The sequence below is a fragment of the Micrasema longulum genome, unplaced genomic scaffold, assembly GCF_059751315.1.
Source record: "Micrasema longulum isolate JH-2025_06_02 unplaced genomic scaffold, ASM5975131v1 h1tg000022l, whole genome shotgun sequence".
NCBI classification, from domain to species: domain Eukaryota; kingdom Metazoa; phylum Arthropoda; class Insecta; order Trichoptera; family Brachycentridae; genus Micrasema; species Micrasema longulum.
The window spans coordinates 157,433-229,521 of NW_028277230.1; the positions used below are offsets into that span (position 1 = coordinate 157,433).

The 72,089-nt window shown below is 33.6% G+C and overlaps 2 long non-coding RNA genes across 2 annotated transcripts; one reads left to right on the top strand and one right to left on the bottom strand.

Annotated features, from left to right (window-relative positions):
• Positions 1-32,227: 32,227 nt before the first annotated feature.
• Positions 32,228-34,169, top strand: LOC148285580 (uncharacterized). The gene is made up of 3 exons (XR_015825522.1): positions 32,228-32,420; positions 32,746-32,942; positions 33,203-34,169. It is a non-coding gene; the product is annotated as an uncharacterized LOC148285580 (long non-coding RNA).
• A 2,517-nt stretch (positions 34,170-36,686) lies between these two features.
• LOC148285581 (uncharacterized) lies at positions 36,687-37,620 on the bottom strand. Its single transcript, XR_015825520.1, has 2 exons — positions 37,125-37,620; positions 36,687-36,937 (listed from the first exon to the last, which is right to left on the bottom strand). It is a non-coding gene; the product is annotated as an uncharacterized LOC148285581 (long non-coding RNA).
• Between the last annotated feature and the right edge of the window lie 34,469 nt (positions 37,621-72,089).

A 72,089-nucleotide genomic window follows, 5' to 3' on the forward strand; every position in this document is an offset into this window, starting at 1 on the left:
TAGAAATAAAACACTGGCTGATATTTGTCAAAATTGGTACAATTTATCTCATTATTCTACATAGAGATAAATAATTGTGTTGCCGACGTAACGCGGCGTATGCCAACTTGGCGGCACTTCCTGGGGCCTTTCAATATATTTTCAATATATCAGGAACTTCAGTATGTGTATGCGAGGTACTACCTCTCCAATAAAGAGTAACATTTGTTGATTTCGGGGGTGGTCATCGCCATACTGAAGAGCATATAGAATAGGATTTAATAAAATATTACTGAGTGCCTATAAAATTATTAACTGTAGATTAGAGAAAATTATTCATTATTCTGTTTGAATGTTGATCGCCGCGCGGTCGGTGGGGAACTGCGACCGGGTAGCGGGATGGGGGCGTCCTTATACGTGGCGTGAGAGAGACCGATAGAGCGGGCAAATGTGCTCGCTATCTCTCTCGCCGCGTGATTGGTCGACCTAGTACCGCCCGCTATTGGCCTAGCACCGCCGCCGCACGGCAAAATGTATTATATATATAGCCCCGCCGGGCAAATAATAAATCAGTCAAATCGTCACGCTACTAAGGGCTTTTACTCTCCACCTCGTCTCCCTGCCTCGCTTCAAACCGGACCTCACCGCCACCTGGAATATTCGACCGCCGCTACCCCCTGGACTTGGAACTCGGATACTCTTTGGATTGGATTTTGGACCCCAGATAATTTGGACCCTTGGCTACTTCCCCGGAACACACCCTGCCGTTCCCGCCGACGGAGAGATACCGGCCTTACAACCCGGTTGCCTGCTTCAGGATTGCGGCCGCCAGTGCTACTCACTAGCGACCCCGCAAGGGATCTCTAGGCAGCGATACCTCCCCCGGAGCTTATCGTTCGTTGGCCGAGGCCCGCCTACGCCCGGCCACTCTGCATTGACATCAGCACCTAAAGTATACAGTTCTTGTGTCTGGCGCGATTGCTACGGAAGCCAGTGATCCGCCGCTTCTGCTACAAATTGTATTTACATAAAAAAAAATATGTGTACTTTTTTTCACAATAATTGCAGTGCAATTAAATATTTTTTTCATTACACGCGACGTGTATATTTCTGCACAGTATCGCATCTTAATATGATGAAAGTCCGTTAGAAAAAAAAGGTCCGTTAACCTAGGAATTGCAATAATTTAGATTCCATATTATTAAATTACATTCCTGTTTCTACTAGAGATGTGAAGAAGTCTCAAATGCTGCTTGCTTCTGCTTTTCTTAATTATGTTTGACTTTTACCCATTGTGCGATTATTTGTACATGTACATTGAAATACCGTATATTTTTTGTTTGAAAAAAATTTCGTGGACTCAGTGCTAGAGACGCCCACTAATAAAAGTAGGACACAAAATGCCGAAAGCTCTCAAAGTGGACCGGAAGATCTGCTAATGCCTGTCAATAGGCTTCTCTTGTATGAGTTTCCAACACAAGATCCTCACACTATGGTAAAAAAAAGTCAAGGAACATACCTTTTGCAGTTAATATAAGCCTTGTACATAGTAAGCTAGGCAAAAAATATGCAACTCCTTTATTTAAAAAAAAAACGTCTACCATCCTCGGCGAGTGAAACGTGAATGATTCGACATGCTTCTGGCTTCACATCTGGCTTTTTTGTATGAAGATTTTTATAAGATTTTTACAGCTTTAAAATGGCGACAGTTTATACGATATAATAACCCAACAAAACTTATTATTAAAAAAAAACGAGATATTTAGAACTAAGCAATTTAAGCACTACGACTATTTTTTTAAAAAAGCCGTACCATATTAAAAAAATAAGTTAAATACCTATTTAACTTAACGTTGGCTGTTTTCAGTGATTTCATGATTTTTGAGAGTTCTTTTTCTAACTTACAAGATAAAAATAAAAAAACCAAAGATATTGAGCCCTAGAAGTAAATCAATTTTGACAATATATTTTGTAAATTTGGCTAGAGCTACTACAAGTAATTTAAATATCCTAGCAAAATGGTACATTTTGGCATTGTTTAGGCTACTCCTCCTTAAAAATGAACAAATAACAAATGTGAAACATTTTTTTAAAAATATCGTAAAGTATACATTTATTTAACCAAGTAAAAAAATACAAACTTGACAAAAAAAGACAACTAACAATCTAAATTCAAAAAACTAAAACATTTTTTATGGCAGATTTAGGTGAAGAATAATAGATTATAAACACAGAGATAAAAATATGAATGATAAATAAAGGTTGATTCTTGAAAGCAGCATTAAATTTTTATTCTTCCAGCTGTCTTCTTCCGATTTTTTATTATAATATTTTATTTTTAGAGTAGTAAGCTTGTCTCTCTTAAGACTTATAAGAGCATAGTAGTCCTTTAAAGCTTAAGTGTCGTCGGGCAAAAATTGTTTTCAAATGTGCGTGATGACACCTTTATTTTTTAAAGAACAATAACAACACTATTATGAAAAATGTATTTTCGTCTGATTTGTACGTTGTTTTTGAGATAATGATCCAACATGGGATAATATTCTACTTTGAAAGTATGAGGGTATTTTTTTATTGACGAGCGCAGTGGAGCCAACCGGCTAGGCGTTATTTTATAAAGAAGACCGAATCTCGTGACTGTCGAGTACCTTTTTTAAAGATATTGAATAAAAAAAGCCGTTTTGGGCTTCAAAGTGAAAAAATTTGAGCTATAAGGACAAGTTAGTGATGTGAAGAATCGAAAATGTGTGCGTCGCTCAAGAACACTGAGAATATTGCTGCTGTAGTCCGTAGTGTTAATGAAAACCCACGTTTGTCGATTCCTCGTCCATCTTTGGAATCAGGCATTTCACTAACGACACCACACCGTATTTTGCATAAAAGCTTAAGTCATAAGGCTTTTAAAGTTCAGCCAACACAATAACTCAATCCGGCCGATCACCAGCAACGTCGTATCTTCGCTGATTGGGTCCTTGAAATGCATCAAAATGATCCGGATTTTCATCGAAAAATCATATTTAGTAAAGAGGCCTATTTTCACCTCGGAACCTACGTTAAGAAACAGAATTGTCGAGTTTGGGGCTCGGAAAATCCAAAAAAAAATTATGAAATCCCTCTTTATCCTCAACGTGTCACTGTTAAGTGCGGTTTTTGGGCTGGCGGTGTGATTGGACATTACTTATTCGAAAATGAGGCTAGTGCAACTGTTACGGTGAATGGATTGCGCTACCGAGCTATGAAAAATGATTTTTAATAGCCGGGATTGGAAGATATTGATGTGAACGACGTTTATTTTCAACAAGACGGCGCTACGTGCCACACAAGCAACAAAACCATCGCAATTTTGCAAAAAAAGTTTCCAGACCGTGTTATTTCTCGATGATCACAATTGGCCACCGAAATCTTGTGATTAAACACCATAGACTTTTTTGTGGCCACGTGAAAGATAAAGTCTATACCAATGCTTTACAATCAATTTAAGACCTTAAAGATGTAATTCATGAAGTTATCGAGGACATACAGCTGCAAATGTGCGAATTGGTCATGGGAAATTTTATGAAAAGGATATGGTGCTGCAAGCGTAGCCGTGGCGTCCATCCCAAAAAATAATATATGATCGCGTATATCCCCTGATTTTAAAACATATCCCAAATTAACAACACGGTTTCCTAAAACAAAGGTCAGTTTTATCAAAGTTTTATTTCGTTATTTTTGAACTGGTTATGCATTTCTCTTACGAACATAACATTTAAGTCTTGTATAAAAAACTATGAAAACGCCGTATAAACTTTGATACTTGAAGATTTCTTTATTTATTTTATTATTTGAATAATCCTATGCAATTTTTTATTTGCTGCGGAGTCTTATTGATCTAGACTGAACGAGATGATGGACACTGGGTATAATTATCATCTTTTGTCTTTTTTTATCTAACCCTCCAGCCACACTTATCTCTCTATATTATACGTATCTTATGATCCGCTAGTAGACAACCCTTAAATTGTCTCGGATTAATTTGTATTTACGTCTGTATTTTATAGTCCGTTAGTGGACAAATCTTAAATTGTCTGAGAGTACTTTTATATCTTTATTGTATGGATTTAAGGTACAATTTTCTAGATGATAACTACCCATAAGCGTCGTGGTCTTTCACCACTACTTTGCGTTTTACCATACACTAGAAATATTGTAAGTCCTAGTTTACTCCTTTGTGGCATACCAAATTTAATGAACTCGGGATCAGTTATAATGCCACTAACAATCGTGGTGAGAGTTTTTCTATCCATATTACTGATAAACCACTGAAATATTGCTTTACTGATTTTGATGGTTTTTGAATTTTTTAAAGAAAATTACATGGGAGATCGTAATATAAAAAAACATTTATTAAATAAAAAAAAACAAATATTTTATTTCCTTTATCTAAATTTATCATTGTGTCTTTTTCTAGCCCGCGGGAGATTCTGAGTTCACATTTTCTCCCTTTAACCATATTGGTTGCTTGATAAGGTGTTATGTTTGTTCAAAATATTACTTATCTATTTTCCACTGCTTTTTCTAATATTTTACGAAGTGAGTTAAGATGTTACATAGGTCTATATTTTTTTTGTCTCATTTTTTTTTAATAGGGTGGATAGAACCTTCTTAAAATATTTTCGTAAAACTTTCCTGTCTCGTTGAATTTATTTATTTCACATACAGAAATATTTTTTTCTTTTCTATATGAACACCTCACTGGGCATAACCCGTGTCGAGACATTCATTTACATTGACTTGAAGAGAATCGCTGAAGACCGAGTAGTCGAGTGGAGAAAAAAAATGCAGGGCTTTGCCGCCAACCAATCCTCAGCATTGAATCTGAAGAAGAAGAAAACCACCTTATTAACAAATATTTAATATTGACCCTCCCAGGAATCGAACTCAGAAATTTAAGCATAGTTAGTGAAATTTCAGACAATTTCCTAAAAGTCGTAAATAACTTGTGCTGGAAAAATGTAAATCGAGATGTGGTAAAGTAGGATTTGAACCTCGAATCTTCGGTCTGTGAGTCCACAATATTTACGTATTTTAATAACTGTTTCCTTTGTATCATTCTTAACAATTTTTTACATTAAATAAGTTCAGTTTCGACTCGGAAAAAATCGTTTATTTTTGTGTCAAGAGTAAATGTACATTTAATTATAATAAATTTAAAACCAGGTCTGTTCCATTTTTATTAAATAAAAAGCGAAGTCAAAAGACGCTTTTCATTATTTAATAAGACAATCTACGAGTAGCGAATACCAGTCACCTCACTTCAAAGTGAATGAGAAAAGAAAGTTCTCTTTAGACTTCGGTTTATTTCTCAGTATATCACAAAATCACACTTTTAATGGAAACTCTGTGATGTTTTAATGTTTGAGAAATTATGAGAAAGTCTTACAAAAGTCAATATTAATAAAGACTGAATAAAGGTTGGCGAACTGGTTGGCATTGTTGACATTTATCACAAAGGAGAAGGAAAGCATTTAAGAGAAGGGAATCTGGAAGTCTAGGCGTTTACAGGGCTTATATAAGAGTTATAACTTTACACTTTGTGTAATTTTTATAATATTTAATACATATAACAGTCGTAATAATTATCTTTACCGTCATCATTAACATGAATGTATGACAGTTTGTAAAATTCATAGAAACATGCATAAAAAACCGTTCAAAGCTTTTCAACTGGTGTATTTTTTTAAATTTATTCACTTTCTGAATCAAAATGTCATTTTTCATATAAAATTATTTATATAAAGAGAACAGCTTCCCGTAAATTAAAATGTGCAAATGAGGAATTCAAAAACCTTTATAAAGTTCATAATAGAACATTTAGATACTAAGGCAACTGATTGACTAATACACATAACGATACAATGATGTAGTTGTAGAGGGAGAGACTAAATGGTCCATCTCTCTCGGTAGGCTGTTCAACAGATCAACTTCCGACACCTGTTCAACATTCTCCTTACAAGCATCATCGACGGTTAATTGGTCTTGCTTTCTGGAAGCGCTAATGGTCTGTGTTGCTAAGCCCTGAAATAGTTTCTCGGTGCATATCATTTTATGTGCTCTAATATGTTTTTTTGTATATTATTTCGTCGCCGCGTCGTTCGGGCAAAGGTCGTTAACCTTAAAAATGATCTTTTTGAGTTAAAAAAACATCGAAGCGTAAAATTATGTTTTCTATGGGGCAAATATCACCGAGGTAACTTAGTTAGAAAAAAGTTGTATAAATCCGAATTATGTGTTTTAACGATGTGATTTCAATTTTTTTTTCACAAAAACATATTTTAACCACATCATTATCATCGTCATTCTCTTTCCGCACCTAGTGCATAGGGCACTGCATTGTTACACCAATTTTTATCCACATGTCCTTTCACCAACTCTTATGACTTGCATTGTCCAGATTATAAACCAGCAAAAGTCACTTTCCCAAATTTTAGCCACCTTGCCTCATTATAAACCTTTCAAATATTTTTTAATGTATCGGAAAGAAAAAGTTATTGAAGGAATTTATTGAAAAAACATAAATAAATGATTATGTGTACGTCGAACCACCGAAACACAAAAACCTGATTTGCCTTGGCCTTGCCTTCAAATTGCGATTTCTCAAAATATTTTTTTTTGGGTTGGTGATTTTTGCTTGAACAGCGACAAAATCGTCGTAAATATGACGTTAACTTATTATCAAACAAAACAATTAATCACACATTTTATTTATTCTATGTGCAATACAAAAATTATGATTTTTAATACATTCAGTCAATTGATGACCTAAGTATTTTTATTTGGAAACATCGATAAACAACATTGGGAAAATTTAAACTCAAATAAAACATATTGAAAAATAAATTGTCGAATCACTTTTAATTTCGGATAGTATTTTAAAATATTATTTTCAAACAACGCAACTCATTAATTATTCATCATGTTTATTGATAACATGTTATAATTATATCATATTTACAATTTTTATTTTTAAAAACTAGGCAAATTAAAGTGAAATGACAATTTAGAACTGAAATATGTAAAAACATAAAAATGAAAAAAAAATACGAAATCAAAAAGTGTAATTCTTCATATCATCCCTTAACTGAAAAGTCATTTTTATTACTGGTATCACAGGACGATGAAAAAACTATTTTTTTATTGCAAAACCTCAACTAACGTACGCCTCGAAATATATTAAATCTGAGTCTATTTCCTCTTCAATTCAATTGAATAAGCAGTTTTTATGACCATCCTGTAAAAATAACAAAAATGACTTACGCGGTGTTGTTAGTTAAGGGACGATATGAAAAGACGTCGAGTAAAACATAACACAATGGAAAGTACAAGATGAAGTACAACGTTCCCCTTTCAGAGCGTGGAAAGAAAGCTCCCTTCATAAAAAGTCAAAAAAATTCTCAGAAAGGTACTCGGAGAAACTGGGGCGATGAAGAAAAAAACATAGATGCGTATAGCACAGGAATTGAAAATGTCTACCCTGTTTAAATTAAGCTATTTAAATTCACTGCGAGAGGGTGAGACATGGTTGTATTTTTTACAACCGAAAATAAAACAAATGCAATTTTCTAGGCTGTGATAAGATCAACATTGCATCAAGACTCGAGACAATAGAACAAAGTTAGGGACAGAGATGATTTAGTAATAAATTAACAAACATTCATTCGTTTGTTCAGGGATCAGCAAATATTTCTATTACGTAAGTTTGAAAAAAGCTCTCATCAAAAAAAATTATTTCCAAGTTGGACACTTTAAAATACTGGGGTTCCGAATAGTTATTTTTTATAGATAAAACGATTAATACTTATTGGTATCTAAATATTTATAATGTTTGTTAGAAAAAATATTTATTCACTAATGATATTTAATTACAGCTGATTTATTAACTATTGATGAAGACAATTAATGTCGACCTTGTGGTGTAATGGTCAGCGCGTTAGCCTGCCATGTAAGAAGTCTCGGGTTCAATTCCCGACATGGATGATATGAAATATTTATTTAAAAAGGGTGTTTTCACACTAGAATATTTCATAGTCCCTGGACTGGTAACTGAAGCGTAAGACTGATCCCCTTACCTTCATGTAACAAAAATGATCAAGAAACGCTGCGATTGGTGTACCAACGCAGTGACCTATGTACCATTAGGTGCGGATAGGGAATGATAATAATGGTGATGAAAGACAATTAAAAATATCAGTAAAAATTCAACGTCTCAAATAGTACAGAAATAACGAAGTTTCTAGGTTAGGTTTTAGGATTTTCCGTATAAATTTTTGTGATTTTATGTCAAATAAATAAATTTATAAATAAATGCACAAATGTCGAGATCCGTGCACTGTTTGAGGCTAAGACATGCATTATCGACAGAATCAAGAAAGGGGTGCTGCGTTGGTTTGGACATGTAGAGCAAATGGACAGCGAAAGAACGACTAAAAGGATCTACTATGCGAATGTTGATGGATACAGAATATGAGGAAGACCGAGAAAGACATAGCACGATCAAGTCCGTCAAATACTTGAAGATGAAAATGTCAAAAGTAGGAATAATCGGCGTGCGAGCATGAGAAGATGAATGAATGTAGAGAAAGCGAGGTATGTATGCAAAGATAGAGTAATATGGCGTTCTTTCCTCTCTGGCTACTCCTACGGGGAAACGGCGTAATGGTTTTTTTGTTTTGTTTCGTTTGTTTTGTTTCGTTTGTTTATTTATTTTTTTAAACTTTCATACTAAAAAAAATAATTATTGAGAGTGTATCTTGATGTTTCATTATAAATTAAATCATTAAAAAAACATCTAATCTTAGCGATCATAGAATCTTATAAATTTTATATCAAAATGTTTCATGTTTTTAAACTTTTTACAACTCCATGCAAACTTATGTTATTAAAAAAATTACGTAGGAAACTAGTTACGACATGTAAATAATCAGTAAATAATGAAACGCATAAATCGTAATGAGTAATGTTGGTATTCATTCAATCTAATACTTATATCTGTACCTTAGAAGATAAAACACGAGAGTCCTCGTTTTGTTGTTTTGAAGTTGAAAATGCAGAAATTGTATCAATAAGCTATTTCTATCAATTTAAAAGACGATGGTGATGTATACTTAATTCGAAGACTAGAAAATACAGTTTTTTCGGTGACTGTATAGTCCTATACGGGACCAGCATGTCGGCCACTTTTTTCATACTTCTAGGTTGTGGGGATATGGGACTCGATTAGATAGCTACCTTCCTCGCAGTCTTTTAAGGCTCAGAATTTCCAGCGAGAGGTCATCGTGTGCCGCTTTTCCTTCCTTTACGGCTCTTCTCCACACATCTCTATCCTTGGTGAGGTCTTCCCAATAAATGATCTGAGCTCTGGAATAATCGCTATTTGGCAGAACCCACAGGAAAGGTAACAAAAATGTTTTTTCCATCTATTTACCATGCTTTTGAATTTAGGAAACTGCAGCGTGCAGGATACGAACTTACACAAATCCTGAAAGGATATGGCGGATTTATAAGCTATTTATACAGATTCAAAATATCTCAGATCAACACTTGCCCATGCTATGATGTTACTCTCCAAGATGTCTCCCATCTATTGATGCATTGCCCCTTTTTTAGTCTGCAGAGAATGCAACTGGAAGCGCGATGCAGAAGTGTAAATGAGGATTTACACGATGTTCATGTAGTAATTAATCATAAGGACTTGTCAAGAGAAGTAACATTATACATGACAGATATAGTAAAGGCAATAAAAGGTATCAATGATAGCGGGATACCAAATGCCGAACACTCTTCAAGTGGAACGGAAGATCTGTTGACGAATTACAACGGTGCGCCTTCTCCTGACGAGTTTTCTGTGGTTTCCTCGTCACTAGAGCAAATGCGGAGAAGCTCCTGAAACAAATCACAGTCGAAACATCCCACTGATTCTTACATAAAATAACTAAATAACTAAACAAAGTTTTCATTGAAGTAAATTTGATATATTTTTATTTTTTTTGAAGTAAACAAATAAATAACTATCACTTTGAAGTAAATATAAACCTTGTACATTACAAGCAAGGTAAAAGAATAATACGATTCACATATTTAAAAAAAAGATCTTCCCCTATGATCAACAATCGCTGACCACCGTGGGATCTTTAAGCATCACAAAGCTCTCCATACATAATATCTTTCGGTATCCGACCATCCTCCATTCTACTCACATGACCGAGCCATCGCAGGCGTCTTTCTTTAAAGATCGCCATTGCCGGAGACACCCGAGTACGAGTTAGTACATGTGCATTTTTCACTTTGTTCAAATACGTCGCAAACATCGCAAATGAAAAGAGTCGATTTTCCTTTCTCGGTGTCTGGAAGTGGGCCAGGTAAAGGAGCGCGCTGAGTACACGGGCTTAATAAACTTGTATTTTTCCAAATACTTACTCGTCCCATCTCAACACAGGACTTTTAATCCCATGAAGTTCGGACTTATTGTTTCAAGTAATGTACAATAAACTTTTGTGGGTAAATAAATAAATATATAAAATTAATAAATTTTGGTAAATATTGTGAGTTTATAATTTTTCCAAACTCTATCTTGGAGCATTCCAAATGTCTTAGCCGCTTTTCCTGGTTTACAGATTATTTCCTGGTCTAAAGAACAATCTTCAGACACTGTTGACCTAGGTAACAAAACTTTGAACAGACCTGTAGTATTTGATCATCAACTTTAATTTCTGGCTTCTGATCTGTATTTTGTCTTGAAACAACAGTTAAAGGTATTTAATACGTCAATAAAACTCCAAAGTTCACTTTCGTCAAATAAATGCATTTTAAGAATTAATAAATATCTAATGTCCTATTTGTTTTAGTGGAAAAAAAATCAGTATTCTCAAATACGCTTTTTTAATAATATGTAGTATTATTATCAAAACCGTCATTTTTATATTGAAAGTTTTTTATGTATTGAAATTGTCGCATTTGATTAAAAAGCTACGGTGTTTTGGAAATCGCACAATCACAAAATCTTGTTTCCTGAACATTTCGTTCAATGTGACTCCCGCGGTTTGTCCCTTAGGGTACAGTTTTTTTTTTTTTTTTTGAACATTGATTTTACTGACAGAAGTCAGCACATGGAAGAGTTGATAAAATGCGATTGTTCAAATTAATGTTTTCCAACGAATGTTTCCCGCGGTGTAATCGCTAAGAGGCACGGAGGGTTCCCGGTGAGATCACAAAAATTAAATGTGATTTTCCTTATATTGTTTTTTTTTACCACTTTGTTGGGCCTATTGTGGTGCAAAAATAAAATAAAAGTTAATCCTTATACGCACTATTATGTTTTATTAACTCTTAAAATACTGTGCCATAAAATCCGTTTTATTTATGGTGCTGTAACATCGTGTTAAATAAAACAAATAACTAAATATATTGAAATAGAAGTATTTAATTCAAAAAATTCAAAACTTATCATCATCATCTTTTGGGATATAATGGTGCATAGGGCACTGTAATTGTAATTGTCCACCAATTGCAGTGTATTGTGAAGGTAAGATGAGCTGTCTTACGCTTCAGGTTCCAGTCCAGAAACTATAAAATATTCTAGTGTAAAAACACAATTTTAAATTTAAATTTTTAATTTCCATGTCAACTTTATCGGAAATCGAAACTGAGACCTCTTATATGGTAAGCGAACGCGCTGACCTTACACCACGAAGCTGCCGAAATACACATATAATTTTGTTTAAAAATCTCTTTTCCACTATTTATAAAAAAAAAAAAACTAATTTCAACCCGTCAAAGCAAAACATTTTAAAAAAAGATATATATCAAGTATTTTAGACTTGCGCGACATCATAGCCACCACACTAAGATCAATACAATGGGAACAAGTGATGAATTAAGCTTTTTTTATATAAATATACAAAATTAATTTTCTTACACACTGTTTGAATTTTTACATATTTGTAAAAAATATATAATGTTAATTTGAATATCAAACTATCAAAGTAAATCACTCAATTTTAAAGTATGTATTGTAATTAAAATTAAAAGACGAACTACACGCAAACCCGTTAAAATAAATGATCGTTGTTATAAGAGAGCGGTCAAATGACCACAATTAGTTTTCGCTAGTTAAGCATTATAGTATTTATTTTAAGATCTTTAATTGTAAAAGTGAAAAGAAGTTGATTTGTAATTGCGAGCTAAGTATTCCCGAACGCGCGCGATGCCAACGCGCGAAGTCGAGTCATAGCTTTCGAAATCGAGTGTCCGGACAGAAACAGAATTGTTTGTTCGAAGCCCTCTTTCGGAACAATCTTCTTAACAGTTCTGACCCGGAATAGTTTCTCTCGTTACCGTAGAAACGATTTCATTCCGGATTCTGATCTTCTTGAGTCATTAGGAGAGAAATTCTCCAGAAGGCAGTCAACTAAGTAATGTACACTGAAGTGTAATGGATACTGATTTTATAGGGGGAAAAATAAAGGCATAGACCGTTTGGCAATATGTTTCGATAAGATTTCATAATAACTTGTAGATCCCGTTTTTTTTTGCCTCTCAATGGGCATTAAAGTTGTATTATTTTACCAGCCGTAAATTAAAAATAATATTTTTAAATCAAGTTAAAGAATGATAAACTCACTCCATGTTTTTAAGCGTACTAACAAACGTCGGGCCATTTAAGATCTTAAAATTATTTGTTCTTTTTGAAAATAGACACTTTCGTCATTTTTAACATTGCGACAAAGCACATTAATTTTTAGGACCAATAAATTAATGCTCCGCATCCACTCAAAACTGTTGCTTACAAAAAATAGATAATTTGGCAGTCAAAAAGGTGAATAATTTTAATAGCGATATTTTTAAATAAATACATAAATCAACAATGTTTTTAATAGGTCCAAATGCTTGCAGACCGGCTGGATTTTCTCCCTAGGGAGTTGAACATATTTCAATTAATCGCAGTAGAGGGGGAAAACATTTTTGAGACTCCCATATTCCCTTCTCAAAAATATTTTCTCTCTCTGTTGCAATTAATTTAAATACATATGTAAATGTCATTAAAATATTTTCACGGAAAAAATATCTTTGCAGCACTTAATTTGTGATTTTTGCGTTAAATAATTACACGAATACCTACAAAAACAAGATAACTTTCCAACATTTTGTTTATTTTTAAGATTGCCAATACGAAAATCTTACTCTTTCGATGCATGAGTAGAAAAATTATAATTTTTTTTAATGCGCCTTTTGAATAATGTTTTACATCTCTTCAAATAATAAAACAAGCAATGTCATCCTAACTCTTAATTTTACGATGACGTTTTGTTTTTAATTTAAAATAAATGTTTGCCTTATTATGATATACCCAAATAATTTCATTCTGGGGCAATTTTCGATGAGGTATAAATAACTCACTATAAGAAATTAGGTATCAGGTCGGGGTAGAGTGAAGTACGAATTTTGTACCTTTAATAAGTGAATTTTTCAACACTAGCCACGAGACCACAACCCGATGCGAGATTTGAGAAAGACGTTTTGTTTGGCACGTTTCTTCATTTTTTAAACATTATTTCACGCCATTAAAAATTGATATTTAAAATGCTAAACAATTAGTTTTCGATTGACAAAAAAATATTTTAATCGAAAATTGTATTTTTCAAATAATATAATTTAAATTTGAACGCCGCGCCGCGACGGATGTAATAAACGACGCGACGCTTGCGCGTGTCGTTGAAAAACCTCGTGCAATATTTTGAAAATATATAAAAATATTCTTAATACACTGTTTTAACATTTGAAATATTTTTCACGCTTCTAAAATTTTTCCAGGCCCTAAAATTAATACATGACAATTTATATTCTAAGACCTGGATTAAGTTCAAAGGTCCCGGCGATTTATACATGGAAGCCAAAATTCGAACGGACCGGAATATGTGACAGAAATTTTCGGTTCATTTTAGCCATTAGCCAGACAATGTTAATTCGTTCTCGGGGCGATCTTTCACATAATTAGAGCCAATTGAATTGGCATGTGGCCAATATGACAAAATCCTCTCTTATAAAGTCACCATTCTGGCGAGGTCAACCCTTTTTCTTCTTTCTCGTCCTTTGTTTCATTTGTTGTCATTTATGGTCGGTTTTATAGCGATCCTGATACGTCCCATTTGGTTCCTTAACCCTTTACCTCGTTCAGCTTTAAGTAAGAATGTTCTTTATGTGTCTCATATTCTTACCGCAGCCAGGGGAGAGGATACTTTTTAAAACATTTATTTAATATAAACCTTACCAGAATTTGGAAATTTCTTTTATAAGCAGTTGGGGACTATTTCGTTTAGTTAGTAAGTTAGTTAGTTTAGTTAAATTGATTGTTTAATGTATCTATAAACTAAAGTTTTAACGTGGGATAGAGGTAAAATTTATCTTCATGGTAAATAATAAAAAAAAGCATTGACATTTTAATTTTGTAAGATCCACTGCATGTTAAATTAAGGAATTTCACGTCTCTACGACTGACCATTAGTGGTTTTTGTTTAATACCTAAGATTTCCGAAAAAAATTACTCAAAATTTTAATTTAAATGTCAGGTGTAAATAATCGTGGTTATAAAATAGCACTTTGAGTACAATGATGACATTTCAAATATTGCTTCTAAATTTCACGTCGCTATGACTTTCCTGTAGTGAGAATATTTTTTTTTATCGAATAAGGCTGAGAAAATAAAGGCAAAAACAGAGCAGTCTGAGAAGACCAAGTAAAAATTGACTTATTATATGCACAGCTGATCTTTAAATGCCATTTTTAATGTTGTGTAAAAATGACTAAAATGTCGATAAAAAAACGTAAAAACTCACGATTTGGTTCATACTCGAAGGAAGATCTTAGCGCATGTACAGGTCAGAGAGGGATCCGGTGGGTGTTTAAACTATGAAGATCCGGGCGACGGGGCTTGGATTTTGATACACATCGGCTGGAACGACGGGGAATGTATCACGACAAGGCAGCGTCTTTGTAGTCCCGAAGATGGTTCGGGGGCGCCGGCGTTCGCTAGTAAATTGAGGTATAACAAGACATACGTGAATATTGAGTACAAGTACACGCGTAGTAGACGACAGAGCAGACTGAGTTAAATGGTGCATAGGTCACTCGGTAACGACGTACACTACGTAGATCACACAATCAGTCAAGGCTCGTGATAAGACCCGCGCTTGCCACAACTCGATTGTGCGCACGAGCCGCCTATCTTAGACAACCGATAGGTGGATATGGCACTATAAAGTAGGGCTTATATTGTCGGGAAAGTCACTCGTGTCGGCGTCCATGCCTACAACAGTCATGGAAAAACGGTACACTAAAAGTTCGTTATGTGTGTATCTACCAGAGACAACCGTTTACTAAAGGTGATCGAAGGACTATGACATGAATAGTATACCTGTGAGATGGATATATCACATGGGAAAAGGTTCATAAGGCACTGAATTGCGAGGCACAAAAAGGCGGGAAAGTCCGTTACCGGCTTATAGACAAGGTTCAAACAATATCACACACTGTATATGAGGTAAAGGTAAGACACGTTACAAGGTTCATACGATAGACGAACTAATGACTTATTACTAATGTGCATAGGACACTGGAGTTGCAATGATTACAGAGGAGCTACGTTTAGGATACACTCGATGACAAACTATATATTGATTGTTTATCAAAGGATATATTGTGTAGTATTTTACGTTTTTTATGGAAAACCATATTCTATTAACATTCAATATTTTGTAATGACGAACGAAGTTTTTTTGATTAACAAATTACAACAGGGATGGAGAATACCTTAAATAAGGAAATATGGAAGTCGAGGCATTTACAGGGCTTATGACCTGTCATTGGCTGGTTTAAGTGGCCACTTTACGCACTGTGTAACATTCACCATTTTGCCTATGTTTGAACATCCATATTTCTTCAACTCTTCCATCTGTTGATTTAAGTGAAGTTAAAGAGCTGAAACCTTTATTGTTGTGAAGAGATTCATCGGACTGAATTATTTCACATACTAGGCAACGCCTGAAAACAAGTTTTCATTTTTTTAACTTCTTGGACCAGTTGGTTTCATTACGATATTTGAGTTTGTCCAAATATTGTAATGAAGTTTTTTTGGTTTAACATGTACAACAGTATTAAAAATATTTCCGAAACTAAAACAGTTTGTCGAATCTTGCTGAATTGCAAGCATGCGACTTGTGAGTAGATTTTTATTCGGCTCGTTCGGCAACGAGCAAATATTCCGTGTATGTGGGAACCGCCAAGGAGACTAATGAGGGTATCAGAAGCAAACTAAGTAATCTCCACAGAAACGGAAAATCAGTTATTGATGCCAAAATAAATTCTACATATAAACCTACCTACCTTTAGCGTAATTCAAACCCGTCTCTAAATCTTGCAAAAACAGATTTCAATTATACTACTTGACACCGCAAAGTTAGCATTATCCATTGATTTGTTTAGGCGTAATTACAAATCTCACTTAAAAAAAAAAGTTTTTTGCAAATATCTCAATAACTCCTTCAATGGAGATTTCTAAGTTTAACAATATTTTAAGTTTGTCAAAATTTTTGTAGACAAGGACTGGATTCAACTCCCCGGGGAGCTGTTCATATTAACATTTTACAACAGAGATGAAGAACATTAAGGAGAAGGTAATATAGAAGTCTAGGCATCTACAGGGCTTATGACCGGTCAATGGCTGGTTTAAGTGGCCACTTTACACACTGTGTAACATTCACCCTTCTGCCTATATTTGAACATCTATATTCCTTCAATTCTTTCATCTGTTGATGTTTGTGAAGTTAAAGAGCTGAAACCTTTATTTATGCGGGTGAGATTCGTCTGATTGAATTATTTCACCTACATACTGGGCAACGCCTAAAAATATTATTTTTTCAATTTCTATACTTCTTCATGGACCAGGTAATTTATCAACAATATTTTAAGTTTGTCAACATTTTTGTAGACAAGGACTGGATTCAACTCCGCTCTTTAACTCTTTAACGCTCTTTAACTTCACAAACATCAACAGATGAAAAAATTGAAGGAATATAGATCTTCAGATATAGGCAGAATGGTGAATGTTACACAGTGTGTAAAGTGGTCACTTAAACCAGCCATTGACAGGTCATAAGCCCTGTAGATGCCTAGACTTCTATATTGCCTTCTCCTTAATGTTATTCATCTCTGTTGTAATATGTTAATTTCTAAGTTTGCTTATAATACCCTCTAATGTCCTTAAATGCGGTGTGCGGTATGTGGTGGGTAAGGATTAGATTTTTATTCAAACGATTCCTATCTAATTAAAATATAACTTGCATTGCACGATATAAATATGTGCGGAAACATATACAAATACGATCTTACATTGTTTTCAGTTACTAACTCATAATAATACATCAATTAGTTGCAGAGCAAAACTGTTACTTTGCCTAAAAAAAAAGATCGACTTAGAAAGTGTTATGTTCCATAACTGGTCTACAAATTGTCATTACACTTATATATAATATTATCTACAGGTTTAAATTTTTTTCAACAGAGAGGGAAAACGCCTTTGAGAAGGGAATATGGAAGTCTAGGGCTTATGACCTGTCAATGGCTGGTTTCAGTGGCCACTTTACACACTGTGTAACATTCACCATTCTGCCCATGTTTGAACATCCACATTTCCTCAACTCTTCCATCTGTTGACTTTTTTGAAGTAAAGGAGCTGAAACCTTTATGATGTTGGTGAGATTCATCCGGCTGAACCAAATCACCTACTAGGCAACGCCTGAAAACAATTTTCCAATTTTTATACTTCTTCTTTTACCAGGTAGTAATTCAACAATGTTTGAGTATGTCCAAATGCTTGCAGACTGGCTGGATTCTCTCCCTAGGGAGTTGTTCATATTTAAATGTATTTCAACAGAGAGGGAAAACGCTTTTGAGAAGGGAATATGGAAGTCTAGGCATTTACAGGGCTTATGACCTGTCATTGGCTGGTTTAAGTGGCCACTTTACACACTGTGTTACATTCACAATTCTGCCCATGTTTGAACATCCACATTTCCTCAATATGAACAACTCCCTAGGGAGAGAATCCAGCCAGTCTGCAAGCATTTGGACATACTCAAACATTGTTATCTACAGGTATTCAAGTATACCTGTATGTTTTCCCCCTTCAAAGTATTACCAAACTAATAGCTTATGTTCATATTGACGTGCAGTTCCTTTCCGAGTAAAGTAAGTTATTAAGTTGTTATAGTGTATGGTAATTATGTTATTTTTGATCGAAAACAAAACAAACAGCTTTCATATCTGCCAGAGCAAACCTAGACGCTTCGTAAATATTTACCTTTCTATAACCACAGTAGATACTTTGTTCTCTAAAGCCCGTGGCTTTATAATGTATGTACGATACGAGTACTAAACCCGTCAAACGCACCGGGAACTTCAAGTAACGGGAAAAGCGCACTTTAAAAATGTTTTTTAGCGGAAAGAGAGGCAATATTCTTTAGTTACACGAAGACAAGATGATTGTCTTACGCTTTTACGCTTCAAGTGGCTGTGGACTAAGAAATAATGTACTGTAAAATAAATCTTTTAAATAAACATTTCATGTCAACCGTATTGAGAATTGGCGTGGTAAGCAAACGCGATAACCATTCGATCACGAGGCGGACATGTGTAAATTACAAAATATTAACAAATTATTAAACAAAATAATATTGTGAAATTCACTAAATAAAACCATCATCTGGTTTTTATCGCTAGCCTGTTTTTTAAAATAATATTTAAATTTACTTAAAAGTAAGTAAACATGGTTATTTTGTATTAATTCAAGCGTGGATTTTAGATATAATTCGCGATTCGAGATCATGTTTGCGCCCAGCCACCGTACAGGCTGGCCATGGAGTCTCTCTACAACTCTATATTCAAATAAATATGTATTTAAATAACAATAATTCAATTCAGTTCAGTGTTAAATAAATCGACGTTTATTTTTAAGCATAATATTATTATGATTTGTTTGCAAAACAGTAATGGTAAAAAATATACAAATTAACAAAATTAAAGTAAAATCAAGTAAAAATTAGGTAACAGTATAAGCAAACATATTGGGCAATGTCTTTTCTCACTACGTATTGTAAATACCTGTTCTGAGGCAGAGAGCATTTTACTGTCAGAGGTTAAGTCTTAATAAGTCGTTAATGTATAGACATGTTTTGAACAAGAGTGAAAAGAATACTATTTTATTATTGGCATTGTTTTAGACACTTTATAACATTGGAAGATTTATTTTGTACTCAAACGTGCGAACAATTATGGCTTTCAAAGTTGATTTCATAACTGTGCTCTTGTGATTATAAAATCATTAAAACAATGGATTATAGAATGTACTTATTTGTGACGCAAAAGTGCTCAAAACTATTTCGAACACTACCACTCGTAATAAATAATAACAGTACTAATACCTACATAAGTAAAATTGCTACCTAAAGTATGGATACATTATTTATTAATACGTATCAAAACAAAATTATAGAAATCGTTTACCAAAAACTTTAAGTAATGTCGCGTCTCTTAAAACGAAACAAGGCAGAATAAAATGAACATGAAGCGAATTAAAAATAGACGTCATCCCTTGGTACCTACACATATCCATCTTCCATCTACCAGGAAATTTGCAGTTCTCAGGCAGAGGATACCGGACGCGGGGCTAACTACAACAGTTACCCTTCGGACATCGCCACTGGTCGCGGTCGTCGCTTTCCTTATATTGTTAGCAATTATATAGAAGTTATTACATTATTACAATGGAATTCCATCAAGAATTGTCAATAAATAATTTTCATAAAATAATTATATATGTTAACAAATTACAACAGGAATGTGGAATACCATAAAGAATGGAATATGGAAGTCTAGGCATTTACAGGGCTTATGACCTGTCAACGGCTGGTTTAAGTGGCCACTTTACACACTGTGTAACATTCACCATTTTTCCTATGTTTGAACATTCATATTTCTTTGATTCTTGGATTTGTTGATTTTAGTAAAGTTTAAGAGCTGAAACCTTTATTGTTGTAAAGAAATTCATTTGACTGAATTATTTCACATTATTTCACAGGCAACGCCTGAAACCAATTTTCCAATTTTCGAACTTTTTCTTGGACTAGTTGGTTTTATTACAATATTTGAGTTTGTCCAAATGTTTGTAGACAAAAGATTGGATTTCACTGAAGGATTTCAATTGAAGAAATATGGATGTTCAAACATAGGCAAAATGGTAAATGTTTCACAGTGTATAAAGTGGCCACTTAAACCAGCCATTGACAGGTCATAAGCCCTGTAAATGCCTAGACTTCCAGTTTCCCTTCTTTAAGGTACTCTCCATCCCTGTTGTAATTTGTTTATCTTAACGACTCCCGAGGGGGTGAATTCCAGTCTTTTGTCTACAAACATTTGGACAAACTGAAATATTGTAATTATACATATGTTAAAACAATGCTTTATTTATTTTTTTGTTTAGTGTTTATTATTGATCGTGAACAAAACTTGACAAACTTTCTACTCTGCTCAATGTTTGTATATATTATGTATATTTTGTATTGAAATGATTTTTAAGTTGCCTGAATTCCATTAGATTACGTGCTTCGTAGCTCCAAGATGTTTGTTAATCTAGCTTCTGTGTGTAAATATCACCATCATATTATGATATTTTTAAAAGCTATAATTGAGGTCTAGAACTCCGATTGCCCATGTGCTCTGTAGCTGCAGGACGTGTAGCTCTTTTTAAAATAATTATTCATGGTATAAATTAACTTATGATCACAGTCAATTTCGAATCGCATAAATGTGGGCTAGATTTCATATAGTCCATACTCTTTATTAGTCGCTCCAAGACGTGTTGTAATCTATTATCTAAGTATTTTTCATAATATTAATAGTCTAATGATTGTCTGTGTCTGTCATGTGCGGGCCTGTTTCAAGCGTATCGTTCCAATCAGCTGGAACGATTCTTATTTATTATTTTATTTTTTGGTTTTACTTATTTAGTTTCTAATCGCAGATGAAAATTTTGCCAAAATAAATCAAGTGGAGATTAGTCGAACTCATGGTATACTGTTTCGTATGATTACCTGCCTTTTGATAAAATATATTTTTTTTAAATATATAAATCCACCCTATGTTATTTCATGCTGCTGCACTAGGTTGAACAGTCGACTTAATAGGCGGATAGAAAATTGACCTTCTTTAAATAAATAGGATTCATTTTCGCCTGCAATAATTCGACCTTTAAAACTTGGGTCGAAGTGATCCGAAACTATTGGAATACACATGCGTCCTAAATCATTTTGTAAAGCGCTGTCTTTCTAAGTATTACACTAATTATTTTACACTGGACTGCTGCAACAGAGACAACGTTCTACAAAGTTGGGAGTCTCTTTCGTTTCTTACGTAATTTAAAAATTGTCAACGCGTAAACATACGGCATGCGCTGTCAAATATTTTTAGGTTTTATAACTGTGGCCATATTTAAACAAAAAAAGTATTTACGTTGAAATGCTGAAATCAAATCGAGTGGAGATTAGTCGGCCTCGCGGTGTACTATTTTGTGTTCTTACCAACCTTTTAATAAATGAAATAATTTGAAAAATAACTACCGATGAATCCACCCTATGTTATTTCGTCATACCGTGCGATGTTCAACATGCCACTTATAGTAATACACGTGCGTCCTTAATCGATTTGTAAAGCGCTGTCTCTCTCATCACCGGACTGTTACAAATATAAGGAACTCACTGTTAAATAAATTTTGCTTGTGTTTATGAGTTTATCCGCATCATAGCGGTTAAAATTAAATTTTATATTATTTAATTGGGTTTTACATAGTAAACGCGCTGTAATTGCTCGTTTACTTTTTGTTAGTTTGTTTATGACGTTAAAATATAACGAACTGATGTCATATTAAAACATAAAAGAAATTAGACTTTGTAATTTTATTTTATTTTATTTCTAAATAAACGCCATAAATTTCCATTAACATATATTGAACATAAATATGAAACTGATAAATATGTAAAGCTCAAATAAAAGAAATACACGATAAAAGGTATGTTTGCCATATAAAATAGTATTATTTGTTGTCTACATTTTCAATATTTGTTCCATATTAACGTTTTCTGTGTCATGATCTGATATATTCCATTTAATAAAATAGATACTGTGAAATCGTGAAGAGAATTGACATAATTTAATACCAACCGATCAACGTATTTATTATGTACGACCGAGGAATAAGTAGTATTTATAATAATATATATAGGCGTAGTTTATAGGCGTAATAAATAAATCATATGAGGAGGCTTCCGTGATGAAGTTGTAAGGACGCTTGACTCGCGAACGGAAGGTTCCGGGTTCGATTCCCGGTGAGAAAACAAAAATTCTGAATGTAATTTTTATCAAGCTTAACTATTATGTGCTACAATTCACCACTGTAATTGGGCCTTTAGGCTGAAAATAGGTACAGAATACAGGTAGACAAAGTAGTTTTTCGAGAAAACAGAAAAAAATACATTGTTTTAATTTTTTCATTCATAAGTGTATTGCCTATTTTGGGGACGAATAAATACTAAAAAAATTTAAAGTTTAAAAATCGGTAGAATTTTGATTGAAAATCATTAGATATTGGGAGGTTGGCACCCTACCGATTATTCGGGTTTTTCTTTCGCCTGGAATTGAACCCGGAACCTTCCTCGCGTGAGTCGCGCGTTAACCACTACACCACGGAGGCCGACGGAATATTGAATCTATTTTAACTGAGTGGTTTTGGGAGCGTTACTCTGAGTGACAGATTATACGAGTACTTCTTTCATTCATTTTTTGAAATAAGTATTTGTATTTTTATGATTTATCTAAAGTATTTATTTATCAGAAAATGAGTAGCAAGTTGTGGTAGAGTGAAATGTGAAGCTCGGACCTCTGATCCCCGGGTCCGCGGCACTAGGCACTAGCCACGGGACCGCAGCCCGGGTCATTATTATATTGAGATTGCTTCTAACAGCAAAAAATAAATTGTGAGGTTCAAAGGGGTGACATTTCACAGTTATCTATATTTTAATTAATCAACTAAGGCCCGAAGGGCTGAATTTCCTATATTGTAACAGTCGGCAATAGCCGACTGTTGCCTGTTAGTACTTGTTCATTTATATGCTAATATTATTAATTAATTTATACATATCATAATATCACGTACATTTTTTTGTACATTTTGCCTAGCTAACAAGGGTACATACTCCGTTCCAAGCTAGGCAATTAATTCTTAATACATAATTATTATTTTTAAATTACAAGAAAAAACAGACAAATAAAATATCAACTTACTAGTATACTAATATTGATACATACACATTTATATTCATATACATTCACACATACATACATATACATATAAACATACATATATATAAACACATGCATACATACACACATACATACACATATACACATACACCCATACACATAATACATACATAAAATATACAAAATTTAATGAATATATGCGAAACTTCGTGATTGCTTTTTGTATTGCTTTCACTATTTTTTTTTATTTTCATACTTCGTGATTGCCGGTAGTTATTAATGTGACGGTAGTTTTTTCTATTGGTACCATGGCTTTTTTTAGAAATGGGCATGACATAGCAGGACTTCCACTTAAAAGGACAATGTCCTAGATAAAAAAGAAAGAAACAGAGCAAAACAAACAAGCTCTCACGACTTTTCTCCGTAAGGGTAGGCAGAGAGGATAAAACGCCACATCACTCTATATTTGCATACAGATCTCGCTTCTCTACATTCATACATCTTCTCATGCACGCGCGCCGATTATTCCTACTTTTGACATGTCCATCTTCAAGTATTTGTTGGATTTGGTCATGCCATGTCTTTCTAGGTCTTGCTCTATTTTTGCATCCATCAACATTCGCATTGTAAACATTCTTAGCCGTTCTTTCGCTGACAATTCGCTCTACATGTCCAATCAGCGCAGCGCTCCTTTCTTGATTTTGTCGATAATGCTTGTCTCAGCCTTACATAATGTGCGGATCTCAACATTTGTACATCTATCGTAGATAGTTTTACCACACATTTGCCTGAGAGATCGCATTTCGACAGCATTTAACCTACTTTCATCCCTGTTTTTCCAAGTCCATACTTCACTCCCATTCATCAGGGACGGGACTAGAACTCCGTTGTGAACTGCTTATTTTGCCTCTTGCGAAAAAAACATTTATTTTCTAATAATAATAATAATAATAAGAATAACAATTTTTGGATAATTTATATAGCGCCACAAGGGCGCTGTACAATAAATAAATATCCCAACTTGTCTTGCAGCTACAGAGCGCATGGACGGTTGGGATTCTAGTTCCTCGTCTTCAATTATGATATATTACAATTATGATATACATGAGCTAGATAACAGAACGTCTTGCAGCTACTGAGCGCATGGACAATAAGAAATCTAGCCCCTATTTATATTTTTTTATTTGACAATGAAGTTTAGAGTTTAAGTGAAATTTTAAAAACGAAATAAAATGCAAATTCATAAAATTAGAATTTAGATAACAACAAGTCTTGCAGCTACTGAGCGCATGGACGGTTAAATTCTACACCCCATTTACTAAATTTAAATATTTGATAGTTGATAACATTTACATAATATGTATGATAAAAATAATATGATAGCTAACATCACAAAAAGTCTTGCAGCTTCAAAACGCATCGACAAATGGAATTTCAACAACAAAATAATGATTTTAAAAAGTTGAGAATAAAAAATATTTTTAAAAAACGTAATAATAACAAAAAGTAAAATATAAAAAAACTAAACAAAGATAGCATTCCTTAACTTATTATTAAGGTTAACAAGACAATAGACGATACTCAAACTCAAACTCGTCCCTGTTTTATTTTGGTGTGTAGTAAACAGGATCTTTTGTCTTTTTCCTGGTAAATAACTGTAAAAACACTTGGTACACATTTGGCTGTTCCCTGGGAGATGATAGTAGAAACGCATCTGTGTGCGAAGTGTAGAGTGTAGGTACCAAGGAATAAATCCGCTTCTTTTTAATTTTGTTTGTTATTACTATACGTATGTTTCCCGCTTAAAATTTTGATTTAAGTTCACCATTCACTCTGTTCCCGGCATCCATTATAATAATAAGGTATCGTATGCTTTGCAGCTAGCTGTTGGGCACACCGATGTGATTTGCAATATTTCAGGCGAACTATTTTAAGCGGACAAAGGCAACCTCTTCTGACTCTTTCTAGAGCATATATGACATACTCAACGGATGCACTCCCGGTTCTAACGGGCTTGTTTCCTTTAGATCTGGAGGTTCAGCAACGATCTGTAAATTTCCACCTAAAAGTAGGCGTTCTTCTGTTATTGGTGGCGTTCGTCTACTCCCAACTGAAGGAATGTCTCAATCGAATATAAAAAAAATGACTTTAAATGCTCTTCTTAATGCTTGGCAATCGCGATGGGAATCTTCCCCTTCAGGGAGGGTTACCTTTCTTTTCTTTCCTTCAATCCGTCAGCGCTTAGAATCTTCTTGGGTTATTCCCGATCACTGGTCTACGCAGTTTTTATCAGGTCATGGTAAATTTGATAAAACAATATTTGTTTTTAATATTGTTGACTCCCCTTCGTGCTGCTGCGGATATCCTAACCAATCTTCTGAACACATCCTGTGGTCTTGTCCCTTCCTCCTTCTCTACGATTACCGGATGGAGCTTCTCGCTACTATCCGTGGCCCTGTTATAGGTTCTGTCGGATATACAGATCCGGTGGCTTCTAAAAATAATATCAAGGCTTTTAAAAAGTTTTGTAATCATTTCGGCGAATTGATCATGTCCAATCAATTTCATCCCAGTCAGTGAAGAATTCACTTCCCTCATTTCTCAATCCAATGGAGTACATATTATGTACTTCTGGATTACTTTCTTTCAGCACAAAGATGCTAAGTCTACCGGATTTCAGAGAGCTCCTTCGGGCAGCTTTTCTCGTTTGACAACGAGCAAATTTTCCGTGTATGTGGGCACCGCCAAGGAGACTTATGTGCTCAGATGCGGTGTGCGGTATGTGGTGGGCAAGCTGGTCATATTGTTTTATTTTATTACTCTGTCTTTTCATCAACACTTCCTTACCTTTTTTGATCTTCCGCTTGATAATCCTTTGGAGCTTTTTGTATTCGATGTTATTACGATTCCTGGTATCAGCCACTCTACGTTGTTCCATTAAATTCAAAATATGTTCTGTCATCCATTGTTTCTTGCGAATATTTTTTTCGGGCTTTAAGTGTTCTTTGCAGACATCACGAATTGTGTTTTTTAAATTATTACACTGCCGTTCAACTGTGTCAATATCACTACTGGCTCTTGAAATTTTTCATTTAATTCAGTGAATACTGTGGTTCTAACGGGTGAAACGTTTAATTTTTTAATGTTAATTTTCATAAGCATAGACCTTTTCACTGTTACCTTTAACTTTAATCTCATATCTATAGGACACACGTTATTTAGTATTCCTTTTTTTGAGCTATTTAAATATGCGTTATATGGGTAAGTTTTTCATTTTACCTCCTCATGTGATTGGCCGAGAAGCTTCGTTGTGCTCAATTCAAAATTGTGCAATAAACTAAGTAAAATAAAATAAATTAAATATCATAACTTCAAGCTAACGATATGCGTCTTACAGCTGTTCGATACAGTTACCCTCGAACATCCGTTACGAGACACTAGGATTTTTGGAGACCACCTATGGACTAACCACTAATTGAACATGTACACGCAAGAGGTCTCGAGCTGGATTCCCAACATGATTGATATGAAATATTTATTGAAAAAGTGTTTTCACACCAAAATATTTCATAGTCTATGGGCTGGTACTTGAAGCGAAAGAATGATCATCTTACATTCACGTAACAAAAAAAATGATCAATATATGCTGCGATTGGTGAATAAATGCAGAAAAGGAATGATGATGCACCAGGTGATGATGAACATTTACATTTTCGACAATCTGAGGATTTATTTGTTTTTTTGTACAATGTCCAAGTAAAGGAGATGCATAAGTGAAGTAACCTTCGTATCAGTATACCGCTGGCCATGCTATCTCGAAGGACCGTTATATGCGGTGTTATGGCTAGTTGAAAATTTCGTTGTGCTCAAATTATTCTCACGTCAAAGATTACTCGTCACGAGCATCATCACTTAATTTCCTTCTACCTTAAGCATAACACGACTAGTGCAAAGTACCTTCACGCCCGTTTTCCCACGATTGTGCACGTGAATCTAAAAACAAAGCCTTACTTACTAATAAGCTGATGCCACAGTTAGCACATTGCTGATTTTTAAAAAGGGTGACTTAGCCTCAATGAACAGTAGTAAGAAAAATTTAAAAATAAATTCGCATACAATCGAAAAAGATTTCAAATAATTAAAATTAAAATTTGTAAGAGCGGAGTGCATCGGACTTTCAAAAGTAAAACATTCAAATTAAAATAAAAAATATAAAAATATCACTCTATAAATATTGTAAATTGCAAATATCATTTAGATTCTAGTTAAATTATATCTAGATTAAATTATAACTAAAAGTTAACATATAATTGAGTCTAATACAGGGGTTGAATCCAATTTTTGTCTACTAAAAAATGAATGCACAATACATATTGTTGATTAAACAATAAGTTGTTTCATGAACAAAACTGTCCGTACCAAATATTTTCCAAAATGTTTTTCTCTTAATTGTTTTTTGGGAGCTATGGTATTTAAAACTTACTTAAATCTAACGTGAGTTCCATGTTTTTCGAGAAATATTTATTTACCAGCGTCACTGTTTTAATAGTTTGCTGGTTTACGGTAGCAGGTATATAAATTTTTGTAAATGTCACAGTGCAAATGGATAATAAGGAAATGGAGTGAGCGGACTGATATTTTTCGTTGTTTTTTTTATTCTCCTGCTTAGGCGGCAAAACTCCACTTTATTATTGGATTTTATATTTAAATGCGTTTTTGTACCGACAATCAATTAGACATAAAGTTTTCTTCTAGAAAGAAGATAGATAGTTAAAAGCGGACTATAAATTCAGATGATAAATAATAACAATATTCATAATAAGTATTTACTTACCGTAATATACAATGTAATAAACACATAATAAAACAAAGGTATACATTGTTAAATGGCGGACTTATTTCCGCTGGCAGTGTCTTACAGCCTTATCAAAATAAACCAAAAAGTACAATAATCGGCCGTCTTTAAATAAATTATTTTTTGCCAATAAAATATATTTTTTTTTTATTATATTGAAAACATATTATACATAATTATATACAATATTCCCAAGAAGTTTTTTAAAAAAAAACTCATTTAGGGACATACAGATAATAATTTTTTTAGAGACGTTTTTAAATTTTAAACTATAATATTATTTAACAAAAGCAGAAAAATTTAAATTATGATATACTACAAATTAAAAAGGGTATGAAAAATACTTGAAAATAATAGAATAAACAGAATACTAGGCATGGAAATAAATTCAAAATAATGTTTACATTATGCAATCTGGGAAAGAAAATTGAAAAAGTTTAAAAATTACATGGATGTATATATACATACTGAACTAGTACAAAATCAAATCATTTTTTTTAATTAACAAAATATGCGCACACCCAATACAGGTTAATTTTTTTTATCAAAAACGTTGAAAAAATTGAAATTATGTATACAAGCCAAAAAAAGTATATAAAAAGAAAAAAACACAAATAACATTTAAATAGTAGTAATTAATTTACTTTTATTCCTGGTGTTATGAAAGTGGCTTTTTTCCTGTTAGCTAAAATATTAAGGTCTTGATTCAACAATAAGATAAAGTTTCATTATGTAAATACCAGTCACTGTTAATGAATTTAATCTAATAAAAATGGTCTACATGTTGCCAGGTAGTCAGCATTTACCATTTTCCTAACACATCATTTTTGGATTTTAAAAACATCCTAAAAATTAGTAGAGTTTTCCCAATATTTTTTTAAAAATTTAAATCGAACATACATATTATGCATAATAAGTGGACAAAACACATTTGTTGTTTGCTGTTTTATTCCGTTTATTTAATACAAATGCATAACTGTTTATATTCGTGACAACAGTCTTCGCGTGTTTTTTCCAATCATCTAATTTTAATACCTCAAAGAGAATAGCTTGAAGTTTTTATTTATTTTAGAATAATTGTTATATTTAAATTTAGTGAGGATGCTTCGTTTGGCCGGAAATGTAAAATTTTTGTTTTCTCTGCATTTAAACATAAGTTAATGGATGCAAACCGATTTGCTTCTGATTTACATTTTTCACTTATATCTAGAGAAATATTATTTAAATCACCTGTGCAGTCAAAAAATAATGCTGTATCATTCGCAAAAATAGTTCAGTGTGTTTTAGCATTTCGAAGAGTTCATTTATATAAATAATGAATAGTTAACTATTAATTTGTTTTTCAATAGGTGCAAAAAGGACAGAATTTGGCGAAAGGAAAGGAGAGGGGTAAAGTAGTTAATTTACGCCGTGACACATTATCAAAAACAGGCTAACCAATCGTATTGATTTCTCCTTTCACGAAAATACGATTACATGTTTATGTTTTTGTACATATTCAAGCATCCGCGCCTAAAAACCGTGATAATATTTTCGTTTCGAAACAGCCCTCTAGGTGTTCTCTGGTCTTGACACGTGTAATAGGAAGAATTCACCGCTTAGCAACCGAAATCAGTGGGGAGTTTGTAAACGACTAATCGTCGGGGATAAACAACTTACCCCCTCACCCACCATGTACACTGAAAAATTGTCAAAATAATTTGTAATACGAATAAAACGTTCTTACCCTTAGATGTATCAGTTTCTTCGATTCCAGCGTAAATAATTAACTTAGTTATACAATAATAGAGAATTATTAATAATGTTATTTTAGTTTTTTTTATTTTATTAATAATAAAACAATAATATCTATCTGATTTTGTACCGCATAATATAATTATAGTATATTACAATATTGTTTTTATCCTTTTCTTGTTTGCCAATTTTACACAATACATTATTGTAATTATTTACTTACGATTCTGAAATTGGATTACATTCAGAATCCTTATTTACTTAGAAAATAATTTCTGACTTCATAAATACAGAGTGGATTGTGTACAATTCCAACCTGTCTTTTCATATACATGTATTATGTATAATGAAATATGTAAGTGCATATAGGAGGAAACAAAGTCATTATCTTATATATTATTATTCTAAAAATGATTGATTTTATCTGTCATGCACGGGCCCGTTTCACACGTATCGAGCCAATTAAAGTCCAATCACTCGGTCCGGTAAAATAAGGGTGGGCGGATACTAATTCGGTATTTTCTTTTTTGCTTTTATATTTTTATTTTCTACTCGTGAGTGAAATTTTCGATAGAAGAAATCGAATGGAGATTAGTCAGCCTCATGGTGTACTATTTCGTATGTTTACCTACTTATTGATACATGAATAAGTAAAAAAATATTTATAATAAATCCGCCCTTTGTTATTTAATAATACGAGTACCTTTGTTTAACGTTTGACTAAATTAGCGGACCTCTATTTTATTTTATTTTTTTGCACCACAACAGGCCCAATTACAGTAGTGAATTGCATCACAAAATACCCAGGCTTCAGAAAAATCACATTTTAATTTTTGTGTTCTCACCGGGAATCATACCCGGAACCTTCCATGTGTGAGTCAAGCGTTTTGACCACTACACCACGGAGGCCACCTAAATAAGTTTGATTCATATTCTCTAAGTAAGTCTGATTCATTTTCGTATGTTCAAATTCGTATTCTAAAACTTAGGTTGGAGTGATCCGAAACTATAGGAATACACATGCATCCTAAATCGTTACGGAAAGTGCTGTCTTTCTCAGTATTACATTCATTATTTTACCCTGGATTAATGCAACAAAGACAATGTTCTACAAAGTTGGCAATCTCTTTGGTTTCTTAAGAAATTCAATAACTGTCAACGCGTACACACAATTAACACCCTGTCAAAATATTTTTTAATGTTATATTTATCAACCCGTTTTTTTAAAAACTATTTTGATTTTGATTTGAACGTCTATTTCATCATTGAAGAGTTATAAAACAAACAAATTTTCTGATAAATACCACATATGGTAACTAAATTTCTTCAGTGCCGCATCCAAAATTGTAAAAATCTATCCTTTCTTATAATTTAAGAAGCAGAGCTCTCGATGAAGAGCTTTTACAGATGCACTGCACTGATGCCAATATTTGACATAAACAGTTACAATGAACAGAGAAACATTCTTTAGGGAGTTTACTCTCAAAAACATTAGAGACAGCTTTATAAATTCACGATAATCACCGCTCAGTGATGGTTTTCATTTTCACTAAAGTCTAACATTTCAATAATTTCCGACTCACTAAAAAACATTTCCACATTCTCTTTGCCACTTTGAAAATTATTGACATTTCCCAGCTTCACATCATGTACTTTACATTCAAATAAGACACCTCCATCAACACGTCCAATTTTTTATGCGGTTGTGTCACAGCAGAGAATGGGAAATTTTTATGTATTTTTTTTTGTTAACAAATTAATATAAAAATCACAACACAACTGGTACTATTCTTACTTTAATTTGTTAATAAATAAGGGAGATATAGAGGATCGAAGTCTAGTCATTTGAATATATTCAAAAACAAACACACAAACAATTCATAGTGTCATCAAGTTTGACGTTTTCGGATGATGTGTGACATCATAGGTTGTTTTTTCTAAAATATGTTAATGGTTTTTGCAAAGACTGTCCAGATAGGAAGTGATTTGATTGCCGAGGTATTTAAAATCAGACAATTTGGTCGCAATACAGCACTATGGGCTCCATGCATATGTTAGAAAAGATGAAAGTAATTGATGATCCTGGAAGAAAATTAAAAACTATTTATTTATTTTCAAGTCTAATTTTATTTTTTAGCCGTTTTTAATTAAAATTTTCGTTTTAAATATTGATTTCTGGCGAATGGATTTCGAACGCATCGTGATTGGTTGTCGTGTTTGTGACGTCATTTATCTTGTTCGACAACGGTGTCATTCATTTCCGCTGGTGTTTTTGGTGGCGACGGTTTGTTTAACGCTTTATTCGCAATTTTAACGAAATGACGGAAGATAATTTTATTAAAGGACAATCGGATAACATTCCTCATGTAAATGAATCCATGTTAATGTTGTTTTTTTCCGAAAATACAAACTTTTGCAGCGCCGAAATGAGGGGAGTGAAAGTTGACAGGTGAGTTTCAAAAATGTTTAACTATAATATATTACTTAAAACTGTCACCTTTCTTTGATATTGAGTTTTTAATATGTTAAAGACGTATTTTATATTCAGCAGTGATACAACTTATCGCCAGAAATGGTGTAAATATACTTGGATACTATTTTTTCCATACATAACCTCCTTTGTTCTGTCATGAGTATTTTAATGGACTTAATTAGTTCTTAATAAACACTTTAGAATTAAAATACTGACTGTTTTATGTCTGATTAATTATTGTCTTAAAAACTGTAACCAAGCACAGAAGGGACAAAATTGTAAATACACTATTTATTTGCAGGTCTTCGAGAGCTGAATATGCGGACAACGCTATTGGATATGTCCAGATCAAAAGAAATAAAAATGTGTGCACTGTAAAATGCCGGGTTACACCAGAGCATAAAATTCGGAAGAAGGCATACTCAGTTATCAGCGTCATTGATGAGGCAAATAATAAAATAATATCGTGCCAATGTGAAGACTGTGCGGCTTCTCAAGGTAAGCATGGTAGTAGACGCATTATTGTCGATGAATAGTTGACATCGGAAGCGTCTTATTTATTTAAAAAAAAGAAAAAAACGTACTGCATTGCATGTTCTTTTTGTATAAATTTGCAGAAGGAAGAAAAATTTTATTGTTAAATTAATCGCGTCGCACATATTTTTTTAATCTGTCAAATTATTAGTGTGTATTGAGCAAGTGCTAGATAGGACGATGTCATGTTTATAAATAACTGTAAAATAACATTTATATTACAGGAGGATGCAAACACTCAGTAGCATTTATATATTGGCTATATCGACGCAGCATTGAGCCCAGCCCTACTTCAGTAGCCTGTTATTGGAAGCGTCCGATAATGGCAGGTATCGGCACCACGATTCCTTTCGTTATGGCCAAGGAATTTGGAAACCACGAGGATTTGCCATCAGGAGATGGCTCGTTTTTGGCAGCTGTAGTCGATGCCAGCAACCAGTTGGGTGATGGTACTTCAAGACGAATGCGTCTTTTTACCCAACATACTGATGTAGATAGGTTATCTTTGCATGTTTTAATGTGTCAATTTCAAAAAGAACAAAGTAATTTTCTCCCAAAAGATTTTTTAAAATATTGTCAGGGTCAAATGAAGATGCCTATCTGCAGAGCTGCTGAACGCTTAACTGTTGAGCAAAACGATATACCTTTGTGGCATAGACTGCGTTTTGCTCGAATCACTGCTTCCAACGCTTATGCTGTGTCAAGGTGCCAGACAAGTGATGGTTCTCTCTGTGAGAAATTGTTGGGAGCCAAGTTGAAAGCAACTGCGGCGTTATTACGCGGCAGGTCCTTAGAGTCCTTAGTTTTAAAAGAAATGCAAAGAAAACTAAATGTAAAGTTTAGAAAGTGTGGCATTTTTTTGTCTCCTGAATACCCCATATTTGGAGCATCTCCAGATGCGCTGTACGAAGAGTATATTGTTGAGGTGAAATGCCCTGTATCTGATGCCACTTTTCAAACATATTTTACAGACGGAAATCCCTCTGAAAAGTATATGGCTCAGGTCCAGCTAGAAATGTTTTTTTCTAACAAAATAAAAGCTCTGTACTGTGTAGCACATCCTGATTTCGAGGAATCTAAGAATGTTACACATTTGTTTATAAATATAAATAAGGAGTATTGCTTAGATTTAATTGAAAAGTGTACAGTGTTTTGGAATTTAGCAATTTATAATAAACTCAAATAAATTCATGTTTTTTTATTACTTACTTATTCTGTTTTATACTTTATAAATACATATTGTTGATTTTGATAGTTGCATTACCTTCGTAGCCTTGTTAACGAACCTAATTTACCTCTTTAGTCTTAGATTCACCATTTCCTCTATTCTTGAAAGGGTTTTTTTTATTTATTTGTTTTATTCTGTATAGTACTTTGTTTTTTTTTTCTACTTGGATTTTTAAAAAATATAATTGTTGATATATTTAGTATAATAATTGCACGTTGATATTTTAGTTACAATTATGTGTTGATATGTTTAGTGATAGATTTTGTTTTGATATATTTAGTTATAAGTTTAAACTTGCTTTGTTTCTTGGTTGTAAATATTTTTTATCCAAAAAAATGTTATATATTATTCAAGTCCCAAATTGAGTTGTTTGTAACTCCTGGGAATATAATACATTACTGTATTATAATTATGAATAAATAAAAAATATATATATTGTACACACAAATGGCCATATTGTTTTTATTTACAGCACTTGCACGTTGTAATACGTCAAGTGCACACGAACACACATTTCCTTCTATAAATACTCCATTCCATGCTTCTTTAACTCTGTTGAGATATAAAAAACATTTGTTTGTTTTGTTAAGCATTTATTTACAAGTTGAGGGTAATATTAGGTTAACAAAACTTTTAATGTTCAAATAATCTTTACATTTATATTGTAAAATAGTGATGGCCAAAAAAAATAAAGAAATAGAAACCGGTTTAGCATAGTCATTGATGATTTTTAAAAAGATTACTGAGAATGCAGAAGGAATCAAGTGCTGGAGATACCGTTTTGTAAATCAACACTAGGACAGAGTCGTGCAAATGTCCTTGCCCTTAAACTGTATAAATCATACTTTTTAGACACAAGAGAAAATGGTAATTTAAGCCTCTCTTCTACTAATGATTCCTTTATAAATTAGGTCAAAAATATAAATGTCAATGTTTTCTTTTCCCGATAAACTTTTAATTTTCTCTTGTATTTTTTCCTAATTTAATTATCAACTTTCATTTAATATTTTTTTGTTCTATTTCTTGTTTTCAGATTCTCTACTCTTACTCAAATTAAAAATTAAAAAAAACAACTTGAATGTAACATAAAATTATTACTCATGTTTTATTTTCTTTTAAATATATTTACATATTATGCATCTACACTTATTGTGCCTCTACACTTATTGTGCCTATGTGGGATTTTTTAGTTTTCATGTAAAGCTGTAAAGTTACAAATATATTATGTAATAAAAAATGTACTAAATGTAAACGAAAAAATTGTAAATAAAAAAATGCTTAAGTCAGTATTAAGTAATTATTGTTATTTTCATAGTTATTAAATTTTAACCAGTGGCTCCTGAAGGTTTATTAACCCACAAGCAATATTAATAATATAATCTAAGAGGCCAACATAATTAATATCGATGCATGCGTGCATTGCCAACATTTTAAATTCCCTTATCCGACTGATTGCACGTTCAACGTTGATTCGTAACGCAGCCACCCTTTTAGCCTCCTTGACCTTGTCACAAGATAGAGGAATGTCCGCGCTCACACTTGGTGGACGAATTAACTTGCATTGTTTTAACTCGAGTAAATGAGCAATGTTTTTAAAACCTCGGTCTGCCATCACATCCATACCAGGTTTCAAATTATCTAAAAATCTGCAAACCTCGAAAATCTTTGTGTCACTGGTTCGTCCACCATATCCTTTTGAAATAAAATTGATGTGTCCGCACGGTGTACAAGAGACAAGGTATTTGATGGTATTGCATTTTTTGTAATCTGACCATGTCGTGGCTTGTCTAATGGGGTTTGAAGGCTTATCGATTTGTATTTCCAAACAATCAATGATAGCTTGGACTTTACTGTATCTTGCAATAAAGGGCAAAGGCAAATGAAGCCGAACGGTATATTGGTCTGGCCAAAATATTAGCTCCTGCAGACAGATCGCTACTAGCTTTACCGTCTTCCTGAAGATCCTGCTTACAGTTGGTTCTGACAATCCAAATTGCATTCCAAGAATTGCATTTGATTCATCCAATCTGATTTTTTTAAATGTTATTAAAATATTCAGGCGCGAGTCACATACTTTTTTGCACAGAAGTGTTAAAATATATGCCATATCATCTGGTATGCCAAGACAAAGTCGATAATTTCTTTCAATACCCATTACAGTAGCCTGTCGTAAAATAACATTATATTTTTGAATTTCAAAAGCATCAGCATTATCGTCAGAAGTATCGTCATGAGGTACAAAGTCCTGGTCATCGGAAGTACTTTTCCATTCTAGTATTTCATCATCATTATCTGGCATAACTGAATCATAGCTTATGGTAAGATCTTTAGGTGTAGGAAAAATAATAGGAAATGTAGCTCTTGTCACCGTTAGAAACGTGGCGTCAGTTGATGTTCCCTTGCTGCGAACAATGACTTTATTTGACCTTAAACTTGCTTGAGTCATTTTACTAGCTTTTTCAACTGTGGGGAATGAAGAAGCGAATTCGAGTTCAACTGCCTCCGTTGCAACATTTATAGATGAAGATGTACAGGGTTGTTCTTCCTCCGGAACTTCAGACGTCATTGTTCTTTCAAGAGTTCCTAAATGGCTTCTTCTGTGTCCCGTTTGTCGTAAAAATTTGATGTTTTTCTTTTGACACTCGAAAATGTGTGGAACAACATTTTTTTTTAAGGACACCCTTCCTCCCATAAGCTTGAATCTGGTAAAATTATCAGCATCTTCTTCAAGCTGTGAAAATAACATTTAACATAATTAGAATACTTACATCACGAAATGGCTAACCATCAAAATAAGTTTATGCTTTTATTACAATATATTGTATTTATTTGACAAATAATATTTAATATGTACATATAATGTATTATCAATCAATAAATAGAAGTATAGAATGTGTAAAATATAAATTTGAACTTACGTTGAAATGATCCTCGCAACAGTAAATTCCGGATTTACAGCTGATTTTGTCAAACTGTCTCTTCATCGCCACAAACCATTTTTTTCTCAGTTTAGCATCTCGTGGAATAGTGACAAACTTCTTTCCCGGTGTTGTATGTGTCGTATTAACACATCTAGGAACTGAACAGTATTTGTACCCAGCCATCGTTCGATAATTGCAACACAATAAGCTTTAATGTTAATATCACGGCAATTAAAATAAAAACAACTCGACTAAACTCAACAACTCGCAAGCAATTAGTTCTGTTTTGACAGATACAGATTCGTACACGCGATAAATGACGTCACACAACAAAAATCGGCAAAAGTTGCCGTTTTAGCGCGAAATCAAATTTTTTAAATTTAAAACCGTAGTACTTTGCTTAAAAGTAAAAAAAAAAAAAAAAAAAGCGCACTCGTGTTTCTCTTTTTTTCCCCTCTTTTTTTTGAGATAAAAAAAAAAAATTCTGCATGGAGCCCATTGTGAGGGTTTTGGCTAAACATCATCATTTTTGTTTTAGCCACATTGATGTTCAAGCCCATTACTCTGCCAACTTCGTCAACTATACTAAGGAGTTCCTGAAGAACACATGCGTTGTCAGCCAGGATATCGGTATTGTCAGCATATTTGATGTTATTGATAATTTTGCCGTTAATTTTTATTCCCTTAAAAAGTAAAAGGGATAATATGCAGCCTTGTCTCACTCCACGCTTAATTGCAATAATTCTCGTTACATTGTGACCTTATCTTACAGCAGCTGTCTGCTGCCAGTAAAGATTCTTTATTAAGTTAACATACTTGTTATTTAACTGGCACTCCTGTAACAAGTTCAGTAATTCTGAGTGCTTAACTCAGTCGAATGCCTTCTCGTAGTCAATAAAGCAAACAAAAACGTCTTTTCGCTGACCTAGACATTTTTGTAGAAGGAAATTTATTTCAAATACTGCTTCACGTGCACCAAAAGCCTTTCTTAATTCAAAGTGGGCATTGTCCAAATCCTGTTCACATTTGCCTTTTATTCAAGCTTGAATAATTTTAAGGAGTGTTTAGGAAATTTGGCTCATAAGACTAATTAGTTGATAATCACTACATTTTTTGGGATGCCGTTTTTCTAGGTACTGTGATAAATATTGACTGGAGCCATCCTGATGGCATTTTTTCCGATGTCTTAAATTTTATTAGAAAGTTAAATTATTTGATCAATGTTTTCTTCCCGGATAAGCATTGTCATTTCTTTACAGACTTCATTCGGTTTACTCGCATTATTATTTTTTATGTCGCTATATCACAGAAAAGTTCACACTTTAGAATAGTAACACCCTGATTTAGGATTATCAAATAAAATTTTTGTCTATCATCTGCAAACAGGTATTTAATATATGATTCCCATGTACCTGTCAGTTCATCCTCATCTAGTCTGAATTTATTATGGTCATTTACAAAACTCATTAGTCTACGCGTTTTTTTGTGGCTCTGGATACCTCTTTGACTTTCTTATGCAAATTAAATGGATCGTGTTCTGAATTGAAATGATTTCTAATTCTTGACATTGTCTCCTCATCCATTTTTCATGAGTCTTTTTTTATTTGTGACTTGATTCTTCTTTGGATAATTTTATATATCGTTCAGCATATTTTTTATTTTGCCTATGATATTTCATGTGTTGAAAAATATGATCAGTTATTCAAGACTGTTTTTTTCCTGTTTTTCTCTCTTCGGGTGCTCATTCTTTAGGCATCTTTTTTTATTATTTTGAAGTTGTTATAGCTCGTATCAAAATCAATTTCATTGTCACTTTTACTTGCGTTGTCTGTCAATTGTGCCAAGTTTTAATTTAAATCGGACTTAAATTTTTGTACGAAAATAGAATTCTGCAGATTAGTCAAATTTATCTGATTGTTCGAATGTTTTGTTTTACATTCTTTCATTTTAAGTTGTATATCCGCTACAAGTAGGCTGTGGACAGAACCAATGTCAGCTCCTGGATAATTTGTAGCACGTTTAACACAGTTTTAAATTTTTCTATTAATAAGTTTGGAGTCAACTTGGTTTCTCACTGGTGAAAGGTTATCTCTGATGTTCATTGATGCTTTCCATGTAAAGAGTCTGCGCTTAGGCAGTTTAATAACTATTTCAATGCCCTGACAGAATTTATATTATAACCTATCTCCTCTTTGGTTGCCTACACCAGGTTCATGGCCACCTACTATATGTGATCTTCGACCTTCACCTACTTTGGCGTTGAAGTCATCAATAAAAAGTGTGATTTTGTCTTCTTTTACTGAGTTAACGACATTGTAAATGGCCTCGTAAAACACTTCAACGTCGTCATTTTACCTTCTTTCGGATGTTGAAGCACACACCTGAATGATATTAATGTTAAATGGCTAGCAGCTGATTTGCAACAGAATACTTCTTTCGTTCACAGGTATGAAATTCCTAACAAACTGGGTGTACTCTTTTGTAACAAATATTACGACACCATTTTTATGGTGTTTTTCCTGCTGGTCATTTCGAGAAAAGTATATTGTACCCTTTTCATAATGTTTAATACCTGCGCCAGACCATATTATCTCCCTGATTCCCATAATGTGTATGCTAAATCAAAAATTTTCATGTATCAAGTTCTATAATTTACCTGCAGCATACAGGCTTCTCGCATTCCATGTTCCTAGTCGCATTTTAGAGTTCACTTCTTTGAACCGGGAGATTTTTGCTCCTATGGTCCATTTAAGAAACGCCCCGGACTCGGGGCTGTGGCTTTTGGTTTTCTCTCCATAGTGATTTCTTCAAAGTTATTGCCTTTTCCGAGGAATTTTTGTCGGTGTTACCTACCCTTAGCCGGATGCTCCCAGTTTTGTGGCGTTGGGAACTCACCATTACCCTCTCATTATCTGCTATGACTCATACCTATGTAAACATAGAGAGATCACATTGCCCGGGGTTTGCGGCGAGGACGCTAACGAGTCGGTAGGTTGGTAGTGAGTGCTGCTGGTGTTATGCAGCAAGGTGTTACACTACATTTTATATACATAAACTTCACAGCAAAGCATATGTTATCGTGATTCTCTCAGCCATTAAATTCCCTACGTTCCCATATTATTATATTTTTTGCCGCAACATATCGGTTCCTTAGAACAGGCATTGCCTGTATAGGAACCGATAGATCCATTCAAATATTACACTTTAATGCTTTCCTTTGCTTGTTTGAGTTATCTTTTATGTTTAAGTATAATATTTGTCGGTAATTAAGCTTATGTGATTTTTCTGATATATAAGTAAATAAATAAATGATGTGTGAGCGAAAAAAAATAAAAGCACGGTGATTAAAGTTAACCTTCTGAGTAAGGTTGCTACAATACGCCATAATTGTTTGTGTTTGTTTAGATGGATTGTCCTTTAAAAAAATGAAAAAAATAAATTATTCATTATCATTTTTTTTATTTCAAATTTCCCGTCACACTAAACTTGCTCGTTGAAATATAAATCAAGTCAACTTTTTCGAAACATTGTGGTTATTAAAAAATTCCTTAATGAATACATAAAGACGACTTGCTTTGTAATCCAATAAAATTATCAGTTAATTATTATCATTTTTTGTAAAGACTTTTTTTCATTATTTACAGTATTATCGGATCAGAAAGAAAAGTCATTCTGTCCATTTTATGTATGGCAGAAACATTATCATTTACTGCTTTGAAAACATTTATTTTACCAAATGACTTAGAATCTATCATTTTTATTTCAGTAAAGCAATTCTTGTATTGAGCAAACGTATCTTTGGAATTTTTCCTGAAGCTTGGAAAAAAGCATTCATTATACCACTTCCCCAAATTTCTTTACCAGTTTCTGTCAAAGATTACAGACCTATATCTATTATTTTATTTTTTTCCAAAGTCATTGAACGAGTTGTATATAATCAGCTAAATAATGATCTATTGTCAAATAATCTTCTTGATCCCAATCAATCAGGTTTTCGTGCGGGCCATAGTACAACTATCGCTTTAATCAAGCTGACATTAGATATGCAATCAATAACAAAATGCTAACCTTGATAACATAACTCGACTTCAGCAGCGCTTTCATTTCTGTGGATTTCGATCTTTTGTTGGCTAGGCTCAAAACACTATATATGACACAACCGGTTATAAAATGGTTCGGATCGTATTTACGAGCTAGACAACAGTGCATCAAAACACCAGATCATCAATCGGAATGGGTTGATATTGCCACTGGAGTACCTCAAGGTGGAGTTTTATCAACATTACTATTTTCCTGTTTATAAATCCGATAGCAGATTGTCTCAATTGTTCATATCATCTTTATGCAGATGATTTACAACCACATCTTCATTGCAGACCTGAAACACCAGCGAAGCAATAGAATCGATGTCTAATACACTAAATTGCGTGTCAACATGGACAAAAGAGTATGGTTTACTAATAAACCCATCTAAAACACAAATTATGTTTGCGGGTAGTCAAAGATTGCTTAGTAAGCTAGACGTATCTTCACTTAATCCTCTTAATGTCAATGTTACCAATATTCAATACAGGAAATCCGTAAAAAATCTAAGAGTACAAATGGATGAACATCTCTGCTGGCGAGCTTATACTAATGAATTGAGTCGTAAAATATTTTTCAGTCACAATTCTTACCCGTTAAAACTAAATGCACCCTTGTACATGCATTACTACTACCTATTCTATATTACGCTGATATTTCCATGACTGATTTAAGCTGTGAGCAACAAGATAAACTTGAACGACTTCAGAAAACATGCATAAGGTACATTTTTGGTCTTAGGAAATATGACCACATTTCTGATTATCGTAGGCAACTGAAATGGCTCAAAATTAGACAGCGGAGAGACTATCACTCCCTCTCACTTCTGTTCAATGTACTTCATAGTCCTAACGCTCTTATATACCTGCGTGAAAAATTTCAACTCCTATCAGTTCGTGGTTTACCTCTTTGTTCTAATTCTCAAGGCACTCTCTTAATACCCATTCACAATTCCTCTTTCTTCTCTAACTCATATAGTGTCCATGCGGCTCGACTGTGGAATTATCGCCCATCCATCATCAAAGATGTTACTACATTATCTCTGTTTAAATCATGACTGAAGAAACATCTTAGAGATTTCACAGTCTCACAATTCTTTATACGAGGCGGAAACGCGTCTCGTACAAGTACAAAGTAGATAATTGCACTCATTTGTACCCTAGTTCAGTGGCAAAAAATATAAAAATAACGCAAATCCGCGAACCAGTAATTCAAACACCTTTAGCTTCTGGTTAATAGCTCGATCAGTCAGAATTATCTTATTTACAACATAAAATACTTCATCGTTACTGTTCGAGGACAAAACCTAACATTTAATCTGCTTATTTTTAAAAGAAAATGTTTTAGGAGAAAATTATTTTGAAATTGTATTGAGACATGTTCATATGACTCAAAATATTTAAATTTACGTTCTGAAATTATGCTTATTAAGGAGAAATACCCAGTCCAGAATACCCAGGTTAATGATCGATTTCAGCGCATTTCAGAAAACCTTCTATTATTTGTTAAATCAAAATTTAAACATGCAAATAAATAATAAGGGACACTCAATAATATAAATATCAATGATCTCAAGAAAATGCAAATTACACAAAACTGGTTTTATCATATAATAAATATGATTTGAAAAACGAACATTTTAGTCTACCACTAAAAAAATCAAAATTTAAATACTAATTTCTTAATTAATTTTTAATTGTCATTGTAAATTGGTCTTTTTGTATTATGTAGAACATTGTTTTTCAACCTGTGGGTTGCAACCCCCTGGGGGATCGCGGATCCTCTGTAAGGGGGTCGCGAGAGGTCGAGAAAACTTCAGTTTTTTTTATACAACATATAATTTGTGAGACTTAAATAAAAAGTCGATAGTTAAAATTATTATATTTAAGAAAATTTCCCTATAATCAATCATATAAGTCAGAAAAATGATAGTTCAAAACATGTTATTACAAAGAAAATAAATATTAAAAATGTGTTTAAATACAAAATGATTACATCTGTGCTTGTTTATCTTCGTTCATTTTAATGTGAAGGTTACGCTTGAGTTTTTTCAATTAATTTTTCCCATCGTGGATCCGTTTTTGCCACATTAAGTATTAAATCGTTTTCCAAATTTAAGCGATTTCTCAGTTTACATTTTATTCGCGCCATTGATGAAAATGCCAATTCGCTCAAGTACGAGGTAGAAAATGGAATCAAACACTTCAAAGCTTCAGATGTTAATTCCGGGTTTTCTGTTTTTCTTTTTAACCAAAACGTATTCAAATTTTCAGACTTGAATTCCAAGTGTAACATCCCATCGGCAGATAGTTCCAGCAGATTCTTTTTGAGCTTAGTTGCTAAATTTGTCTCGTTTATAGCTGCATTTAAAAACGGATTTAAGATCCATCTTTGCCCAGTGTTATCCGATATCTTTAGCAGTGAGAAATAATGGCACAATTATTTCTTCAAATTATGTAACACCATTTTCATACCAGATGTTGATGTTGATCTCGCTTCCGACTTCTTCAATGAAAGACCGTGTGGACGAAAATGAATCAAAGTTGTTTTGATTTATAGATGATGACAACAATTCATTTTTTTTTATAAAGCCATGGAGTTTGTCTTTTGCTGTAATGACATTTTCATCACGCCCTTAAAGACTTTTATTTAAATTATTTTAATGTTCAAATTAGTCAGAAAGAAAGACCAATTTTAAAAGGAATTCCGGATCGGAAATGAATTCAGAGTAATGTGACTCGGCTTGATGTAAAATAGTTCAGCGCGAAGTTCCATAACTCTGGTCAGTACTTTGCCTTTTGATAACCACCTAAATTCTGTATGGTAAAGCAAATTACGGTGTAGTGTCCCCATATCTTCACAAATGATTCGAAACAATCGAGTCTGCAACACTTTTCCTTTAATAGAATTTAAAATGTTAATAATAATATTAAGAACTTGACTGTATTCTTGCGGTAAGGATTTGGCTGCAAGAGCTTGGCGATGGAGAAAGCAATGCATCCAACAAGCGTTTGGCATCTGTTCTTTCAGTCTAGCAATAAATCCACTCTTCGTGCCAGTCATGGCTTTTGCTCCGTCACTACAAATAGCAATGCATTTTTGTGCCCAATCGATATTCATATCTTGCGTAGCTTCAAAGAACATGTCATGCAAGCATTGACCTGTAGTGAAGTTTGGGAAGTGCCTTGCAAAATAGTATGTCTTCCATTATTATTTCATTGGATTCAAAACACACAAAAGCTACAAATCGCGCACAACTCGCAATATCCGTTGATTCATCAATTGCAAGGATACAAAAGAACTTTTCATTATTTTTTCTATGACTTGATCACAAACATCAGTCGCCATATTGCTTATCCTGCGTTTAATGGTATTGTCAGAGAGAGGTATACTTTTGAGCCTTTCGACCTCTTGCTTGCCAAACATAATCTCTGCTATATCTAAAGCCGCTGGTAAAATCAAATTTTCGGCAATAGTGTGAGATTTCCCTGCTTTAGCCACACAAAAAGCTACTCGATAACTAGCGAGCAACGCTTTCTCATTCAGGCTGGACATTTGTCCTATATCAGTTTTTTGACGTTCAAGAGCTTTTAATTTTCGCTCAAAAAATTTCGCGTGTTTATTTTTTTGATTAGGTTGTTTTGTGTTTAGGTGGCTTACCAACTTCGATGGCTTCATGCTTTCTCTTGACAAAATTTCAAAGCAAATTACGCACTGCGGTTTACTGTCAATCAGAGTAAACCCAAATTTTAAATAAATGTCGTCATAAAGACTTTTTTTCTTTATTCCACTACTCCCACTAGACGTTGATGGTTCTGATGATCTTTTTAGGAATTTATCCATTTTCAATTATAACAACTGAAATAAATGCGTACCGTAAAACAAGTGGTTCACGCTCTTCAAACAATTAAACAGCAGACATAACCACGCGTGACTTACGCTTACAAATCAGTTTATAATTACTCCAACTCCAAGGCACCTTACAGTCCACATAACACCGAATTTACACTTTTGAATCGTTTCCACTTATCGGAATTGCTTCTGATTCCACTTGCTTTGCTGTCTTGCATCAAACTGCCATAGCCGCGGTCGACCGCCGTATTTATAGGCCAGCGCATTCTAGCGAGAATTATCTCGAAGCGTAAAGAAACGTTTCGAAACTTGTGGATCTTTCGGACTACCAGCGCCATCTGTTGCTAACATCTGGAACCTGCACTAGTTCCTAGTGTTACCAACAGATAGCGCTGGGAGTCTAACCCTAACGATATATTTTATTTATTTTTATACATCTAATATGTTTGTATTTGTTTGTTAGTTATCAATTGGCCACGTATTCAATTTAAAATTATATGTTTTACGTACTTAATACTTAATTATATGTTTATATCAGATAGCAAATAACGCAAACGCCTAAATTTTTTGTAAGTATTATGTATTTTAACAAACATGGAAAAAAGGGTTGGGGGGTCGCGAAATATTTTTTAATACTAGGGGGGTCGTGTCATGAAAAAGGTTGAAAAACGCTGATGTAGAATAAACTTATTATATACCTACTCAATATACTTTACTTTTTATTTTTCTTGGTTTATATTAAAATCCCTAATACTTGTTAAATACCTTCATACACTAAAAGCACTTTGTACACACCTACACCTTTGTCTGTTCCCTTGGAATTCTCCTTCCTGATTTTCCATTCATCAGTAGTTAGTGCGCCACTTGATTATAAATAACTACGTAAGCGCTAGGTGCGACTGAGATCAGGTCATTGTTTAAGTATTTTATTGCTTTAGAGCAGAAACAGATGAAAATAACTTCCTAGGGGAAAAATTCACTCTGGTTGAAATGAGAGCAGCCTTGGAAACACTGAAGCCAAGCAAAGCGGCTGGACTGGATGATTTACAAACTGAGCCGGTTAAGCATTTTGGAAATAAAACTCTGAAAAGGCTCTTAAAAATGATGAATACATGCATTGAAGACCAAAAAATGTGGCACTTCTGAAACCTGGAAAGGATCCCGCTGACCAAAAACCATACTTATCCTAAATCGAATATCACACTATATAGATCAAAATACAATAGATGAGCAAGCCAGATTTAAAACAGGTAGATCATGTGTGGGTCAGGTGTTAAATCTTGTACAGCATAAAAAGGATGGTTTTAAGAAGGGAAAAGTGACTGGCGTAGCCTTTGTAACCTTAAAACAGCATATGACACAGTCAACAAAAATAATCTACATCCTAATAAAGAACTATAAGCTTGCCCAGACTATCGGTTAGCTTCTGTCCAATAGAAGGTTCTTTGTCACCCTCCAAGGCAAAAACAGCAGATGGAGAACTAAAAAAAAATGGACTACCTCAAGGAAGTGTTCTTGTGCCTATTCTCTACAATATTTATACAAACGACCAACTCACCACTGGTTTAAAAACCAAACAGTTCATTTATGCCGATAGCACAGCCATGGCTGCCCAGGAGGACACATTCCACATGGTTGAGGAAAATCTGTCTAAATCTCTGAAGATACTATATGGCAAATAAGCTGAAACCATATTCAACACAGCTTTCTGCATTTCACCTGAGGAATAGGGAGGCCGCTAGAGAGCTGAACCTTAAATGGATGGGAGAGAGAATAGAGCATTGAAAAAAACCGAAAAACCTTTGAGTCACCCTTGATAGAACGCTAACGTATAAGGAGCACTGTTTGCAAACTAAGCAAAAGGTATGTGCAACAAACAATATAATACGTAAACTCACGGGGACCACATAGAGTGCAACGCCATCAGTACTTAGAACTTCGGCGCAAGGCTTATGCATATCAGCTGCGGAGTATGCGTGCCCGGTGTGGCAAAAAACTGCCCACTACAAACAGGTGGACATAGTAGTTAATGAAATGGCACGAATAGTAGCAGGATGCCTCAAGCCAACACCGACTGATAAAATATACATTATCATCGGAATCGCTCCACCACACATTCGAAGAAGAACAGCCACAGAAGCATGGAAGTACAAACAAACTTACGATTTTAGACATCCCCTATACCACCATCAACCAACGGCATCGTGTTTGAGATCTAGAAACAGTCAATACAGTCTAGTCAATACAGATCAGACCAAAACTAAAATCAATCATAATTCATGAGCTGTTCGATATTTACACACGCCGCATCTGGTATTTCTCAGTTGTACGGAACACTTCAACGTTACAGCACGCTTATTCAATTAAAAAAATAATAGAGTTAAATACCCTCTCGGATCAAGATTGACCCAAGTATACTTTAAGCGTATACTTTTTTCCAGAAACAAATGTTTAAAATGGCGAGTAGTGATGAAATGATTTTATGGCTGTGATAGTGACTCGGACTATGCTAGTAATTGCTCTAAAACAAGTGATTACTACTCAGGTGTTGGAAATAAGCGATTCGGAGGATAACTTTAACGAGTCATCAAGCTTTAGTGCCTGGGGAGGTTTTGACGAGACGGTTTCACTAAGTGACGAGCTGTTTTATAATGAACTAATACTATCACATCTGTAGTCAAGAGGTTATTGGTACGGAAGTAATTGATTTCATTGGTTGAAAACGTTTTTATTAAGAACTTGACGAAAAAACATTGATGAAAATTAAGAAAACAAACAAATAACCAAGCAATGATAAAATCCAAATCAACTAAAAATAAATGTATGAATTTTATGAACATTTTTTTTGGCTTTATTACGTAGTTAAGACGGTTTTCATAAAATGTTTTTAACTTTTTCTGCAAACCACTAATCCAAGAACTTTTTAAGAGCAGCTATAACTGATCGGTTTTGAGCACTGTAGGCGGGCCGGCCGACCGCGTGCTTGACACCCGTAATGCATTTTACGACGATTCTGCTTGAAACATAATACATGTAACAGATCTTCGAGGTTTCAATTGTTCTCATTCCAGGACTTTGTAATATGCCCAATCAGATTCTTGAGCTCGTGTGGATGTTGTGGTTTTGCGTATCTTAGCTTAAGATGATGAGGCGCTATTATTTTTTTTCTTAGATTCTTCATAAAATCAAACCATCTGAAGAGTTGTAATTTGATATCATAAAAAATTGGCAAACATCATCATCCAACATCCTCTAAAACACGACCAGCGGTCATCGTCTGTACCTCCTTGAACATATGTATTTGATAAAAAATATATTTGAAGCACTAACTTTGTGGTTACTCATCTTTAGAAGGACAAAATGACAAAAAGACTTGACCTATTGGCTCCGTAAGTTCGATATAATACTTAGTTATCAATGTTTAAATAAAAAAGGCTTCAATTTAAGTGTGAATTTTACTTTGATAAAAAAGCTAACATAGCTTTAAACCGGTCGGTAGAAAAAGAGTTGTTGAAGTTAAAAACAAAGTTGTTCTATATATATTTTATTATAATAAATAACCACAAAGTTAGTGATTCATGTATAAATTTGACATATTATGACAGTTAATGAAACACTTTTCACTCTCTGTATTTGAGGCTGTGGCTACTGGCGTATGCATCACATAAGACAATTTTACATCCAGGTCCTAGGTTCAAATTAACACAGGGCCCTATCTTACGCTTTAAAAAAAAACCTTATACTATATTTGCAAATTCAACATTTTATTTTTGTGTTTTTTTATTGGTATAAACTATTTTTGAGTACAAGGTGAAATAGTATAACTTTTGGAGTCAACAATTCAAATAAAAACATTGTTTTGAGTAAAAACATGGGTGATGCGCCCTATTTTTAATTCTTAACTATTAATTTCATTACAAATTCTGTGCTGACAGGAAAAAGGGGCCAAAGTTGTTTTTTTTTGTCATAATATAATTTGATAATCCATTTACAGATACACAAGTAAAACAAAAAAAAGTGAAAAAAAATACTCAGAATAACAATAAAAAAGGTATTTTTTATATGTGGTCGATATTCGTAAAAAAGTATCCAAAAAAATAGACGTGACTCGAGTTGTGCCTTATTACAAATATTTTAATCGAATTTGTAACGTGGAATACTGGCACAAGTTAAGTTGCGCCCGCAGTGTATCGCAATAATATTAATCTACGATATTGTGGAAGGGCACTTATTTTATCTTTTTAGTCGATCGGCGTCCTTCCAAAATCAAATGTCAACATTAAAGTTGAATCGTCCTCCTGCGAAGTGTGGTCGTTGCGGCATATCTCCTATTATAAGAAGAAAAAATCGAAGATAACGAGTCAAAGATGTCTAGAGCCAAATAAATTATCACCTTAATGCTTTGTATCCCGGAGCCGTGTAAACACATAAAAACACGCGTTGTGTCCCGGTCCCGTGTTTTCACGTGGTTCACCAGCTGTCTAAAAAAGTGCATTTAATTGACATCTAGTGACTTTTTTTAGCGAATTATTTTTCGCTGCTGATAAACCACGTGAAAACACGGGACCGGGACACAACGCGTGGTTATTATAATCATGTGTTTATACGGTTCGAGGATACAAAGCACAAACAAAGGAGTGAGACCCTGTAGGTACATGTGCAATAATTGCAATGTGGTTCTCCATAAAGGCCAATGTTGCCAAAACTATCATACAAAAATGATTTATTAAAGTGTTTCAAATGAACATGAGAAGTTTTAATTGATTTTACCCAGTTGCTTTATAATTATGACACTTTTAAGAAACCCTTCACAAAAATGGGCCGAGCACAGGGTATGTGTATTCGGCCGCACAGTGATCAAAATGTATGAACGTTAACTGGAAACTAGAATAAATTTAGATAAATATTTCCCCAAAAAAATCTAATTGTACGCAAATGGCATTAAAACATATCACATTTCAAAGAAATACTTTAAAAAAATTAAAAAATCCGTATAGATTAGGCAACGTTGGAAAGTGCTTACAATCTCTGTCGAGTGTCGAATTCAATCTGTATCGTTGAAGACAGTGCGGTGAGGTTACGTTATTCTGTTCTAATATAAATTTAACGTAAAGTGTTGAGTATGAAAAACTTTGACGAAAGTACGGTTTACTTTATTACATTTTTTATTTTTATTATGTTTTGAGTCCTATGAAATGTGTTATCTAGAATATAATATTTTCGATTTTTTGTTAATATTCAATTAGAGATTTTAAAAAAGTCCCAATTAGTACCACAAAAAAAAATATTTATTTGAATAGCAACATCCATTGGTTAAATACCTGTTAAGTTACTTTTACGGCTTTTCACAGATAATGAAATAAAAAATAAATTCAGGGAGGCGGAAAGTAATCACACGAAGAGATATTTTTGAATTATTAACAAGTATAAAAAGCGTGTCTAAAGCAATCTCTATTAAAACCACACAACAAGTTTCTAATTTTATTTTCACGAAGTAAGAAATAACTCTAACCGATGAAACAGAAAAAATAAAATTATATTCTCAAATGAAAACTTTGTGTTTTCACATTAGTCGCAAGTGGAAGTCAAAACTTGTCGAAGACGCATCGAGCTGCTATACGTCGGCGTCGCCGGGCCGCGACACTCACCTCCGTCACACACTCTTCATCAGGGTATTTTAAAGTTTATATTTAAGATTATTTCTAAGTTAGATTAAGTTTTTTCATTCTAATATATTTCATTATTTCACGAAGCCAATAATTTATTTCTTCATCCTCTCCCCCTCTTAAGTAAATTGACTGACATAAAGCAAGAAGCGAAGTAACACAAAAAAAACATATTTCTTATTATTTTTATGTTTATATATATTTTTTAAATAATTTATTATTGTACAAAGTGCGTAAAGCGCTATTGCCAATTGGCTCGGCGAAACTTAATACCTATACATCGAATATGTATTATTATATTTTTACTATTAAGAAACGCAGCAAAATTCAGACGAACGCAGAAGCATCCTGTGTATATTATATTCCATTTCATTAGCAACTGATAAAGCAATAGTTGTCCATGTCACGCTCATAAGCGCGTCTGAGCGCGAAAGAGACAGGGATTATTTTCGTAATGCGTATGCCGTGCAATGTCATACCGTGGGCCTATTTTCGGATACTAAGCGATGCCTATGTGTATGTGCACGCGCCAGCTTGAAAAAATCCACCAATATATATTTATTTCGTAACATTTAATTCAGCAAAAATACACTTTTCTTTTAATTGTTTTATTTACCAATGTTTGAACTTGTTTATATTAATTTTATAATATTCTGTTATGTAATACACTTTCATCAATTGATTTCATTTCACTATTTTTTTTTGTTGTTTTAAATTAAAAAATATATTAGAAACACTACAGGCACAAATGTAACAATTAATAAATATTTTCTGATAATTTTCTACTTGTGCAAAGTAAAAAAATCTAATTTCCAGTTAAAAGTTGAAAATTGATCACTGTGGGCCGGTGCTCAAAGTGTTTATAACGTGATGAGAAAAAAATGTAAATATTCAGCGAGATAAAGTAATGATACCAAATATCTTTAAGTTTATTAGATAGAGTAAAGGAAAGATAAAAGCCGAATGAACGCAGTCAAAATCCGATTTCTTAGACAAATGTGTGGGAAATCAATGTATGACAGGGTTACAAATGATGATTTCAGCCGAGAGTGTAAATCTGAGTCAGGTATAATTGATACAATTAAGAAAGGGTCTTAGAGATGGTTTGATCATGTAAAACAAATGGATAGTGAAAGAATGGTATGGTAAATTAACTGGTCCATGAAGAAGTATAGAAATTGAAAAAATAATATTTTCATTCGTTGCCTAGAATCTAGGTGAAATAATTCAATTAGATGAATCTCGCCCGCATAAATAAAGGTTTCAGCTCTTTAACTTCACAAACATCAACACATGAAAGAATTGAAGGAATATCAAATATAGGCAGAATGGTGAATGTTACACAGTGTGTAAAGTGGCCACTTAAACCATCCATTGACAGGTCATAAGCCCTGTAGATGCCTAGACTTCCATATTACCTTCTATTAAATGTTCTTCGTCTCTGTTGTAATATGTTAATATTATTTTGTTGATTGGTTGGAAGAAATTGGCATTTGGCAATAAGCCCGCCAATGTACAAAAAGTTAAATAAATAAATACAGTTAATCTCGTATGAGAGTAAGTGTATTTATTTATACACACAAACACATCATTTTGTTGTACAATTCAATATGTTATTTTAATTTAGTGAAAGAATGGTAAAACAGGTACACAAGACGAGAATGAACGTTAAAGTGGGACAAAACCGACCAAGAAACACGTGGCATGATCAGATAAACCAAAATCTTAAGTCTGGGCATGTCAAAAGCGAGAAGAAAGAAGGGCGTATATGACAAGATGTATGAATGTGGAAGAAGCTAGAAATGTATGCCAAGATAGAAATGGCGTGATTGTAGTAGTATTAGTTGTAATATCAGCGAGACAGCAAAGGGCAGAAACCTCAGGAGAAAGAACCAATATCTTTTGAGCCTCCAACATATCAAAGGTGAGGTTGAGAACGAAAAGATGAGTAGAAATATATAAACTACGAGTGTTTAGTGGAAATACAACTCAAATTTGAGCAATAGCAAAGCTAAATTTAAATTAAAGCTATGAATTTAGACCTAAATGCACTTAGTGCCAAATCGATTGTAGTATGGTATGGAGATAAAAATAACGGCACAAGTCGTAAATAAATATAAGTACGCATTTTTTTTATAGAAATAAATAAGACATCGCGTAGAAGATACTCAATTGAAATATATTCAAGCATTGAAGTTGAATATTTAAAGTTATTTAGTTTGGAATTAATGAAAAACCACCGAAGCCGTAGCTGTCAATAAGTAAAACAGACATATTGTAAAATTACACCACACAGACGTATGTCCCTTTTCCGTGTCAGATTATGATACAAAGCTCTTTGAAGTTATGTTATTTGAATACGTTGCGTTATGGCGATCGCATAATATCCGATGTTGTGTAAAAACAAATTTCGATTTCAAATCAAAACACATTAGTAAATATTTCAATTTTTACCCATTAATGAAATTTTAAAGAACTAAAATAAATAAAAGAATGCAAAAAATGTTAAATATAAGAAAAGATGTCGCTCTAATCAATATTTTTTTTCTCTAATCGATAGATAGTCAATAGATTTTCTTCTCTCTAATCATTCCTACTTCTGTTGTAATACGTTAATTAATTTTATCTGAATTTATTGCGGCAAATATTTTATTCACATGTTTTTTATTAGCAATGTTATTTGTGTTATAACGATTGAATATAAAAATAAAAATAACAACAAAAAAAATATTATCGAGCCTACAGCTTATAAAAAAATATCACTCAAAGTCTTCGGTTTAAGTACCAATATAAGTTCATATTTCCCACTAGGTGTGTATATAAAAATGAAGATGATAATAGGTATCGAAAAAAAAATGTCATTGTAGATTCTGATCTTGTTTAATAAATATGTCTTCAAAATAATGAACGTATTATTTAAAAAATAAACACGTTATGACATAATATCAATTTCTGCATTATACTAAAGTATATTGATGACATCTGACGGATATTCCCTAAAACAATTCAATAAAAAGAAAAAAAGGACGACTTTGATATTGCAGTTCATATATTATTTTTCACTCGCTGCACTCGAGGCGGTGGCTACTGGCGTATGCATCACACGGGCTAATGTATATGAAATTAAGGTTCTAGGCTCAAATCCATCACAGCGTAAGGTAGCGTCATCTTTTTTTTTTTCTTTTTAACAACCTACCAATTTAATCCTTTTTTTTATATCGTGTTTTGTAGTCTTTTTGAACTTTATTAATTTAGATAGAAGTACAAAATATGAATTTGAAGAACCAGTTTTACTTTGGTTATCATTCATACAATATTTACAAAAATAATGTTAAAACATTGTTATTAAATCCAGGAGCTTTCTGATTAATCTATCTACCTATATAATATGTAGATGCAGTGCTCGATTTCAGGCGGAACGCGGCGGAACGGCGTTCCGGAACCTCTCTCTGTAAAAAAACTAAATTATTTGAAAACAGTTAAATTTAACTGATTTATTAAACTTATGTTATTATCTATTATCTATTACGGTAAATTAACTCGCAATTTATTAATAAAGCATATAATTGTAGCTCGAAGCTAACAGATAAACAGATAGACTCATCCGCCGCCGCGCACGTGCAGTATAGCTTCCTCCCCTCCAGGTTAGAGATAGACTCGTCCGTCTGGCGTCTACTCCCCACTTCGTTCATCACTAGATGCTCAGTTGCTCAGTCGTAGTCCCGTAGTCGGGAGTCCGTGTTGTCCTGTACTGTACTCTACTACGCGCTACCCACTTGCACACACGGTCTTCTTTTATTTATCTCTGTTACGTTACTGTTACGTGTTATTGTTGTGAAATAAGATGAACAAAAAGTTAACCGATTTTTTTTTACCCTCGGGTGATACTAAGAGACTTAAGCGAACCATTGATTGTGAAGACAACCTCACGCAACCATCTTCAACGACCTTACAACTGTCAACTAGCACTGAAAAGGTAACCAGTTCAGATTCTGACGAACATCACTCTAAAGAACAAGGACAAAAGGTTGAGTGTAACGACAATGCCTTGCCAGATTGTTGGACTAATTTTCAAAAAACTGAATTTTGCGAAAAATATCACTGGTTGTTAATTAAAAATGGAAAGTTAGGATGCAGTACTTGTAAAAAAGTAGGGATCTTATCTGTTAAGAAAAAAACAGGTACGAAAATTTCAAAAGAATGGGCAAATGTTGAAATAGACAGTTATGGTGACACTAAACAGAAAAAGCAAACGTCTTTAAGGAAAAAGATTTTTGACCACAAAGAGAGTGCTGGTCATAAAGCAGCTGCTGAAATCCTAACCGAAAGTAAAGACGGAAAACTGGAGAAAACTATTTTGAGACAGAACTCTCATGAAAAAGAAATAACGGGGAAAATTTTCCGAACGGCGTACAAGGTTGTTAAAGAAAATCAGTCTTTTAACAATTTTGAAACGGAAATTGATTTGCAAGAACTAAATGGGATTAACATGGGTCGCATTTTACACTCAGACAAAGCCTGTGCTAAAATTGCTTTGCATATCAGTAAGGAAATGAAGAAAACCTTTGTAGATGAAATCATTAAGAATGATACAAAACTTGGTTTGATAATTGATGAATCCACGTCCTTAAGTAATAAGTCAAGTTTAATAGTATACGTTTGGTGTTCTTTGCCTAAAACTGGTATGAGTGGCTCCACTAACGTCTTTTTGGATCTAATAGAACTAGATGGCGTTACTGCTACAGCTGTTTTTGACTCTTTGATGAACTGTCTTCGGTCTAATGGAATATCTGACGTATTTTTAAGTAATAATTTAACAAGCTTAACTTGTGATGGTGCTGCTACTATGATCGGTAAGCACAAAGGCGTTGCAACATTATTTCGTGAGAAATTTCCTTCTGTTATTGTTTGGCACTGTGCAAACCATAGACTTGAGCTGTCAGTGTCAGACGTTATTAAATCTGTTTCAGGAGTTAATAGGTTTAAATCTTTTATTGACAAACTCTATATTGTCTATCATGCTTCACCAAAGAACAGCAGGGAACTTCGAAGCTGTGCAACTCTTTTGGATACAGAAATTTTAAAAATTGGAAGAGTCTTGAGCACCCGTTGGGTGGCATCTAGTTTTAGATCTGTGTCAGCTGTTTGGACGTCATATGAAGCATTAGTCCAACACTTTAAAGAAGCTTCAAATGACCCGTCTAGAGACAGCAAAGATAAAAGTACTTTTTCCGGACTTCTTAACAAAATCACAGAAACTAATTTCATTCTAGACCTGGGATTGATGGCAGATGCTTTGCAAGAACTTTCAGAACTAAGTGAAGCTTTACAACATCGGAATGCAGATTTGAACTATGCGAACAGAAAATTGCTAATCACAGTTGGTTTATTTGAAGAAAGAAAAACAGTTTCAGGGTCCTACTCAACAATGGCTCAAGAAGCAGTAAACAACTTGTCTTTTTTCGAGGTTCCTCTCCACACAAAAGAAGGGAGATCAGACAATCAGCCGTTGAACCCCAAAATATTTTACGAGGCCCTTAAAACTTCTATTGAAACGAGACTACTTGATGACAAAGATGTTGAGTTAGCTACAACTCTTGAAGTTATGGATACCAAAACCTGGCCGACGAAACTCCCAATAAGTTTTGGGGAAAATGAAATGAGGAAACTTGCTTCCAGGTTCAAACTTAACGAAAGACAGTTAATTACAGGTTTACGCGAATATATCTACTCCAGAGAGTTACCAGAAAGCCTCAATCCTGTAAAACAATCAATTGACTCGGTTGCCATTTCATCAAGTGAATGTGAAAGAGGATTCTCTCAGATGAACTTAATAATTACACAGCTGCGATCTTCACTCAACATAAGAACGGTTTCTGGCCTGATGTTTTTGAAAATTAATGGACCTCCTCTTAGACTGTTTGATCCAGAGAAGTATGTTAACTCTTGGCTGGTTTCTGGACACCACTCGGCGCTAGCTGTCAAGAGTAAGGAAAGATCAAGAGAAGGCAAATACGAAGAAAACATGATGAAGTTTTGGAGTATATTTTAAGAACAATTTTTGAAACAGTTATGTTGTATTGTTTTACTGCTTTTCATTATGTTTATTAACATGTTACATACATAAACATGTATGTTTATTAACTGAGAAGTAAAAACAGCCTAAAAATGCGTAATTTTAAACTGAAATTTTGAAAATTTTCCGAGGGCCCCCGGACCCCCCTTTAGCTGGGGGGGTATGGAATACCCCCCAGACCCCCCGGTGTGTCCGCCCTTAACAGAGTTCCGGTACCTCAATTTTTAGAAATCGAGCACTGTGTAGATGTATGTTTTTAACAAAAACTATCGCCATTCCACGAAACGACGCGAAAGACTCGGCATCCCTAAACTCATTCACCTGATGTTTAAAGCAGATATTATTCTTAATTGAATCGGCATTCACTTCGTAACACTTCATTATAAATTAAAACTTTGTTATCAGTGTTACACAATTTTATCACCCGTCGATGAGAGGAGTGCTCTCCCGAAACTATAGTTGTATTCTTGTAAAAGAACAAAATTGTGTAACACTGATAACAAAGTTTTATTTTCATAATAATTCAGATATTATTCATTTGGAAACTTTGTTGAACTTTAACATACTGAATGAAAAAACTCCCGAGGTTACCTTAGATTAACTTTGGGTTACCTGAAGTAAGGAGCTGATTGCCTAGTAATCGATGACTCTTTTCATCATATTTAAATTATATGCGTGTCTTACTAAGTGATCTCTATTATCACAATCCCCAGTTACTTCGCAGGTACGTATATCTATATAATATAATTTAATTTACTAATAACGAATTCATTTATTTAATTCTTTTTCACAACAGGCCAAGGTGGCTAACTATAGTTATGTAAAACACCACACTATTTCCAGACTATAAAAAAAAGTTGTTAATTTTTGTGATCTAATCGTAAATCGATCCTAAAATTTCCTGAACGTGTAGCAAGCGTCTTAGCCATTACAATACAAGGGTCATCATGTTTTACGGGGTTTAATTAAACAACATATTTTTCCCGGAATATGAGAATGTAATTCATTAGTGTTTACTTGTTTTATTTTGTCAGATTTTTTAAAATGGCAATTGTTAAGGATAGATAATGCAATTTTATACAAACTGGTTTCTAGTCTTTTTGATGATTCAATAACAATATATGTTGAATTTTATAATATATTGAATAAAGCGAAAGCAAATTATATAATTGAAATATTACACAAGATATCGCTATAAGCACATTGTATTGCAGGTTCGAGTATACCGATGTATATTCAAATATAAACTATTTACTTTTAAATTATATTTGATCTGTTTGTGGGAAAATCAAAACTGGTTTTCTAACGAGAATATGGTTGAATATACAATATTACTACCGATTACAATTATTTTATTTTATTAATAACGCCAGCATAGGAAAAAGAGCGAGTGGAAAATATATTGGGGACTTCGGTTTGGGAATCCGTAATAACAGAGGAGACCGAGTATTAGAATATTACCAAGAAAATAAGTTAGTGGTACTTAATACTATATTTAAATTTCCATCTAGAATACTTTACACGTAGACGTCCTCTCTCGGTGATACAAACAATAATATAGTCAGAAACCAAATAGACTATTTGATAATAAATGAGAGATTCAATAACTGTGTGAAGGCAGGCAGGCCGGCATATTCTGGTACAGATGTGACATCAAATCATAATCTGGTAGTCGCAAAAATTATTGTCAAAATTAAAAATGTTAAAAATAAGAGAAATAAATTAAATACCGACATTAGACGACTGAAAAATCCTGACATATGCGACAAAGTTAATAAAAAAATGCAGAAAAGTTTTGAACAACTGTATTTTAACTTGAATGAAATAGAGGAAACTAATACAAAAATAAATAAAATTTTAACTAACATTACTGAGACAAATTTAAAAAGAGAGAAAGAACCGAAGAGAAAAGTGTGGATGACAGACGAATACAGCCGATGGAAGAACGTAGAGTCTGAAAAAATAAATACGAAAATGTGTATTAATAAAAACACGAGCAGGTAAAGAAAAAGGTACGAGAAGCAAAAGAAAACTGGATGATAGAAAAATGCCTAGAATTTGCAGCAAAAACAAGACATATTTATAAAAATAAAATAAGTAAATATTTAATTTTGCACAAACAAAATAAAAAAAAGCGGTTGATATTCACAAAAAGAAAAATACGTCGATATTGATAAGATTATATCAGATATCAATTAAAAATTGAGTGAATACATGAAAGAACTGTTTGATGATCAAAAACGGCAACAATTTTACATACCTGTAAGTGAGTAAGTATTAACATATACCCATTTATATATTTTTATATATTTATATTATTTCTTCTTTTTTCGCGATAATATACTTGGTTGATTAATAATTTTACTAACGTTTTTTTTCTTGCTAACCGTATCACTTTATTAACGTTGTTTGCTTTGGAGAATTTATTTAATTGACTTATATCTTTGTTTTATGATTTACCCAAATAACAATTTTGAGGGCCATTTTTAACGAGTTGTAAATAACTGGCCATTGGAAAATAGGAATCAAGTTAGGGTAGAGCGGGATTCGAACCACGGACCTTTGAGTCGTGAGTCCGAGACACTAGCAACGGGACCAAAACTTTTTATTATATTTTTTTTAAATTTCTAACTTTGCTTACTAATTTTACAATTTTTTTCTGTATATTTTTTGTTTTCATCACGTAATAGTTCATAAGCCTGTAAATGCCTAGACTTCCATATTCCCTTATTTAAAGTATTCTTCATCCCTGTTGTAACTTGTTAGTATATTTTTTGTATTATTTTTAAGTATGTTAGCATGTATTTTTTGTAAATCCCCCTTGGGGGCTAATGAAAAAAAAAAAATTATAATCAGAAGTGATAAATGCAATTAACCAAATTAAAAATAGCAAAGCACCAGGACCTGATGAAGTGTTTGCAGAGTGAAGCTCATAAAAAATAAAAATGATGTTGATATTTTGTTGAGTTTTAAATCAAGTACCAAGGTAATACCAAAAGAATAGTTTAAATCTACATTTATTACGTTACCGAAAAAAGTTAACGCAAAAAGGTGTGGTGAATATGGAACAATAAGTCTTTTGAGCCACATTTTGAAAATCATACACGGAAGAATTCACAAAAAGTTCGATAAAAATTTTAGCGAAACACAATTTGGTTTTAGGAATGGATATAGTAAAAGAGAAGCTCTCTGTTGTATTCAATTGCTTGTAAATAAAATGCCGCGACATGAACGTGGGTGTCAACGTACATTTAATAGACTATGCTTAAGTATTTGATTAACTGGTGAGGAACCATAAATTACATTCTTTATTTGAATATGAGAATTGACTTAAATGTGCATGAAGAAGGGGATTAAATAAAATTCGAACTCACGCCTACCACACGGTAGCCAGGTTTTTTGAAGAACCGGGGTCGGAAGGCGAGAACTAATTCCCAAAGGCCCGTTACAATAGATCTTCAGAGGCTGCAGTGACGCCAAGAGCTTATGTAGCACTTACCCCATTTGAAAGAAAAAAAAATTAACTCCTGATTATATAAATTAAGTAATTTAATTTATTTTCGTCAGTTTTTCCAAAACGCTATATATTCATTATTTCCTTAATACACAATGGAAGCAAAAAGATTAAGATTAAAAGTAAACAAATGTATTTTGAATGGACGTAAATAGAAAGTTTATTTATACATCCTTATTTTTAGTCAAAACGTTTCTTCCGTTGTGAATTGTCAGATGGATCGCTTTCAAATAAAGTGCTGAAATTTAATTTAATTAATAAAATATGAAGTCACAACATGTTAACAAAAAGAAATACCTAATAAAGCCAAAGTACAGAAACAATAAACGAAACGAATTTTTACTTTTAAAGATTTTCAGCCTTTTTCGATTAAATAAGTACTTATTACTCGTAAAAATAATTATAATTGCCTTACAATAACAACAACAAAAAAGTTCTCACGAAAACCAAAGCACTGTCAAATTATAATTGCAATAAATGTCGCCTTAAGCTTCGCGCACTATTTTTTTTTAAATTTCCGTTTTATTTTTATTATTTTAACTGTTAATACTAATTTTGAATTTTTTTTTCAAACGAATAGAAAAAGAGGACACACAAAAAAAACACAAAAAATTAGTCACTGATGTATTCTCCTTCATTATTTTACAAAACATTTGTCAATAATTCATAGCTTTTCACTGTACACTGCGCAAATATTGCGAACATCTTTAGCAACTTTATTCCCTCGATTAAAAGCGAACAGAAAGATGTCAAAAATGCTCACTTTCGTCTACTTAACATTCTGTTTTGAAAGCTTGTAATCGAATAAAATAATAAGTGTTACGTAAAAGCAAATATAACGTATTGTACAACAAAAAAATTTCTTTCAAATGACATACAATTTTGATATTTTTTCTTTTTCCAATTTGAAATAAAATGGACACGAATTATGTAAATAAAAAATAAAATAATAAAAAAACGTTGTTCGAAGATATTTTTTCTAGCAATTCAAAGTGAATGTGAAACGTGTGGCAATTGAGGTAAAAAAAAGAAAGGAAGTGAAGAAATATTAAATATGGAAAATTAAAAAGTCAAGCTTACAAAAACAAATTTAAAAAAAATATTTTATTTTATTTTATTATATGTTGTTACGCCACATTAACTCTATGTGTACACACCCATAAACATAGCACAATTACTAGGGTGAGGCGTTCAAATTTATTTGCTACTTACGGGGCCCTGCTTAAGATGTTGCATTTGCCTACCGGGGGTACCGATATTGTTCCGGCACCGGAATAACAACTGAATTCATTTATTTTATTTATTTATTTTAAAGAAACAAACAGTCGACATTCATAAAGTAACATAAAAAAATACACTTTAAAGACATACCAGCAAAGTTTCTAAATAAGAATGTGCACATTTGATTTTTATATTCTCACCTCGATCGCAAATAACATATTTTGCGGTCAATAGCTATTAAATCCACTGTGTTGTGTTATGTTTCAAGCGCCCCTCCTTCCTGACCTCAAGATTAGATTTGACCCTGATTGCCACAAAAGAAGTACAAGACAATAAAGGTACCAGAACCTAAAATAAGGTAGGTGATTGCAGTCATTGTATTTAGGGTTCTGTGGCAAAGCAAATAAAGGATAACGCATCCCTCAAACCAGCAATTCGAGCGTTCATCTGCTAACGGGCAAGTGAAGCGAACAATGTGTATAGTGTTTAAAAACATTGTTATATTATAAATTCATGAAAATAATTAAGGTATAGATGACATAAAAAAAACAAATACATGAAAACAAATAACTGGGGAAAAGGAGAAAGAAAAAAAAAAGAATTTCTTTTTAGTAACTCTAAAAAAGCTAAATAAATAACGTTTTTAAAAACGTTTTCCTTCATAATATTCCAATATTTCCGGACGAAATAACGTTCATAATTATCTCAACACACTTAAAATTTATTAGGAAATACAAAAAACTTCTGCAATCATTATCGTCATGACCTGGTTGGCGTTAGTAAATCTGAAAATATATGTATGACAATGCCCTAGGTATCCTTAAATATCTTTCAACGCTGTTGTGATATCTTTCAATAATATTTTTACCGTCTCTTTTGAAATATTGGTCTTTTAACATAGATAAAATCTCAAAACACGTGAATTCCAGGATTAGTCTACAAATATTTGAATATACTAAAAAAAAACTTACCTTACCTAGTGAATCATTTAAAAATGAAACAAAACCGGAGAATTATGTCTCTCTTCGGTTAAATCGATATGACGAGTGGGTACAAGTAGGTACATGCTTAGTGTCCGTTTTACTTAAGGCATTGATTCCGTATAGAAAACGAAAGACAAACATATTAATTTTAATGTTGAGTTCGGGGCTAGATATTTTATTTTCATGTTTATGAGCATCGGACATCGCCGCTCGTATAGCAAAAAAGGTGGAATGCGGCGGTAAGTGCCAATCATTTAAAACATCATCAAACCTAGCTGCCCTTGTTGGGGCTCATAGACAGAGGTGGTTAATGCACGGGGAAAAATGTATGACTGAGCACCGAGAAATCATATATACATAAGTCCCCGATGGCAGCTGGAGCTTTGCGAATCGTCGCTAGGGCTACACGCGGTGCTTCAATAAGAGAACGGCACCGGTGTTGTTACGAACTTTTCTATATGTTAGTTTTTTATGTTTATTTCGGCTAGTAGTCTCGATTTTGTAATCTTATAAGCTGCCCAATTAATTCTCTCTCAGCCATTCCCTCTATGATGTCGTGCAAGAGACCCTCATGGCGCATGATGTGGCCGATCCATCGGGCTCGCCTCTCTGAGATGGTTTTGGTTAGGTGCCCACCTTCTTCGATTCTATTGAGAACCTCGCATTAGTGATGCGGTCTCTCCAGCAAATTCCTAATATTTTTCTGTAGCACCACATCTCGAAGGCCTCTAGTCTAATAAGAACGGTTAATTATGTCACTTGCGGGGGCAGACGTTAGAATATCGAGAATCTAGCCACAAATATGTAGGATTATGAGGTACTAGGCCTCACTTAATCCCACTTAAACCTGTGTCACCTTTTTAATCAGTATATAAGATGTTTTCTCGTGTAATTTATGTATTAATTTAAACACGGAAATGATGCCTACATACTTCTTTTTTATGTAAAATGGATACCGAGGGTGTTATTTGACTTTAAAGTAACGATGTAAAAATAAAATATAAAAATGTCCAGCCAATGAGAGAGGGTTCTACGAGTTGATCCGGGGCAGCCCTACCCCTTCTCGCTTTCTACCCCGACGGCTTATGTATGCTGTCCCGTAAACGGTGCGACAGCGACACGGTGTAAATGATTCAATAGAACCTGTGTATTTTTGGTGAATAAAATTGTGTATAAATCAAGACTGAGCGTGTTTTATTGGAATTACGCCCTCTTCGCCTTCGACTCCGCCGCCTGCCCTTTTGGAGGATATCACCGCCGACCCAGCCGGAGAAGTCTATCTCATCCGAGACAGCCGGACAACAGCAGCTACAGAGCCACCCCTATCTACAGTTCAATTATACACACGGCGAGGTGTCGTGTATATTATGTATATTTGTTTTCGATCAATCAAAATGCGGTTTAAATACGGTTTCAACCAAAATAGAGAACTTCGGGGATTGTGATACGTCATTGGCTGGTTAAAGTGATCAATTTAATACATGCAATATTCAACATACGCTCCCTCTAGGGAACGGACGTGGACTGAGTTTGGTATGTAAACAAGCTATTTTTTACAGTTTGTAATTAAAGAAACATTTTTCCTGCAATTAAGTTTGTAACAATAACTTTTTATGATAATAATTCCACTCAAAAGGATTGTTTCACGAATTTATTAGAGAGACCGCCAACTGAATGTTCCTAAATAAATCATCGAACATTGCCGACCGCTTTCCAAAAGCAATTTATTATGTCTACACTCATTTAGTAGGCATCTTTATAGACATATATTTGAATTCAACTGAAGTCCTTACTTTACGAACCATTCACTGAACGTTAATAATAAACATCGAGTCTTTCATCCATCCTCAAAAACATTTATATGAACGAAATGTTTTTATTCCCTACTTGTTAAAGAACAAGAAAAGTCTGAAAAAAATTCCACATATTTCTCATTATTATTGTGTTCTCAAAATGGAGCATTAAGTGTTCAAAAATAGCTTCCACGCCTTTTTAGATAGCTCCCGGTTAGGTCTGCGTCCCACGCGACATGAACTGTCGACGGACGAACTTTCTTTTTTTTAACATTTTATTAATTGGGAATATTAAAAGTAATACACGTAAAAAAAGAGAACAAAACCATTCACAGATATTCACAGAAATACGTGAAATATACAAAAATCGGTTGCTTTTTATATGTAAATATATTTTATTACATTGGGTTTCTATATATGCGTATGTAAATTAAAGTGGACACGCGTATGTATTATGATGAAGAAATTCCGGAGGGCGACGCGTGAGACCATTAAAACCTTCTACCAAAGCGAATCTCCTCCATCCTACGAGCCCTATGCACCACATAGGGCACGTAGGATGGAGGAGATTCGCTATATTTCTTTGATCTATCGACAAAACTATTACAAACATTTCTGTATTTTTACAAAACAAGCAAAAATACTACAACGTTTTCTCAAATAAATTTACCGTATCGTTAGATCATTTTTGTATGTTTACAATACAAGTAAAAATACTACAAAGTGTTTTCTCAAATTAATTTACAAAACCATTAGAAAAATGATGTATTTTTACAATACAAGTAAAAAATAATACAAAGCGATTTCTCAAATGAATTTGCAAAACCATTAGAAAAATTCTATATATTTACAATACAAGTAAGAAATACTGCAAAGCGATTTCTCAAATATTTATAAAACCATTAGAAATTTTTTGTATTTTTAAGATACACTCGAAAAATACTACAGTACAATTTGTTAGATCAATTTACAACGCGTCATCCAATTTCGCACTGGCGATGCGATGGGCCAATACCTGCAATCTGCATCTTGATCTACAGAGACGAAACTGAATTCCTACTAACACCTTTGGCTTTGAATTTGCACGTGGTCAGTGGGAACATGTTAAAAATAATATTATAGACATACAGATACAAGGGATCCTGTCGAATTCAAATAATTAGTAAATGGACGCGAGACTAGCTTTCAATGATTGAGGCTATGTTGTCATTATTCTACTCACCGGATTTCGGATCCCTCGTACGGCTTCGATCAGCGCGACCGATCTCACGTCCCGCTCAGTTGTTCGCCGTGTTGGTTGCGTTTTCTATAGAAGAAACGCTTACCGCTTCCGTTTCATAGATCATCGGGATTGCCCGCGCAAAGGAAAGCAAAAAAAGTGACAAAGTAGCCATCTAGAATTATTCGTCATAGTTTATATTTTCACAAGTATTAAAAAGAAAAAAAAAAGAAATATGAGATATTAAATAAGATTTTATTGACATGATATTGAAAAACTAATAAAAATATGAGAAAAATGTCTGTTTTAAAATTCGCAGTTTTAAATATTACAATCAAAGGGGTCAGTAAGGGGAAATTTCAAATTATACTGACGAGCTAAACGTATAAGTGGACAGTTCTGGGCATAGTTCGTATGACCTTGGAGTATTCAGCTGTTAATGACCGAGACCTCAAAAACATAACGTCTTGTAAAGTAGGTCAGTGTGGCTTATTAAACTGTATTTTCTTAAAATAAGCTCTCATACGAACATACTCCCTGGCAGTCGGCGAATTCGAGCACCACATAATGTTAAAAATTACATTTTATTCTTAAACCAATACTTTCAGAGTATCTGTTTAGCTTATCGACAATGACTTATAGTCCGCGGTGGAGTTTTCAATGACGACTGAGTCATCACCACCCTCTGGGTCGCAGAGTTGTCGGAAGGAGGAGTAAATATATATTATCTTGTTAACCTTAATAATAAGTTAAGGAATGCTATCTTTGTTTAGTTTTTTTATCGTTTACTTTTTTTACTCTTACATGTTCACTTAATTGCCACACTTACTAGTTCTTTGCTATGTATAATTTTTGTGTTTTTTTTATATTTTATTGTAAACTTTTTTAAATCATTCTTATGTTGCTGAAATTCCACTCGTCGATGCGCTTTGTAGCTGCAAGATTTTTTGTGATGTTAGCTCTCATATTATGTAAATGTTATCAACTATCAAATATCTAAATTTAGCAAATGGGGTCTAGAATTTCAACCGTCCATGTGCTCAGTAGCTGCAAGACTTGTTGTAATTTAACTTCTATTTTTATAAATTTGTTTTTATTTCGTTTTTTTTAATATCACTTAAACTCTAAATTTCATTGTCAAATAACTTTTTTTTTAAAAGGCAAATAGGAGCTAGACTTCTCACTATCCATGCGCTCTGTAGTTACAAGACGTGCTGTAATCTAGCTCCTTTATATCATAATTGAAGACGAGGAACTAGAATTCCAACCGTCCATGCTTTCTGTAGCTGCGAGACGTGCTGGGGTATTTATTTATTGTACAGCGCCCTTGAGGTGATTTTCACAAAAATATATGTATTCTCGGCCTCTTAAAATTATAGTTCTTTATACACTTAGTATAAAATCTACGAGGATGTATAGCACAGTTTTTTCTTATAGAACTTAAAAAAACTAATAATGGCAGTGTCACTAACATAAACTCGACCTGGGTAATTATCCCATGATTAATATCATAAAATTGATCATATAACAATTTTCAATCTGCGAACCCACTAACTTCTTTTCAGCATCAGTAGTGAACGTTTTGAGAAAACCTTATACGTGTATTTTTTGCATCTTTATGTAAAAAAGGTCATCCAGATACGATGCGATTTGTGTCCCCATTCAGCGCTTTGTGCACCATTAGGCGCTGAATAATATGATATGATAGTTTGTTAATTTATTTCACAGTTTCAAAATGTACAGAGGTTTTTTGTTTCAGGTCTTAACTGGCTAGGAAAGTATTTTGTTACCATCTTTTTATGCGTATTTTTTTCATTTCATTAAATGACGCTTAAAAAAATTCAAATAATAATAATATCAAAACATTCGAAATAGATAATAATTAGAAAACTTACAGGTAATATTAAAAATGGAATCGTTAAATAAAATTAAAAATAAAACAGAAATAAGTTACAAAACATTAAAAAATTCAAAATAAGAGGAGATATTTGGCAATTAAAAGCAATAAAACTTTTAGTTACAAAAATGATAAAATATATATTATTTTTTTTAATTTTTGGTCGTTTCACTGAAACTTATAATGATTTATTTTGCCGCAGAAAACAAAGGGAACTAGTAAAATATAAAGAACCATTTTTTTATTTTATTATTATTTATAAATCACATAGCACAAAGTAGTTTACAAGTATAATACATTGAATTACATTCTCAATTCGGGACATAAATAATATTAACATAAAAAAAAAAACACATATTGAGCACAACAAAGAAACAAAGCAAGTTTAGCACCTATATAACTAAATATAGCACAACAATATATACGCTGAAAACCCTTTCTTACACAAGTAAAATAACAATATAAAAAGAAAACACTTTTAAAAATGAAGAAAGTCGTGAATCTACTAAGGGAAATAAAGTCGTTAACATCACATGCCACGCAGACGATGCAGCATAGTGATGATGAGAACATATCCATAGCGAAGTAGACTCGAGAGTGGCTCGATGATTTGGGGGCCACACGAACTGAAGTACTCTCTTATGATAGAGAAAATCCAAAAGAACTTTTTGAGATATCTCTACATGCGAGAGTGCGGGTATTATCCTTGGCTCTACTCGACCGAGTTTCTTCAGGGTATGCTTGGCTACATCAGTTTAGAGACTAGAAGTAATGTGTATTTGATTACACATTTTTATCGATTGTTGCGCGGTATGATCGATAATTCTGAAATTATGATGAGCATTGGTTTGTATGTTCCTGACAATTACCTAAGACAGCGTCAGCATAGATTGTTTCATATTCAGATATTCAGGACCAAACCTGCCTATGGTTATGCCTGTTGGAAGGGCTACCGCTATGCTGAACAACATCGCTCTGGATATTGATCTGTTCCATGTATCCGAAGGGGTTTACCGGAGCAGGATTCTTCTACTACTTTGACATGAGTCACTTTCGTGTATTTTTTTATATTTTTTATAATATGTACGTATTGAATATATTTTTGTAATGTCTATGTTATATTTAAAATAAATTAATTGAATTGAAAAATATCCATCTCAGTAAGTAAACATCTGGATGCCTGAGAAATGTCGTTGAACACATGATTATTGGAAACATGATTCGGATTTACAAAACGTGTGTCGCACCAATCATGGTGTATACAATAGGAGCGAAGATAGATGGAGAGAAAAGAAAAATACGAAAAACCAAGTAGAAAAACTAATTATAAAAACTATGACATACTTATGACAGAACAAAGTTTCCAAAGTGATCACTTAAACCATCCAATGACAGGTCATAGGCTCTGTAATAGTCTAGGTTTCCATGGTTCCATCTTAAAAATATTCTAAGCCTCCCTTGAAAAATAATACAATAATCATGCGGTATTAACGTTCGTGACTGACGTGATAAAGAGGTCATGATTGGAATGACGTATTGTTCATCGTGTAAAATAAGCGAAAACACTGCCGATGGCTTCACGAGGAATGATCTATAATTTTTAATCACCAGTTAGATGAATTACCTGTTCTTTTATAAAAAATCGGATGCGCGGTGGTTCGACACCGCAAATTATGTCGTAGTAGGATATAATATATTACCTCCGCCTTCGGAGACAACTGTCATCGATCTAAGGTGATGCAGTGATCCTAGTCTGGGGCTGCAGACTGCGAATGCCCCCTGAGAGTCTTAACCACCCTCGCCCATTAACAAGTTATGAGGTTCTTTCGTCCTGGATGTCATAATCGGTTTTTTCCAAAAAATATTGAAAATAAAAGAAAAAATAACACATGAAAGCTGATATTAATTGTTTTATGCAAAAAAAACATGTTTAAGCAAATCAATGGTATTATGCAAAATGCTCACATTTAACAATCTTCGAGTATGTCCAAATGCTTGCAGAAACATGGGCAGAATGGTGAATGTTACACAGTGTGCAAAGTGGCCACTTTAACCAGCCAATGACAGGTTATAAGCCCTGTAAATGCCTAGACTTCCATATTCCCTTCTCAAAAACGTTTTTCGCCTGTGTTGAAATAAATTTAAATGCTCACATTTAACAATACTCTACCGTATATATTCATGTATAAGTAATCTTTTAATATATTTCAGTGATATAAATTATTATTTCAGGAAAAAAAATACTTCCAAGAAAGTCAGCACTTGTATGTACACCAAATCTAATTTGAAAAATGTTAATGCTATTTTCTTGTTTTTGTTTAACAAAAAGCATTAAACAATAATTTTACGCTCAATACTCAGTTTAAATATGAAAGAGACAAACACCCAGGATAAATTTCGATGCATCGGGCACTGCATTGGTACACGAATCGCAAAATCTTATCTTGATCATTCAATATATACGTACAGGCAAACTGATCAGTATCAAGCTTCAGGTGCCAGTCAAGGTACTATGCCATATTCCCATAGAAAACTTGTTAAATAAATATTTCATGCCTACAGACCGGACCCAAAACCCCTTGTATACGCGCTAACCACTTGACCACGAGGCGCACAAATTATTTTGGTTATTCATTGAAGGAAAAAAATGTGTTGTCTCGAATATTACAGGTCTGCCAAACCGAAACGCGTTGTTTACATTGATAGAGTATTTTTATGCAACAATCGATGCATTTAAAAAATATGTCATTTCATGTTTTGACATAATTGAATTTAATTAATTAATAAAAATAAGATATTCTATCCACTCCCGCCTAGATATGCAAGGGGGTAAAATTACCGCGGTATTTTACGGGAATTTTTACCAGATTTTGGTAAAATACGGTATTTTACGGTATTTTTCGGTAAGAAACGAATTTGACGCACCAATTTTTATTTTTCAAAGATATTACAAATTCGAGTAGCTTTGTTTTAGGACACTTTACATAACTGTGAAAACCAGGTTTAGATCCATCTGGTGGTGGTAGAGATTTATTATAAGTATGGGACGTTCAAGGTCATTCGGTATGTACTTTTTAAACTTTTTTTGATTAAAAAACCTTTTTATGTTTTGAAATTTTACAGGACCGGTGGACATAGGGTCCTTAGTAAAACCACCACTCGTGCAGTGATTTTTTAAAAAAAGGTGCTTAAAATCAATTGTTTGTGTATAATTACGTCCCTATAGATTTTATAGAAAAACAATATACGGAAGTCTGAGAAAATACAATTTATTTGAAAATCGCAATGTTTTTTTTACTTTGGATCAATGTTTTCCAAGAATCACGTTTGAACATCAAATACATTTTTTTCAAAATAGCGGAAAAGCAGTATTTGCACTAACTTTTTGATAGTTGACCTATCAAAAGTTATCATCATCATCATTCCATGTCCGCTACCTAGTTGGAGCATATGGTGTTTACAAAGATCCTCCAGGCATCTCGGTGGGCTGCCAGCTCCTGTGCATCCTCACAAGTCAGGTTCGCATCTCGCAGTTGTGACATTTCATTAGGTGGCCATGACAAATTGTCATACGACGTATGTATGTAAAGGAGCATTAGGAAGTTGAGCTCATGTAGTGAGTGCGGTGCTATATATTACGTGGAGTGGGCTAGACATCAAAATGACTACGATCATCCAGCATACGGCATGGATTATGCATTGACAGATATTGAGAATAAGATTTAAAGAATGGTAATGAAGATATTTTATCAAGCTATATGTTTTTTTATCTTCAACAAAAATATTCCCTTCAACTTTATCGTACGAGACGCGTTTCCGCCTCGTATAAAGAATAGTGAGACTGTGAAAATCTCGGCAAGGCGCTGGTATTCTACTGCGAGCTGCGATAGGTATCAGTAGCCCGTAGGTATGAATATTTATTCCAAATACTGTCGGCTGACGGTGGCGGCTGGCAGGTTGTAAATCCGCTTCTGGATTCGGCTGAGTCCAGGAAAGGTGCAGTGAAGATCTGAAGACGAAGTGGCGAAGTAATCGGGCAGAGTAGAGTTAAAAGAGAGTGTTTACTGTTTTCGATCGATGTCTTTATTTCTCACATGTGCGCATATTTATACAAGGTTACAAAATCTGACCCTACGGTTAACTTAGGTATGGGAATGGTGCCGGCCCCCCACTCTTGCCGAGTATTCTCCCGAGCGGCCAACGTAAATAGGCGCCCTCCAGCCAACGTATAAGTCCCGACCCCCGCCCCGTTCCTCTATTGCACAATCGAGCGCCGACTAGAGAGGACGTGAAAGGGCCGCTAGCTTGACACGCTCCGTTCAATTCGTCCTCTATACGGCAGCTGCCGGTTAGACACGGAATTAGCCTCGCAGACTCATACATACTAGGTTACATATTAAATACAACTAAAATAATGATTGAAACATTTATACTAACATACAATAATTAAATAAAGGACTATGACGTCGGCTACATTTATAAAAGTCAAAATTCTTTACGTTCTTAACGTCCAATCAGCATGGCCAAATACAAAAATCTACAATATTCGAAACAGTTGATACCTCGAAAATAGCACGAAATTTTAGTGTCTGATTTTGCATAATTCCTCATTCACTGATGTTTAGAATAATGATCGGGAGTCATTTTTTGTTTTGTTT